General features: G+C 40.3%; 1 protein-coding gene across 1 annotated transcript; it reads left to right on the top strand.

Moving 5' to 3' along the window:
* The first annotated feature begins 4,120 nt into the window (after positions 1-4,120).
* Positions 4,121-54,612, top strand: mvb12bb (multivesicular body subunit 12Bb). Its single transcript, XM_054774668.1, is given in 10 exon segments — positions 4,121-4,169; positions 5,425-5,526; positions 12,757-12,852; positions 16,648-16,738; positions 17,693-17,822; positions 21,217-21,327; positions 29,417-29,475; positions 46,160-46,215; positions 49,217-49,276; positions 54,431-54,612. Coding segments are annotated over 9 exon segments (738 nt in total). The 5' UTR covers positions 4,121-4,169; positions 5,425-5,433; the 3' UTR covers positions 54,473-54,612.
* Positions 54,613-63,732: the final 9,120 nt, after the last annotated feature.

A 63,732-nucleotide genomic window follows, 5' to 3' on the forward strand; every position in this document is an offset into this window, starting at 1 on the left:
AACAGGGAATGAGGATGAATGAGGGCAAAGAGGAAGCCTACAAGGGACGGGAGGAGCAACTTGTGGAGTGGTGCTGCTCTAACTACCTGGTCCTCAATGTGAGCAAAAGAAACAAGGAAATGATTGATGACTTCAGATTGACCAGACACCATCACATACCACTCCACATGAACAACACTGCTGTGGAGACAGTCAGTATCACCAAGTTCCTGGGGGTGCAAATCACAGATGATGTCACCTGTCACAGAACATCACAGCTCTTGTGAGAAAGGGCAACAGCCACTACACTTCCTGTGTCGGCTGAGAAGAGCACACCTCCCACCTGCCCTCCTCACCACTTTCTATAGAGGAACCATCAATAGTGTGCTGAGCAGATGCACCTCCATTTGGTCTGCTGGCAGCAAGGCCACAGACTGGAAAGCTCTTCAGAAAGTGGTGAGGACAGCATAGAAAATAATTGGGACTTTTAAGGATATTGCAGACAAATGCTGTGTGGCCACAGCACTGATGACACCATGCAGTATTTAGCCGGCCTCTGACATGAGCTTCTGCAGTATCCGGTGGAGAACCATGAAGTTCTGCAATTCTGCAATAGCTTCATCCCACAAGCCCTAGCAGGTGTCATAAATAGGATTTTGTCCTGATGTTACTTTTTTTGCTTATTTATCATTATTATGACTTAGTTTCAAACGTGAACTAGAGAATCACTCCTCCACCAAACACCACAGTTTCCCCCATATTGTGACCAAAACAATAATCCCACATTTTTTGGATCAGTCTTTGATATTTTGTGGAACTTGTTGGAAACGTGTCCTGTATTTTTTTTTTGCAAGTGCTCTGAACATTTTTTGTGGCGTGCACAAATGCTGAAAATGGTCCTATCTCGCGATGTGAAAGAATCCTTTAAAAAATTCCTGGATCCAGACGGTGATCCCGATCACCCCCAAAATTTAATCAGTTCTTCCATATTGCATTTCCAACAATTCCTGAAAATTTCATCCAAATCCATTCAGAACTTTTGAAGTTATTTTGAACATGAACAAACCAACCAACAGATAAACGCCGGCAAAAACACAACGCTGTGCTTGCGCTTTGCGCTGCGCTTGGCGGAGGTAAATATAACTAACTGTATTAACCAGAAAATCAGATGCATTAAGCAAATCCAGCATGTTTTAGCCAGATGCCTCAGCCAAGGCACCTATGATACCAGAATGACCTTTAATTAGAGGGAAGCATGATATCATAAAGCCTTGCAAGGTTGTATCCAATGGGGGCACTCGGGGCAGGCTTCTTAAAACATGTTATTATAAGCTATTCAGGAGACACAGAGGTTTTTATGCGTAGACAGAAAAGAGAGGAGGAGGAGGTGAGGGTCATATCTGAAATGAGCCTTGCACATTTCTACACAGCCTATAATGGGTTCATACAGGTGACAGGGACATTGGGGGCGCACTAGATTTCCCAAGTTGATATAGGGATATTATTACTCTGGAGGTGGTAACATAGAAATCTCCATCTTCAGTCTCTAGACGACTGTCAGCAAATTACAAAACACAGTTGATGACCTTTAAACATGAAAAGGAAACCGTCACTGTTTTAAATCATTTGTGCGCCAAGTCATTCACTGAGCCTGATACAGGTCACTCACTATGTCACCCATTTCTTACTCAACACACATGTTTGCAATTTATCTAGGGAATTTTGCACTCCGAGCATCATCCAGTGCTTGTGGATCAGTCTTAATCTATCCTACGGTATACATGAAATAAAATGTGAACCATTAAATGCTATGATTACCAGTTCCAATGCTACGGATCCTCGAACAGCTGCTCCTCACAGAAATTCGACACCATCTTAATTTAGCTTATCACACTGAATCCTCAGCATGTGATGTTCTGCACATTAAACACTTTGGTAGTTGCTGGCTATCTCTGTTAGTATGTGGCGCTGAGATCTTAAGACGTGAGAGTTCCATCACCCTTTCCATAATTAGACCATTACTGTGTCAGGTGTAGGTTTTCTCAGCATTTTTTTACACCTGTTTCGACACCTGACATTTTTATGATAGCAACTTTAGGATTACCAAATGCTTCTAAATAAGCACACTGGTTTCAGAAGGATGTCAACACCTTAATGAGAAAGTATGTGCTGTGAAGTGTGTGACTGTTTGGATGAATGCATTGCGTCTGAGCAACGCATTCAGACATCAGCCTCCCTCTGGCTCCCTCTGTTGGACAAAGGCAACACTGCAGTGCCATCTACCATTTTCCATGCTGCTTGTCCTACAATGAAATGCTTTGCTCAAACGAAATGCATAAAGGGAAAACTTTTAAATTTTTTTTTTTTCATTTTTCCAACTCGTATTGGTACATGTTTGTATATTTATTAGGTATACCTGTGTTAAGTTGCTGTGTGATGAGTAACACAATATGCCATTTTATGACGTAGACACATGCAGCTTATACACCGGTGTGGCTTATACATGTACAAATCAATTTTTTCCTCTAAATTTAGTGGGTGCAGCTTGTACACCAGTGCGGCTTATACGCCAAAATTATCGGCAGTCACTGACTCAAAGCTACCAGCAGTAAAGTAAATCAGGCGTAATGGTGACTATGTATCCGAATATATGGGGCGTTATATTGGTAAAATATTGTAGTCGAGGCAATCTTAGCGCAAACGTGACTACCTTCTTAATGTGCTGGAGTTCAACTCTACAGTATGAACGCCTGTATGATGCATCGCGAGCGAGGCTATGGCTCTACACAGGTGACTGTGGTTCGTAACCCCGCCGTAGCACATAATTGCTATCAGTATGGTAGTATTTTTTGATACTGGCTCTCATGGTGTCTGGCAAAAAAAGATTCTGGCCGGCCCACTGCTGTGCATGCAGTATTTGCTGCTTCCACTGTACAGCCCATACATTAATGTTATTCACATTTTTACTCAGGCTTACATAGTAAGATAAAAAAAAAAGCTAAAATGCTTTATCACATTTTGCCTGTCTATATATATTTATACAGTATGTGCAGTATTATCTTTCTGTCTTTTTAATGTGAAAATCATCTCATGAACTCAGGGATAGTGAAAAATCCGGTCATATGAGATGGCAGTTTGCCGCTGAGCATTTTCTCTCCAATCATAGAATAATTTCATGTAATGAAGAATATGAGAAAAGTGATCACACCAATGAACAACCCAATACCCGACCAGCGGCAATACACCACAAAACACACATGTCATATTTGAATAAATTCCGATAATTACGAAATGAAATCATTCATGTAGTATAATGGGGTTACAAATGATACCTTTTTAACCTCAAAGGATCCTTAAAAGCTTTTATGTTTTGTATTTCGGAAAATGTACAACCCAATGTAATTGTGACATTGCTCCTAATGTTATTGTATTTTATAACAGTAATGATGTGATATTAGGGGGAGAGATACAGCGGGACCTCTATGACTGAACAAAATCAAATTTGAAGCAGTGTTACCTCAGATGAAATAATAGGAAATAATCAGTTCCAGTGCCACACTGTTCCAGTCCCAAAACTGCTGCAAACTGCTCATTTTAAACATGCTTAACTGTCATACATGTGTAAACCTAAGTTGCACAAAACACTAAACAAAAGACAATGTATTATGATTGTATAGAATAACAAATGGCAACTTGTATGGCGAAGTCTTACTGCTTTGAATGGTAGTCCCACTGTATATTGTTTCCTTTTCGCATTCTTCTCTTGCCTCCTCTTGCTGAAGCTCTTAGATTAACTCTTGGATAATAATATATTTGGTGAGCTTGGGGTGACCATATTTGTGTTTTCAAAAAAAAGTTGATCCAAATTGCATTTGAATGCACATTAGCTAATGTACTGTACATTTACATTCAATAGACAAAAAGAGTAACATTCCCCCCTTAGAAAAAAAACATTTGCTACTAGCTAATGTTATATTATTTAAAAACAGTACATACAATTATTGTTTGACCCTCAGGGAAAAAAAAGATTGCATAAAAACATGAATGAGACATTGTACCAGAGAGGCCGATTTAACTGATCATTGTATTAGTTAATGATTTCTTTGTAGACCCTGGAAGCGCTGACTTCCTGCAGGTTGGTGGCACAAAGTCCAAAGGCAGCGCTGAGGTGACAAAGAAGCTTCAGACAGGTAAACAAAAAACATGCTACAGATGACACATTTTAGCAGTCGTTTCCTTGATCGAAGACAGTTCATTCAATGGCCTGCAATTTATTCAGGGATCTGCATGGAAGAGGCCCATTCATGGGTAGTTGCTGTTTAGCTCTCACTGTGAGGCTTGGAAGGAGCTAGTCACAACACAATAGTACAGTGATTAGACTAAATGTGGAGCTAGCTAAACAGTAAGGAGAATAAGGCCCTGTCCGCATGGGAATGTTGTTGGGATTTTTTTGGGAAAAAATGTCGTGTCCACTCTGCGCCGGATTAGTATATAGTTGCATCCAGACCGGAACGTGTCACTGAGTGAAAATGATGTAATACACATGCACACGTATGTGTGGTGCTGTGAACAAGCACGCAGACGTGACAATCCAAACCATAGAAGAAGAAGGAACAAAGGACACAATACGTACCTGTTCTGTTGTCTAGGATTCTAGATTAGCTATTCCATAACATGTAAGTATTCCAAGTAATAGTTGCTTCTCAGGGTTTCAAGCTTCAACCTGGATGGGCAAACAAAGCTTATTTTGAACAAATCCATGTTACAAAGAGATCAGTCTTTCAATTAGCCAATTCACCATCCTGTTTCATTTGCATTACAGCTATTTAACATTTGTTAGGGGGCAGCTGTTTCTGGAGTGAATCATTTAATTTGATCAACTTAATTGGGATAGATTCTGTAAACATCAAGATTGAATGCACTAACTTTGTCAGTTAGTGCAACAATGCTTTAAACCTAATTGAATAAAGTTGCATCAGAAACCTTTGCAAAGCCATTTACCATGTAAAAGCCTTGCATAACCATTAGGCCAAAATTCCCTCAGACAGGAATAGATAGCAATTGATTGGGACTTCCTTGAAAATATGTGATTGCCCTCTCTAATTTGAGACTTGGTAGTAATTGGGTGGTCTCCAAATGCTTTTTGGGTCTAAGTTGTCATTTGGACCTCAGTTAGAAGGACACTTTTTCTTCTACAACCTAAAAAGCCTCCTTGAGAAGTCAATATTCTGGCGTTCTTTTTCCATTCTCTGTGTAATGAAGCTTAACGATCCTCAGTTTCTGCCACAGTGCCAGAGTGTTGTTGCTATTGTATTTTACAGTCCCACTGTATACATAATTATACATATATCCATCCAAATATTTAATAAAATTTCATGTTGATTTTTGGAAGCTGAAAAAACAGTCTCATCTCCCCATTATTATTATTATTTTTTTTTATCTCAGATTATTATCATGTCTGGGGTGAGTGACCATTTGCCTACGAAGCCCATCTCTGCGGTCGGAGTCGTCTCGTCACACAGCAAGGCTTTGGATGACTACTATGTTGTAAGTTATAATTATGTGCTCTGGTGGAATAATCGAAACACAATTTTTTTGTCTGGTAGGATTACACATATGATGTTTATACTTTACATCTACAACAATTCCTTTGTTGCAAAAGCCAAAGGTAAAGTCTACACAAGTTTCAATCCTTCCATGAATTCCTTATATATAAATTGGTCAGAAATCAGTGTAATGGGCCTTATCCAAACCTTTTTTTTTGTCAAACCTACAAAGTCGGAAGCAGTTATCCATACAGTTTTGGTAAGATGAAGACTTACAATTTTGAGGAACTAACAAGTTCAGCTAACCTATTGATTATATGTCCCAATACTTTATTCCAACTAGTCTTGTTTATGTACATTATGTTAGTGGCACATTGTATAACATCTATCTATGATGTTGGCAGTCATCTAGTCATTTTTTTTCTTTTGTCTGAGCTGTGGGATGACTTCTTGAAGTTTACTTTGATGATTTAGAAGATTTGCGTCCTGATACTGTTGTTTGCACCCAGTGTTATACTGTATACACACCAGAGGCAAAGGTTTAATCGTGTTTGCTTGATTAAACTAGCAGTCTGCTAGTATTATGAGCTACTTTTATTTGTGAAATAATTTGCCATGGCCTGAGTTAAAGAATTAAACAGGCACAATAGAAGCGCTTTTCTTACTTGCTCTTCTTCGTGTTGATTTTAACATGCACACAAACGGCTCCCCTCTTCATCCAGTTGTTGTCTCTTCCCGTTCCGCCCCTCTTGTTCTATTCTTTGGCAGTTAATGGTGGGTTGGCATCTCAAGGGAGCCACTGGCAGGAAAACCGTGTGCACATTGTATTGACAAACCAAACCAAACACAATCATCGTACTTCCTCCTCTTCTGCTTGGCTGTGCCAGCACATTAGAGCTGATATGCAAATACAACACATGACTTAAAAAACAAATAAATGACTCTGACTCCAAATACTATTTAATGTACCCATTATTGAAGTATTTCTCACCTGCCTATTAGTTCTGTGTTGGCACTTCTGTATGTTTATTGGGTTTCATGTGGTTGAGCTGCTTTTGCTGAATGTCAGATATCTATACTTCCTGTGTAGACAGGAAATAGGAAGTTAGATCAGCCATGTGCTCTGTCAAGCCAGTTTGATGTCATATCATCAATACTTTATTGTATTCAGTTATTTTGGGGATTGTGGTGGATTATATATATATATATATATTTTTATTATGTTACATTTATTACACGTCTGTTTTATACATTAAGTGCATGTTTCCTTCTCCAGGTAAACTATACCTTTGTTGTAAAAGTCTGATTACCTTTTCTTTTGTCTGAAAGTCCACTTTGGATCATTTTTTTAGCTTGGATATATAATCGATCGATCCTTCCATCCATTTTCTATACCGCTTCTCCTCATTAGGGTCGTGGGGGTATGCTGGAGCCTATCCCAGCTGACTTCGGGCGACAGGCGGGGTGGACATATAATCCTCCAGTCAGATTAATTAAATCATTCATCAGATCATGAAAACATTTTTATTGCACTTGTTGCTAAATCAAGCTGTAGCTGGTCCTGCTGTATATGTATTTTTTTTATGTAGCTTTTCCTCTTTGTAGTATGACAGCAGTGACAAGCACCTTCCAGCACAGGCTGTAGAATGTCACTGTGTTGAATAAATGTTTCTGAAACTTTATAAGGGCGACATGCTGACAAACATAAATTGTCTCAGTGCAGTGCACTCACACTTAAGGCTTGGCTCGTGCACTTAAATTGAGAGGAGAAACTCGCTGCAGCCTCATCTTAGGTTTCTGCAATGTATTTGATCAGAAAATGTGCAAATGTATTCATTTTTACTCAAGAAAGCATTAAAAATGACTGACATCATGCAGAAAAAACATGTATAACACAGTTCAATGGCCAAAATGTAATATTTGTTTTATGTTATCATTGAAAGCTGTTGTAAATGACTTGACAAATGATTACTACTTGCCGGTTTCACTATTCATTACGCTTTACATGCTTTATGTTAAGTTGGATTCAGTGGTTTGGTAATTCCAGAGCTTTGTGATATTTGGTTTATCACATGAGTTTTCAAACTCAAAGCAAGGACAGTATACAGTAGTAAAAGGGCAGTAAAAAGCAGAATCAATTTCTAGAATTGAATCTATTGCAAATCCTACATACCTTAAAGGTGGTCAGCCTCTTGTCATATTATAGTGCTGTGGCTGATACAAACAGCAGTGTTTCAAGCTGTACTCATAGATGGATTCAGAAGTGAGAGGTTTGCTGACATCAGTAAAGTAGCATCTCAAGGCACAACCTTTGGTGCTGGTTTGTGTCAAAGCTGTTTTCATAATAAGTCATGAATGTTATTGAGGCAAATGTTTTCCCTCACTTCCCTCCTGTTGCTGAGTACCTGCAAGTAACTCGTTGCTTTGATATCCAGACTAGAGCATCCACTCAGAATCTGCACTGAAATTTGATTTGAATTGCTTTCCAAGCCACCTCCACAGGTAGCTTGGATCTGTTTTGAAAAAAGATTGCATGTGATATTTGTTGTTTAACCTTAAAACAATAAAACACGATTTTAAAATCGTCTGCGTCGAGGTACCTGCTTTGTAAGACTGCGAAAGTTATTCTGTCGGACTAATTTTTCAATTATTATGTCTGACTTATTCTTCAATACATTTTCTACATCTAATTTGGTGTGTGAGTCTTTTTTCCTTCTCATAAGTGGAGATTAAAGAACACACAAGGTGGAGGTGAAATTGGCTTAATTAATTTTCCAAAGTGGTCCTTTGACCTTTAGTACAATTTCATCTCCAACTCAATACAGGCATTCAAAAAACAAACATGGTTATGTTTGTACATCAAAATGGAAGGACCTCTGTTGACATTAACATAATACATTAAGGTCATCTTAAAATTAGACCCATGCATATTATAGCACAATGGATGCTGGGTTATACTGAAAGAAATTCCGTATTGAAATATTCTGAAGCATTTTCCCATCAGCATTTTCCCATCATCGGGCTTTCATCATCATTTCAACATCACTACGTGACCTTTTATCTATTATAAAAGAAATCAACAAAAAATATACCAGTGACATACTGAAATGGAAGTCTAAGGCTATTACATTGTATTGATTTTTGCCCGAGAAAGGCTTCAGCTCACCCGTGAGCCTAAACAGGATACGTAGTAGAAATGTAATTAACGTATTGGTATTGTTCATGCAAGATGTCTTTTAAAACCTACCTTGCTTTTAAAAGCCCACCACATATACCCTACCCTTATACAGCAAATCAAAGGGCTGATTATCTCTTTTGCTCTCTGATGCTGTGTGTTCTCATCTCTGAACTTGAGGAGATCATTCCAACACAAGAGAGCACAAGCCCAGATCAAACACTGTTCCACTGGGATCAGCAGCTTTGCTCAAGTACCAGCAGCCACCCGACATCAAACACCATGCACACACTCATGCGCACTCTCACTCCTTGCAAGGGTTGCAAAGGGGATAAGGGGCCTTTCAAATTCACACGAGTGCTGGACTTGTTACTCTCATAAACTCATTACTAAAATTTACATTTATTTCAAGAGACAGACATCTTTCAACTTCTTTGCTTTTTACATCCTTCATTTCTCATTGAATTATATACTGTATTTATCTTGATGCTAACACTGCTCGACTTAAGTATCAATCAGTGGACTTGGAGCCCGTCGTGTGGAGGGCTGGACTGCAGGGATGACCACTTTTACACGAGTAGGTCACCTTTGAAATTAATTGCTACTTTTCAGAAAGTGTTGTTTTGAAAATGTTTTTCAATGTTTTTTGTTTATTCTTGCCACATATCAAGCATATAGGTAAGCCAGTATCGTTGGTAGAGAAGACAAAAGAATCGTTCCGTGCAGAATCAAAAACTTTTCTTCTGAGATCTTTGTTTTTTTGGGGGGCATAAATGATGGTTAGCTTACCATGGGGGTAAAAGACGTCTCTGTCACGTCTCAACGAACGCAGGCAGGTAAACACTGGCTCCCCATGTCTTTCTCATGCTCATCCAGTCACCAGTCAGAACTCAGCCAGGTTTTTTAAAAATTAGACCTAATTTCCTGCAATCTGGTGATATCTGTGGACAATTTTATGTCCTTAATTTTAAGAGTTTGTTGTTATTTTTATCCTTGGAATATATCGTTTAAGCCAAAACATTCTATTTATAAAATTACCGGTACTAGGAGAAACCCATTTTAGCTCAATTTCATGAAATATTTTCCAATCTGAAGCAGCTGCAAATTCCGAGAATTTGAGTATAATTTTATGTCACTGGGGATCGCTTTTCTGGTTAATTTTCATTGAGAATAGACAACAGTTTTCCTTATAGTCATGATGCCAGAACCTTTATTTTGCACCTCCACCTGAATAGCCATGTACAGTACACGTTCAATGTCCAATGTAAATTATCGGCCTGACAGTGGCTTCAGGAATAGCATGCGTCTCGGTTGCATTCTGGCATATGCGTCCACCACGCGGCCATAATTCAGATGCATGTCAGATGCATGTCCCTATGGACATACATCAAAAATCGTGGGTGCCTCAAAATGAGGGGCATCACCCCCATCTAAATCCGTGTGTTAACCCACATATTCTCCTCATATATTACTCACACATGTTACCCAATCTGACCCCACGGGGTCAGTCAAAGTGTGAGTTTACCAAGTTTTGTGTGAGTCACTATGCTCATTTGTTGAGTACATAAATAACCCCTTGATGACGAAAACCTGACCTGTTCTGTAGTACCACCATGAGTTACAACACCCTCTACTGGTAGCAGTAGTAAATACAATAACAGACCCATGCAAGAGAGAATCGATCACTCTAATACACCACAAGGACTCAGAACACAATGCGCGTTCATACGCTGTTAAGAAATTTGCAAAGTTGCACTTTTAAAAAATCTGCGAAACGGAACAGAAAATGGATGGATGGATGGATGGATGGATGGCGCTGCAATACTGCCTCTGTCCACTAGAGGAGCCCAGAGAGAGGCTGTCGTCATTGCAGCCCTCCGGCAGGCACCATGGATGTGTTGCTAGGACACAATGCATTCTAGAAAAACTTTTAAAGAGTTGAGTTTTTTTTCATTCTAAACTAAAGTCAAAACAGTGGTCATTTATTACTTAATTAATTGTTGGGAAACCAGGAGAGTGAGGGTGAGATGTTCGAACTGCGATGTATCAAGGGACGACTGTATATTTTTTCCCTCCCTGATGTAATATATCAACTCAAGAGTATCAACTCTTCACTTGTAGGTGTGTTGATAATGTACGGCCCTATGAAATCCATTTTATTTTTTTCCAAATTCCGTTTTAATTTTTAAAATTCCCGTTTTTACCTTTTACACTTATTTTGCCAGCTTAGAGTGTGAACTTTTGTGACAGTAAATAAAATGTCCATTGATTAAAAGCTAAAATCCTTTCATTTATTGAGGAAATCAGGACATCACTGGCCACAAACAGTAATGCCCGTTGTTGTGGTTAAGCAATACGTAGTCACCAAAGCAATTATAATTGCATGATTAATTTAAGATATATTTTTTGACACCCTTATTTGGTTTATACAATTAGACAGTATGTGGCAAACAGCGCTCTTATTTTGAAGGCCGGAAGTGCGATATGTGTGTTGAGAATGTTCGTTGACGGTTAAGACAAGCTGCGAACAAGAATCAACGTGCATCTCATCCTTATTTCCCTCAGAGCTTACACGACGTCGGCGGGTGAAACATTTTGGAGAGTTTTGGAAGTGGCAGCTGTATCGATGAAGAGCTTTGACATCTGTTCCCACTGGAATAGCACCTCATTGCTTGAGTTGTTTGTAATTGTGGACTGTGAACTGGAAGACAGTGTTGGAAAACCAAAACGTGTTGTTTCTTGGCTAAGGAACTGGAATTTCACATTCAAGCTGTTTTCGTGCTGCTGCCACCTGTGGCAGAATGATGCCTGAGGTGCCTCCTAAGGGGACCATGCCCTCGTTACTCCTCAGCTTGACTTTGGGTTTCACAAAGCTAGACCTTTGTTTATGCTGACAGGATGTGCTGACTACTGACCTGGAAAAAGTGTCCAAGACGGGTTGTCTTGTAACAAACAGGAAGGGTCTGTGATGTATAGGCTGCTTGTGGGACCTTTCACTGAAGTGCTGTTGGTGACGCCCAGCCAGAACAGAACTCGCTACTCATCTGATGCTCGCTCTGTCTTTCTCACCTCACTATCTCTGCCCCCCACTCAAGTCGCTTCCCCCTCTCATCGCATCCTGTCTGTGGTGGTTTTGCATGAATCTCCCTGCGCCATGTTTCCCCCACCCAGTCACTGGGGTCATTCATCATTATTGTCAAGGGGGGTAATGTGTGTGGGTGGGTGCAGAGATCTATGACTTCTTCATTTGAATGAACCTCATTAGATTGACTCTTCTTTGTAAAGGATCCCTGTAGAAAATAACCCTGGCAGTTATTTAGGTGATTCTCACATTGCAGCCAATGGAACATGACGCCTCAGCCAAGCATATTTGCGTCAACGATATAGGAGTTTACAGGTTATATTTTACTCTGCACAACACACAACAGTGTTATGCAGGACCTCGAGCTTGACTTGTGGCACCCAAATGCTGTCAATATGATGCAATCTGTTATTCTTACTGCATGCGTCAATCTTTTATAACTATGAATGAGCCTATTATACAAGGACAATCTGCTCTTTTATTAGAATGTAGACCCATTTCTGCATACACTTTAAATCCCATTCTATCCACCACAGTTCATGCTTACATTTTGCCTCATTCAATCCTAGGATGATTCAACCGTGCATTATTACAATGTAGTACAGTCAAACTTGAAGGTGCAATTTCCTTAGCGTACCTGAGCATTGCTTAGGGGATGTTTAAAAAATCTACATATATAATCCCAATTTCACCATAGAAGCATACTGAACTTTGGTTTCCTTATTAGAGCAGATTGTTGTCAGGGCATCTTTAATCAGCCTTATCCCGAGGGATGATATTTTTAACCAGCTTTTTGGGGGCTAAGACTCCTTTACCCATGCGGAGCTCTAATGAGATGGAGTGCTACTGTAGGCAAGCGTTAATTAAGGCTAGTGTGCAAGGGAGGAGACAAAAGCAACACACTCACAGCATACATACATTAACTTTATCCCATCTCCTGAATTTGTTCTCCCTCTTTGTTTTTTTCCACGTAGGTTGCACAAACAACAGATGGCTCTGATGCCGACCTGTGGAAGGACGGCTTATTCAAATCCAAGGTCACTCGCTACCTCTGTTTCACTACAAAACCTTTAAGTGGGAATGTAAAGTATCACTTTTCCTTGTGCAGTACTATCTGCAGTACCTCTTTGTTTACTGGTTGTTATTCAAGCAGATTATGCTCCCAAAATACGTTGACTAATCAGAGCGCAAAGGTAAAAAGGTCAGCGCTGGCAGTGCAGTTTAGATTTTTTTTACATATAATATTTTTTTTTTCATATTTAAATGTACAATATTTCTCATGGTGTTGGTCCTCCTGTATTTGAACTATTCCTAATTATTTCATCAAAAGCGTCTCTGTAGAGCAAATGCCAGGAAGAATTTGGTGCACATACTATATGATTACTGAATATGAAACCATTCAGTCGTGTCATGTTGTCAAAGAAAATGACACCACAGTAAACAATACCTAATGCTGGCCTGTTAATCGTCAATTTCAGCATCGTCTCCTGCGTGAATAAAAAAGCATTTGATTAATTTACCCATTATTGTTGTATTCCATTCAGACATCCCATATACAGTGCAACCTATAGGTTAGCGTCATTAATACATTCCAGAATGTCTGATTCTAACCAAAACGGACGCTAACTGAATACATTTTTAACAAATAAATAAAACCCAATGAATCCATTCCAGAAAGCCAAAAATGTTAACACAAAACATGTTTTAATTAAAGATATGTTTTTTTCAGGGCCTATACTGTTTTTTACTAGTCAATGAGGCCGCTAACCGATATTTGGATATTCATTTGCAGAAAAAGTGAAAATATAAAATTTTGAATGTACAAACTCCAGCTTTTAACTTACTTTAACGCAAATTATTTGGGTTATTCCATGCAGTACAATTCATCAGAGTAAGGTAATGACCAGACATTTACTTGGTTGCAGCGTGGGTTCATGCAGTTATGGAAGGTGTACAAACATTTAGTGTGAAATATACTCAGTAAAAGCATAAATTAAAACATTAAGCATGCTTAGTCAACCTAGATCATTTACTGCAAGTGAGTAGAGCTGCCGCTTATGTTTCTAGAACATTATTGGGCTCACAGTAACGTCACCAGTAGTTGTTAATTGTAGATGACTGGGATGTTTATTACAATTTTAAGTCTGCTGCCTTAAAGGTCATCCCAAATTGAAACATTAAGTGAGGAAATAGCACACATCTTTGCATAAAATGCACATACATTTAATTGATGTAAGCCAATTAATTTTCAAGATAATAAACTTTAAAGACAACCCCTGTTCTCTGTAGCCCCTTGAGCTGTGACGTCATACCACCAGAAGCCAGCAAGACTTCATGCAAGGACAGCTGTCAGCCTATTGTTTTCTGTGTAAACATCTGTAAACAAGAGTTTTCAACAAAGTTTTTGGATGTTTTTGGCTAGAATGCCAAGACTTTGTGTCGCGGGAGGGTGCAGTAATGGCACACGGCTCACGGTGTTCATCTTTTAATTTGGCCGAAGGTTGCTAAGAGCTGGACCCAAAAAAAGTACAAAGTGGTCGCATTTCAATGATGACTGCTTTGAGGACGTTTATAGTGTTGCAAGAGAAATGGGATACTTTCCACACATACTGCATATCTGCTCTACTGAGGTTCTTCACCTGTAAAAGTTTTTCTCCTCTCCACCGTGTCTGCTAGCACCATGTCTGTGGTCACAGTACACTACTGGTTGGCTGTTACCCGTGACGTCACTCTGCGTGTATCCAATCAGATGGTGTTTGGATGGGACAATGCTGCAGACAGAACTGCAGACAGAGAGGCTCAGCTGCACCAGAGCCAAAATAACCCAGTTTTAAATGTATCTGTTTTTGGCCGTTGGATTAAAAAAAAGGCAGATGCCAATATGTGTCAAACGGCAAATATAAGCCGATAATATCGGCTGGACCGATTATCGGCCAATCACTAGTTTTTCTAGTTTTCCGATTATAGTTGCAGACAAAATACAGAAAACAATTCAAAATACATATAAATACATATAAATGATGAATTAAACGGATAAATGAACATTTAAGGTTACTTTTACCTTCACTGAAGACATGATTCATGACGTGACTGTTTCCAAAGACACAATGTGGCAGCGAGATCAGCACCTTCCTCTTCAACACCACCTTCCTGTTCTACCATGAGTTATTTCTTTAATTCAATAGTATTTCTCACCTCAATAACCCAAAATGGAGCCAAACAGAGTTGCAAGTGCCTGCATTTTGATAAAGAATCTTGCTGCTACATTGTGTCTTTGGGAACAGTCATGTCTTCAGTGAAGGTAAAAGTAACCTTAACAGACGTAAAGTAACCTCACAGACGGGCGACATAGCTGACTTCCAGTTCTAGTTGCCATTTTGTTGGGTAGGATATTAACAAGGATGCTTTGTAATAAAGCTACATTAAGAACACAGTTGGACTCGTGCAGTGTATTAATAACATGACAAGACACATGTCATATTGTACACTAACCGGAAAATGTACGCAAACAGAGGCAACATTTTAATGTACATTTTTTACATAAACTGAAAGACACGCTAACCAGGGCGGACGCTAACTGAGGCTCCATCTCATAGTGATGCAGGTATGTGATAAAATGTCTCTATATATTATAGCACAAGGCTGTCATTGCTTTACCAATTTTGTTTTTGTTTTTCTTCCTCTGGCAATCCCAAGCAAATGTGAGCATTATCATTTCATAAAGGTAAACATGGTAACTTGTGCTTTCACACAAGCACAGATTTGTTTAAATCAAACTCTGGCTTGTTTTCCCTTTAGTGCTGTTTGTTTGGAGCTATAGTAGGAATGCACCCTTAGAGTATTATTATTATTATTATAGTTAGTGTTATTAATGTGTCTGCTGAGTGTGTAGAGCATGTAATACTTAACAACACTTAAACAGAATATGCATATTTGCTGATTATTTTCTTTACAGAATGTCCTCTAACATCCAGACAACTTGACAGCAGCAGCCTCACGCCCAAGTTCAATCTGGCCCACTGGCTAGTGTATAGAATACAAATAGCCTTGCCCTTGTTCCTGCATATTATCTTAAAATGTGTGTCTGCATTGTTTTAAAGAATGTGACAGAAATAAAACATGACAGTGCCATCAATAGAGGCTATTTTATGTGCCACTCAAAAGAGCTCCCACTGTAATTGTCCAAGACAAAAGCAGATTCTGTAAAATTAGCCCCAGAATTATATAGGGGAAAGTAAATAGTTTGTGATTTATCATACTCTAAGTTGAAACTAGATAGACCCCTTTTGTCATGTTGTAATGGGAGAAAAAAAATCCCAGCAAAAGAGGCAAATGCTAAAAAAATCTTCCATGCATAGTAATAACATTCATCCATATTCCTCCATAAGTCAGTGTAAAAACTATGAATAAAAAATTCTCTAATGGCAATGACTGTTGAGCAGCCATTGAGTCATGCCTGGTTCAGTCCACTTTCTACTGCCTGTGTATTATTGAAATTTATTATGCCCAAAAATGAAAATGTAACTGGAGCAAAAGGAGAGTCATGCTTGAAAATGTCACCTTTCGCAGTCCCTGATTGTTTTTAACCGGCATCATTTGTTAGAGCGCACTTCTCATCCTCATGCCCATCATCACACAGCTGCTCCGCCAAAAACAGAGAATATTAAGTTCACATTTAAAGATGTTTTAATGTGTTTACTTGAGTTATTTTGTCAACCCATGTATTCCATAATTTTAGAGTGTTTCATAATTTCTTGACACTATTATCTGACAATTTCTCTTCAAAAATGTTGAACCTTGTCATGCCTTTGTTCAACATTCTTAAATCGATGACTCTAATATGCTGGTCATAACCTGTCTATTAGGGGCCTGATGTTGTTGTGGACATGAAGTTGACTGACATGAAGGATGCATTGCCAGAGGGTTTCACACATATTCAAGAGACATTGGACACAAGTAAGAAAACAGATAATGTAGACCACAGCCTGGCTCATTGCTTCGTGCTCCCTGACCAGCTCATATGGAAGGGGCAGCTGGGCTTGAGATTGTGAATGTTTTATGGGTGCAGGTTAGCTTAATTTATGGTAGACTGTGAGAATAAAATAAACATTTTGCCCCAGAGTTACAAAGGAAGAGAATCATGAGTCATTGTTTATCTCAGCTGGAGCTGGGCTTTTCTTTATGAGGAGCTTATTTATTTATGTATTTATTTGGGGAAAGGACGAGTGGATGGGGTTATCTAATATTAATGAACTGCATTCCCCAATGCTTTAGTGCTTTTTGAGTGCTATGTATTTCCCCTTCACTTTCCATGCCTTGGAAATGTAATAATATTTTGGTGTGTGGAGCGAGGACAGCTTGTTTATTATTTTTATTATCGTTCCATTTACACTCCACTTTCAAGTGTTGCTGGGGAAATAAATGAGCAAGGCACAGAAGCAATATAGAAAACCGGAGCAATGTTTTTTTTTTTGGTGAGAATGAAGAGAAGAGATTATGTTCTGTTTGGCTGTGGTGTAATTTAATATTTTATTACCTTATGTGGGTCCATGTTTAATGTACATGTGACATAATGTATGAGTTTCTATTCAGACAATCCGCTTTAAGTTCCTGTTGTGCACTAATGTCGAAGGATCCACTTTCCTTTTTCATTCATCCACTAAAGCAAATGAAAATGATTACAGCTCAACTGATTTTGTGGCTTTCAAGTACTTACTTATACTGTACCAGTGTAGTTGCAAATGGAAGTCTTGATTTGGCTCAATAAGCCATCATTTCTTACCAATGGTCAAAGGCAAGGCAACTATTACAAGTGGCATTTGGGAGGCTGGGTTGTCATGAGTTCTTTTTAGCTTGGAAAACCTGAATATGCATTGACTTATTGTTTTGCATGTTTGTCTGACTCCATAGAAGAGCCGGCAATGAGGTAGAGGAGGCTTTGTGTGAAAATCAGGCCACGTGCAGCTGCGGAGACGGCTGTATATGACATCCAAATCACAGCCAAATCCAAATATCATCTTGTTCACTACACCTGCATTGGGTATGTTATTGGGCAGTACAAATAATAAGCATAAAAATACAAAGATCCCTTTTTTATCGCGATTAATTGGTTCCAGACCCAACCATGATAAGTGAATTTCCGCGAAGTTGGACTCCTTATTTATAAATGCAACGTTTTCATGGTTACATCATTGACAACCTGTTTATGACCTGCTAAATATGTATTTTTTTTACATTATTAGCATTATTATTATTAACATTATTAGACATGAATTAACACCCCTGTAGGTACCTTTACTCTCGCATTATCCAATAATAATAACATAATAACATAATAACAGAAAATAAGCAATTTAAGACATAAATAAGAGTCATGCTCTTGTGTGTTACTATAAATGTGTTCCCTAGGGGAAATTCATGGCAGGACGGGCAGCAAGTGACCTTGGGGGTTCAAAGTTGAGTTTTGGCTTGTCTGCTTAAAAATTATTACTTTTAGGTGAAAAAATATCTTCAATTTGCTTAAATATGCATATTTGTTCCTAATAATTGGTCCTATTCAACAATAGACTTAATTCATTTATTAATATATTTTGGAAATAATGTGATAGAGTGGAGCCGCAAAATTCAAATTTTGATGTGATGATGATTTATGATTTAGTATTATGCAATATCGATAAAGGTTTTTGGACCATCGGAAATCAAGCAAACTGCAAGCGTTAATGGAACACTGCCTGAACCCCCACACTTTGAGCCAGCCTGAGGCTCACCTGTTCTCTTTACTTTTGCGTACAGAAGTGCAGAAGGTTGTATAGTAAATGAAGTAATTACATCTTCAAACAACATTGCATATTTATGTAAAAAAATAATTGCAACCAGCCAGACTCCTTTTTAGAAATTAAAAAGGAGCTGTTGGTAGTGTTTGACCTACAGGGACTTGGTGACCGTGGGCCTGTCGTGATCCATAACCAAACCATTACACAGGTCACTCCATCAATATTGGAGCAAATGCAAACTCTTTTCAGTTCTTGCACCCCCCTGGTCCTGGAGAATTCACCAGGATCACTTCTGAGGCCCTCTGCTATGTCTTGTATATGTCATCAACCTGTTAAATGTAGATCGTTTCTAGGTTCCCAGCCAAGCCCAGGAATCACGGGCTCAAAACGTTTGGTGACCACTGAGCAGACTTTACACAGACTTTAGGTTGATTTAAATTTTCAGTTCATTTGCAACCATTAATACATACAATACACAATCGCTTGTCTATCACAGTTAATTGGTTCCAGACCCGACCTTGAAAAGTGAATTTCCGTAAAGTAGGATTCCTTCTTTATAAATGGAGTATTTTTACAGTTGTAGCATAGGATACGTGTTTACGACCTTCTAAATGTGAGTTTTAACATTATTAGAGCCTTCTATGGTTATAATGATTATGATTATTATGTGTTTTACTATGTTTTTATTATTGTGCCTGTTGTGAGATATTTTAAACCTGCAATAAAAGCCTCTGGTTCCGGGGATCAAATCTGACATTTATGTGTTTTACCAAACATTAAAGTAAAATTAATGACATCTAGTGACCAGTGTAAAATACAACATATCACAATTTCAATACGTCTTTTTAATGCCTAATATCGTAATTTCAGGTACATAAGCCACTACTTTTTTTTTAAACTTAAACAGCGGTGTGGCTAATTTATGGCCATGTTCTAATCTCCTTTACTTCAGAACTACTACTAATTGTTTAAATACTGTGCTGCCCAGGAGTCAGTGAGAATGGTAGCTATTTCTTTGGCAGGAGCAAATCAAAAGCTATAAGGGAACTCACAGCGTGCTAGTCAACCCATTGGAAATCGCAGGACGTCATTACTCAATATAACAGTATGACTCACGGTTTCATCTTAGAAAGAATGCTAAAATCATCACACAGCAACTTAACACTCAAAGGGTAGGTAAGAAATATACAATACAAGTATCAATACGAGTTTAGAATAAAAAACAACTATTTTAACGGTTTCCCAGCATGCATTTCTTCCCAGCAAAGCATTTCAGTGGCCATGACTGCCGGGGCTCTGCAATGATTCATTCAGCTGCCTCTGTCCACCAGAGGGAGCTCTCCCTGGCTCCCTGTGATGATTTTAGCATTCTTTCGAAGATGACACCAGACTGTTGGATTGAGTAATGACCTCCTGCGATTTCGGATGGGTTGACAAGCTTGCTGCGAATTTTCTCATAGCTCATGAATGGCCGCTATCAAATAAAGAGCTACCTGGTCCTCTAAGACTCATGGGCGCCACAATCTGCCATTTTATGAAGCCGTGTATAAGCCGCACCGGTACGGCTTACACACTGGTGCGGCTTATATATGAACAAATCTGTTTTTTCCTCTAAATTTAGTGGGTGTGGCTTATACACCGGAATTTATGGTATGTCTGAAACAAGCTTGTCAACCCACTGGAAATTGCAGGAGGTCATTACTCAATGTAACAGTCTGACTCACGGTTTTGTCTTACAAACAACATTAAACTCATCACACAGCAACTTAACACTCAAAAGGCATCTAGGAAATATACATTACAAGTACCAATACGAGCTTAGAATAAAAAAGAACAGCTATTTTAACATCTACCCATTATGCATTTGCGAGAGGACCAGTTCATTGAAGGTTCAGCAACATACTGTAGATGGATGGCACTGCAATGCTGCCTCTGTACACCAAAGGGAGCCAGAGGAGCAGAGAGCCCAGAGGGAGGCCGACGTCATTGTAGCGCCCCAGTGAATGCGTTGCTCAGAAGCAGTGCCTTATTGCAAAAATTAAAAAAAACAGTTTTTTTTTTATTTCAAAGTTTTATTGGTACATGTTTTTATATTTCTGAGGTATACTTTTGGAGTGTTCAGTTGCTGTGTGATGAATTTTGTGTTGTTCTCAGTAAGATGACACCGTGTGTCAGACTGTTATGTTGTTTTGCTGTTATATATAATGACCTCCTGAAATTTCCAATGGGTTGACAAGCTTTTTGTGAGTGCACTGATAGCTTATGATTGGCTCCTGTCAAAGAAAGAGCTACCGTTTCCTCACTGGCTTGTGAGCAGCACAGTATTTAAACAATTAGTAGTAGTTCTGAAGAAGAATTTAGTCATAGATTAGCCGCACGATTGTATAAGACGCAGGGTTCAACGTTTAAGAAAAAAGTAGTGGCTTATACACTGGAATTTACAGTAGTTGTAAATTAATCTGAAAACCTGATTAATCTGATTAAAATTTGTAATCATTTGACAGCCCAATCCATTTTTTTCAGGTAGAGGGCACTTGAAGGCACATTGTTATGGGATTCATCTTGGCCTTGATCTTAGAAATACTGTATGTAAGAGAAACAGAGCCTTCTACGTTGAGGTGTTAACATGTATACGCATGTGATTTTCTTCTTGTTGCACAGAGAAATCAATAACATGGGAATCTGGTATCGAGTGGGAGAGGTGCCTCATCTTCAGTTATCTCAGCAGAGAGCCAGCAACGTTAACAGTGATACTTCATCTGAAATAGCCAGGTAATGTTTTGAAAAACATAAGATGTTTGGGTGTATTATTTTGTCACCGTATCATATGTTTTATGGTAAAGACACAGGTAGGTGATCTCAACTGGGCAATTCACTGAGCAACAAGGTAGTGAGAGTGAACTCAAGGAAGGCTAACCTGAGTTCAACAAGGGCTAAACTCTTGCTATTTGTGGACTTTCCCATGAGGCAGAGTCAGGTTGCTCTGACTGTAGCAACAGCAATGCTGTGCACACAAACAGGAGGAGATGTAGCCTGGAGAAGGAGCAACAGCTGCAGCGGAAGGGAGGAGAGCTCCAAGATCTTTGGCATGCTAGGATGCGTGTGTCCGCTCTCTACTCAGGCTGTTGCAGCATCCTTCGCCTCGGGCCCCACAGAAAAAAAATCAAGGCAGATAAGCTTGATTATTTATTGCAATGAAAATCTGGGGATTTCCACTGCAAATTGTAAACAAACAGCTTAGACGGTGTCAGAGTGTGCTTGGCACAGGCTGCTGGCAGGTTTGCCATGCTGAAGCTTTTTGCTTTGCCACCCTTTACTGGTAAAAGTCACTTAAAATCTCTGCAGAAAGACAGCAACTGTTCACCTGGTAATACATTTAGATGAGGATAAATAAATACATTGAATAAAAAAAAACACATTCAAAACCCAAGAGTTTAGGCCTGTGTGTGCCTTTACAACTCTTACTGGTAATCCTCTACTCTTTTGAAGTTGGTGAGGATGAGAGGTTGGGATGAATTGCACCTCGAAGCAACTCACACACCCGTCTGATGCCTGCTGAGATCACAGGCTGCTGGTTTTGTATTAACATTCAAATTCATTCTGCACTGTGAGTCTTCTTTCGGGAGTAATTCCATCCATAATTCACTGACACATGAGGACGGGACTGTGGGTAAATTATACAGCGGGGCTCTTTGACTGTTTATCTGGCATCTGTACAGTAGCATGTAGTGCAGACACCCAAACATACAGCTACAAATACTTCAGTTGTCATTTTTAAGTCACAGATTAGATATACTGACATAGTGATTCATGTACAGCTCCTCAAGCCACTGAAGTTCAATATACTTCATAGCCTTGGCCCATGTACTGTACTTCCTTAACATTCACAAAGAGATACCTCACCTAAAATGTTTTAAATGTATAAAATTTTAAACAAATTTCAATGACCCATTGACGGAATAATTGTAAAAGCTGCTATTATCTCTGTCAAACATCCACGTACTTTAGGCTGTGGTCTATTTGTGAACAGATGTAAACAAACCGATCAGATGTGTCAAGCTTAAGACACAACCAATTCATCACATCAGTGTACTGGAGGTTGTAAGTAGTTACATTTTTAAAGCAATCTCTCTCTGAAATTAGAACAGAAAGTTTAAATAAAATGGATGATAAACTGCAACACCCATTTTTGTTATTGACTCAGGCTGTTAAACCATATCGAGCCACTGAAATGTTTGGGGTGCAAACCTGTTGAGCTGACGTCTGTAAAAAAATGCCGGTGCGCTTCGTGCTAATAATCACAAGCAAGTATGTGAATGTTTATCCATCTGATATTTATTGTTACATGCGATTTTTTTCACTCACAACTTTCAAGTCGCATCAAGTCAATTATTGATAAATAGGGATCTCATGAGATCTCATAAGATTAAAATAAGATTTCTCGTTCAGAAAAAAAACTGTCTTGCAATAATAAATAGATAAATAAACAAATCTGCCGTTTCACGCGTACGCAGAAAAGGCAGTCAGGACCCTTTCCCGAACCTGAAGGCGTAGGGCAATTACCCTCTCGTTTACTGGGGATGACTCCAACACAGAGGCACCGAGCCGGGGGGCCGTTAATAAGTACACACCAGCTTGCCGCCTCTCCCCTGCAGCAACTGCAGGTTAGAACAAGGTCCAGCCCCTCTCGAGGAGTTTGGTTCCAAACTGTGGGTCAAGGTGAGTCAGACTAGTCTAATCGGAATGTCTCAACAACTCGCACAAGTTCGGGCTCCTTCCCCATCAGAGAAGTGATATTCCATGTCCCAAGAACCAGATTTGGCCGCCTCCCAAAGCACATTGCACCAGACCCTTATGCTTGCCGCTGCAGGTGGTGGGTCTACAAGGGGGAGATCCTGTGTGGCTTCTTCGGGCTGGGCGCACGCCTGCCAGCCCTCCCTCGGGCCTGGCTCCAGGGTGAGGCCTCGGTATCCCACGTACGGACAAGGTGCGGTGCCCTCTCTTGTGTTTCTTCATAGCGTCGGAATCACTCTTGGTCTGGCCCATCACCTAGGACCCGTTTGCCTTGGGAGACCCTACCAGGGGCATATAGCCCCAGACAACATACAGTAACTCCTAGGTTCACTCGGGCGCTCAAACCCCTCCACCATGATAATGTGGTGATTCACGGAGGTGCTTTCTACACTCTTTACACTAAAAGAGTGTCATCGTTTTTGCACTTTTGCTAAATATTGCTGCAAAATATAAACTATGCAATTCTTTTTTTTGTTTTTGTCTCACCCTACCACAGTATACCAAGATATAATACCAAGATATTGTTATTGTGAGCCATATATATGAATCAAATCAAATCATATCGTGAGGTACCCTGAGAATTCCAGCCCTATTCTCAACCTTATTATTGAAACAGAACATTAACAAAACCTGTGAATGACCAACAGCTGACACTGCCCACATATCCCCCACAAGTTTGAAAGTATTTTAAAAAGTAATTTCACTACTTGATACTGGGAAATGCTGAGGGATATTGTTTTTGTTATATTTCCCTGATCCACTTGGTTCAATGGGTGTGCAGAGAAGAGAGTTCCCCCTTGGTGGCGGACATTTGTTATTTCTTCATTGTTTTGCTCATCTTCCACTTAAATCAGAATTTTGCCCCCCAGAGTTTGCAGCTAGTATGAAAAAAGGTGATCCAACCAGCCTTTACATGTGAAGTTTAATGGGTGTAAAGAGGAGAGGCCCCCTTGGTGGAGGACTTTTGATTTTGATTAATTGGTTGTTTCACGCAGCTTCGACTTAAAACAGAATTGTGACCCCAAAGTTTGCAGATTGTGTGAAAAAACACTACCTAATCAGCTTTTACATGTTTCCAGAAAGGACCCCCTCCATCTATCATGACTGATAAAACTGTCATTGCTGTGGCTGACCTCTTTAGCAACTGCTAGCATAAATTAGGCTTGTCCTAATATTACCAGTCCTTCCAGTTCACTCAAATCTCAGTGACATTTCTATTAGAATCTTAGCCCAATGTACACACATGCGCGTTTAAAAGCAAACATTACAGCGATGAAAATGTCAAAGCTGATTTTTTTTTTCATTGCAATGCCTACTTTCTTACACCCGACACCTGGAGAGTCGTCCATGTCAGAATTGGCATATCAATACACTCTGGATCATGCAGCATTCTGGCTGTGGCACTCACATTGAAGCATCTCTGCAAGAGATTGTATCGGCTTGTGTTGCTTGCTGACTATCCATGACTTCCTCATGTGCATGACTGTTGAGAGAAAGAGACATCCTGGTTGTGTGTCTGTCAGTGTTGCATGACAGTCTCACTCAAGCTCTCTCATTACTTGTTGCATTCTAAAAAGTTGCAAAAAGTAGCTCAGATCCATGGGGATGGTTTCAGTACAGTGCTGAGAATGATTGAGTGATCAGCAGAGATTTGACGGCCTCATGCTCTTCAGTGATTTGCTCCAAAATTCAGTGCATATCTCTTTTCAGCCCCCGACACTGAGCTTAAAGGAGGATAATGATGGCTGAGATAGTGGCACCTATAAAATGGCTGAGATAGTGGCACCTATAAAGCATCACTGTCAGCACATAAAGGATCGTGTGGAGGTGTTGTCACAGGAGAAGCTGGATGTGTGTCAAAACAAGAGCTTCCTGCTTTCTGTATCACAACTCTGGCTTTACACTGATATTACTTCCCTCGTCATCTTACCTCTCCACTGACTACCACTTTTGTCGCCGCTGTCTCTCAGAGTTTCTTTTCTCCTTATCTGTCTTTTTTACACTGACAAATCAGCAACATAAAGAATGCTTTTGAAATGATTTGAACTGCAGCTGCAACAACACAATGAAGTGAACTTTACCGCTGCGGTTTGCTTTGTGACACTAATATGATTTTAACTCAGACAGATTTTATGGGAACATAAGTCTCTTGATAAGTGTTGTAATTGTGTAAATCTTCTAGGCTGTGTTCCCAGTTTTACTGTAATTTGATGAGGAACTACACTATAATTGCATATTCAAATTAGGAATATGTGTCAATATGGCTCTCCTTGCCTGAAATGAGGATTAATTGTTGTCAAAACTCCAGTGGCCACCGTAATATGAGCCCCGACACTGATGTTGATTAGCAAATGCACTTGCCATGTTTTTGTTTCAGGCATTAGTTGTTTAATTGATTTGCCATATGTCAGCCTCTCCAATGCACCTAAAATTGTATTTAGAAATCACCAATTTGGAGTGAAAAGGCTTTGTAGTGTGACCAGATGGGAAAAGCAGCCCTTGAGGTTTCCTTTAGAAAATGAACACATTCAGAGTTTCATGTGGTTTGGGAGTTTAAGTTACCATCACTTACAAATACAGCGGAACCTCGGTTTTCGTCAGATGAGACGTATGAAAACTGAAGCATTTTTTTCCATAAGAAACCAATCCAATTAATCCAATGCAGACACCAGAAAATATGAACACAAAACACATTTTATTGAGAATTATTATTGTTTCACATGCAGAAAAAAAGCAAAATACATATACAGCAGAACCTTGGCTTGTGTCATTAATTTGTTCCAAAAGGTCCGACCCAAACTGCTAACCCAATAAATTTTTCATGTAAGAAATAATATAAATAGTAATTAATTTGAAGAGTGTTTGGTTTTATCTAATATTGTTTCAATATTGTTTGTTTGTTTGTTTTCTCCATTGAATGAAATAAATGTTTCAAAATAAATAGTAATTACACCTAAAAAATAATCAAATCCCATTAATCAGTCAAAAATGTTCACACAAAACACATTTTTATAGTTTCACATGTATAGTTTTACATGCAGAAAATGACTCAAAATACATATAAATGATGAATGAAAGGCATAACCGAACATTCAAGGTTACTTTTACCTTCGAGATTTCCTCTTCAACACCACATTCATGTTTTGGTATTTCTTGAATTCCACCGTGTTTCTCACCTCAATAACCCAAAAATGGAGCCAAAGAAAGTCAGCATTTTGATAAAGAAGGTCAGACAAACTAATTAATTCAACAAATAACTTGTGGCAAAACAGGAAGGTGGTGTTGAAGTGGAAGGTGTTGCTCTCGCTGCCACAACATTACTCAATTACCCTTTCAATGAAGGTAAAAGTAACCTTAAATATTAATTTATCCCTTTCATTCGTCATTTAGAGGCATTTAGAATAGGATGGGATGCATAAGCCACATGGACACTGTTTGACTCCATTACAACTGCATACTTGTTCACTTGAACAGTATTGTAAGCGTCAGCAGCAGGTACAATCATTATTACACACACTGGCTCGGCCTTTACGTTACAATCCAGTTGGAACAGACACTACCTTTGCATTTTGCTACGAGTTCTTTCTTAAATTCAATAGTGTTTATCACCTTCTTCATCAAAGTTCAGTCAGTCCTTATCAACTGCAGCCATTATAATAAAAAAGCACACAGAGCACTCAGAAATACACAGTGCGCTTGAACACTTCATCAGAGCAAGGTGCTTATTCGGAGGAAGGAAGGAGATAGATACAGAGTTGTTCGCTGTTCTGTGTTTTACGAACAGTTAAACCACACACATACACATGTTAAAGATGATTAAAGGATGCCCTGGCCGGAATCTGTCTGTAGTGTCCCAACTCTAATAAAAAAGACAATCCGTTTTTCACAGACTTAGTCACCAATGTGTGGATGCTTTGTTTAGGCCGTCGACTCCACAGAATGATATTCACCCAAAATGACTACGTAATTTGGTATAAAAAATAAAAAAACTGAATCATATGAAAACCCGAGGTTCCACTGTATGACAATAACCACGTGCTCACCTTGTGTTTCAGATGGCGCCTCCAGGCACTGATTGACCAAAGCAAACACAAGCTCCTAAAAAAGACATTTAAACCTTTCACTACCACATCATCAGTGTCTGTGTGCTTGACAGATGTGCAGCTTCCTTTTCAGCTGTCGGATCAACCTTTGCAAAGTAAAAAAACACTGAATATGGCAATCGTCCCCACAAGATTGATGCCAACCTTTTAAAAATTCACAATTGGTCTGGATTCAACATGGCCAAATGCTAATGTAAATGAGGGGAAGGAAAGTCGACCCTTTCATTGCAAATGAATCTGAGTTGCAAGCTTCAGCTCATAAGTACTGCAGACAGTCAGAAGTCTTGTTTTTCACCCTTGATAGAAATTACTATATTTATTTATCTCGTAGGTCTAGATCAGTTTTCCAAAGCTGCAATTTGTGTACAGTCGCGGCCTTATGGCTGTGCTTTATATTTCTCCAAACCACCAATGAATGCTGCTATCCATGTGTAGAACCTAAATAGAGTTATTACACACGCAAAAAAAAAAAATATCGGCAATACTTCTCGCCTCTAAAATCTGTCTCTTCATTTTATAGCAGTGATTTCTGCAGAATCTTGCTAACCTGGTCTTACATAACGCCTGTCTGTGCTAATCATAGCAATTCCCATTTTAATTATATTACTACTTTGCATCATCATTATGAGATCATTTATTTTATAGCTGTTGTATTCTTTAGCTACCTCCAAGGCACACCATCTTATGCAGCTCTCTTGAAGCTGTTTTTTCCCCGTCCTCACTAGCTGAGGATTTATCGATCCGTAGGGGTGAGGCCAGGAGTGTAATTTGTGATAGCTTGATTGATGAGGATTTCAATCTTATATGGTTTGTTAACTTCAACTGCCCACAAAGTGCACTCGGTGCTGTTTTCTGTAATACAAGGCCATGAAACAGTAAAAGCAGACTTCCCTTGAATAATAGAATCCCGCGACTCCTCTGGACTTAACAAGATCCTGCTCCAAAGCCCTGCTGAAGGTCTGTTCAAGCCCTCAGGCAACTAATGCACAGTTTTAACTTTTGCCTCATTTTCTCCATTTAGACTCAAACTTTGATTTTGAAGCTCTGGTCTGCCTTTAGATGGAAGCATTTTTGTAATATAACTGAAGACTCTCTGTGATTCTGCTACATATAAGATAGGGCTGCCAAACATAACACGTTAACGGAGGTAACTACGTAATTGTATTAATTTAATTAAAAAAATTGTACGTGATTAACACGTGCATTACGGCAAGCCACACCTCTCTCCAGAGGCACAGAGTTGCATCCCCACAGAGTCTGACACTCTCATAAATTTATTCTGACCTAAACACATCAACAGCAGTGCAATTCCGACACCATGTATGTATCTCCAACTCGCAAACATGCCTCTTCATCCAGCCTCGGAACAACACTTCCTCATTCTCACCACAGTCACGCGAGGTGCATTCAGGGACACTCCGAACTCTACCGGACCATAAAGATGTAGTTTCAGCAACTTCAAAAAGTACGATTTTGCAACAGCTCTACAGAAAATTAACCTGTCTCAAAAGTGGTAGTTTTTTGCCATCTTTGGGTCCTGCCGGGCCCCCTGATGAAAGTGTGGTAGGTTTTCCCCACCTCCCTGACCAAAAAAGCATAGTTTCAGTAAGTTGAAAATTGAAAAAATTAATGACACCCGCTGACCTGAAACAAAGGCAAAAAACTGACCAGTCGTAAAAGTGCAGGGTTTTTTTTGCCATTTTCAGGTCTTCCCAGGACCCCTGAAAAATATGTGTGTGTGATTTTCTGAAAGCCCCATACCTGAAAAAAAGGCAGAAATGGCAACTGTAATTACTCTGATTTAATCTTTTGACAGCCCTAATAGCTCAATAAATGGCTAATATAAATGCCACACACATGGTAACCTCCCATTTCATATGCCACTCAATGAAGTAGTAGTAGTAGCAGTCGTCATAGTACTATTATTGATAGAGTGACAGATTTTTTTCTCTCTCTGCCTGTAGGAAGACCATTGGCAGGCCAAGCTACGATCACCAGAACAGTGGCAGCTACACAATGACGGGTAACCTCTCTCACGCTTTAGAATTAACAGACAAAATATTTTACTGTAATCAATACAATTGTATTGGAAACTTGTTTTTCATTAATGACTAATCCAAATGTTACAACACTGTTACCGACAGTGAAATGTGGCGCGTTATTATCCACTGATATCAATATCAACGATGTGGATGTCGCTTCAGAGTTCTGGTTGCGCATGAAAACACTGCCCCCTAGTGTTTTGGTAAATAATTGCATGTCACAAGCTCAGCCTTCAGCTTTAATTTCATGAAACATCTGTAAATGGCACACACCACGAGAAGGCTAAATGCAAATATATTTTTTATCTTATTTTATTTTTTTTTTAGTAACTTAATAATCAGCCAAATTAGAAGCAAGCAGATGGACAAAAAAAAAAAACAAACGGCAGTGACCGAAGCAACACGAGCCGTTTACAGCTCTGTCTTGTCAAATGCACCGTGTACTCCTCCCTCTGGCTGAAGCGAGTCTGTCTAGGGAGGGGCGGTTGCTGTGTGTGACTAGCCAATCACAGAGCGTGAAGAGTGAATACATAAGTAGTTATTCAATGAGGATTTTCCTTCGTGAAAATTACAGATAATGACGAACTGTACTTGTTTCATGCTTGTACTCGGAAAAAATGCAGTATCTGTAACGGATACTCATGTAAAATAAGTATCCGGCTGACCCCTATTTTTGTCCTTAAAAACTCAGCTTTTGCAAAACTCTGGCCATGGTGAAGATTTTTTAAAACTCCGGCTTCAGCATATGCATGGGAACGGTGAAGACGGAGCTTTTGGCTTGTTGCCAATAGATGGTGTTGCAATTATGTGCGTCATTTCCACACTAGATAAGTATAATTTAATGTGTGCAATGGCAAACATTACATTGCTGGTTTTAAGCATACTGAAATGCCTTTTTGTGTGTTTAAGAGTAAACATACGCCTACTTTTGCATTACATTGACAAACAAAGGCGCCATTATGGGCTTCGGAGGACGCTGCTGCTCTGTTTTACTCTCTAAAACTAACAAGGCTACGACACTCCAGCCAACGATGGCGATTTGGGGACAAGACCCGATCAGACTGGTGGGACAACTTTGACATGCATGTTGTTAGAAAGGCCTGAGAATGTTCTCATGGCAATGTTCACATTCATACATTTTCAGTTTTACATTCAATAAATTTTGCTGACAAATGTGAAATAAACTACTGAAAAGTAATGCTACTTCGCTAGCAGTCCACATGCATCTTCTCCTGCAAATTGCCATGTTTGTTGGCGTCTACCGAAATGACGTCAATGATGCTTCTGACCGGCTAAAATTGGCTCAACAGTCCATGGCTGCAGTGGCGTCATTACTTTGGCACACGCATGACAGCTTTAGAATGTGCATTAGTTTGAATAGAAATACTTTTAAAACATCACTGTGTGGATGAAAACAATTTTGACAGCGGAGAGGGGCAAATGTGCAGCCTATCGTTCACACCCCTTGTGTAAACATGCCCACTGTTGACAAATAAGTGTTTCAAAAATAAGTTTATCTTAAGCACATCACCGACTACTAGCACTCACTTCCGGAACCACTGCAATATATGGAATGCATGTTGAAGACCAGCGCGCAGACTTTGGTGAGCAAAGTGTGAGGAAGTGAGTGGGCATGCTACTGTACCATTCACAGTAGCGCTGTGATGAATTTATTTAGAATTGGGAGTTAACATGTTAACTTTTTTTGTATTTATGAAGATTTCCTCCGAGCTGAAACCCTTCAATGTTTGTAAGTTAGTGTTCCCCAATGGCAAAAAAACACATGATTAACCCGACCGTACTGTCTGCATTTTTAAGGCCGTCTTTAGCACCGCACCGCAAACGTAAACGATTATCCACTGCCATACATGCATGTTATGTACTGTGCCTTGTGCCCTGTTGGCAATAAGACATGTATGACTTAAACAGAGGCAAGAGTTGAAGCGGCATGACACCCTCCAATCCACATACTCTGAGCTACTGTAGCTTCAGCACTCCAGCCTGAAAGAATATGCGACTCTATGAGGTGACTGGGGATGGCAGGTTTTTATCTAGCTGGAGAGAGACACCATGTGGTGAGGATTCCTTCTGCTGCTCCAGCACAGCCACATCCCAAACGGGGGTAATTTTACCAAACCTCATCCAAATATCATGTGTAATGTAATACAGTTCTAAATGAATAAACGTATATGCCAACCTATTGTCAGATTTGATGCCCTTCATCATATCGAGAGTCACAGGGGGCGTCTGTCCCAGCTGGTGTGGGGTTACATCCAGCCGTAGACAGAAAAACACAATGCAAAAATATGCTTCAATTGATCACAAAATTACCGATTGTTATAATAAGAGACATGTTGCAAGTTCAGACACACTATAATACAATTTGTGGCTCCAGACTGAGAAGAAATAGTGCAGGTTGCAAAAGGGTTTGAGGGACAGTTAAGAAATAGCACAAACTGTACATCCACTTCCACCAATCATTTATCTAGGGACAAAATGTCCAGAAAACAAGAGCCGCATTTGTTGTCTGCCTCACAGCATCAGAACGTGACTGAGATTAAAAAACAAACTTACCTTCATTAACAATGTGATTGCCTGCAGACTGTGTGAGCTTCTAGAAAACAACCCATTTGTGTTAATTGTTAGCCTGATTGCTCTGCTATCTATGTGTGTGTGTGTGTGTGTGTGTGTGTGTGTGTGTGTGTGTGTGTGTGTGTGTGTGTGTGAGTGAGTGTGGCAGTCTGTGTGTGCGGGCTGACAGCTGGCCAGGTTCAGGTTGCTCTAAAACCATGTGCGCTCTGTCAGGCGCGTACAGGCGCCTTCTTTAGGATTGATGAATTGCCTGCTTTCTTGATTAAACCCTCCGCCACTTCTCAACTAAACAAAAAGCCCAACACACGAGAGAAGAGCAAGCTGAGGGGAGGAGAGGTAACATGTCTGGGAAATCTGTCATCTGCAGTCACATCATGTACAGATGTGATGTGCAGGTGCTTTGACATTTATTACCAGAATATTAAAAACTATTCACGTTCATTTTTTTTTATCCCTATTTCACTTGACAGAGCAAGTTCATTTGAGAAGTTTTCATACCAACTGTATGCGTCTCTACTCAAGCATTACGTTGATCCTCGCCTTTGCCGATTAGATCGCTAATATAATGACTGAAAAAAGGTATATTATGAGATAATCAAACTTGCATTCTTGACATGTGTCAAACATTCATATATTGGATGAAATCAAAATTAAGAACGGAGCAAAAATGAGCCAGTCAGTCTGCCACACATACAGTATTCAGCAGACATCCACCTGATAAAAAAGTAAACCTAATAAAAAGTCATCCATTTGCATATCTGCCTCATTAATCAAAAATAAATCCTGACACTGGCCCTCATCTAGCGTAATATGGAGTGCAATTATTTCCCGATCCATTAGAGGAAGTTCAATTAACAGACATGAGACAATTCATCCTTCAGAGGAGGAGGAGGAGGATTAGGGAAAAAATAGGAAGCTCAAAATTAACTTGGGTTTCCAAAATATCTTGACAAGATGACAGTGATTTTTGAGAGTCAGGAAACAATATTGCAGTTGTTATTAAACGATGTGCATCTTCATTTAATTCGCTGCAAATAATTGGAAACTGCAGTGGAGCTTTCCAATTAAAGCTCCACTTTATTCTGTTTAATAATACCCTCATAATATTACAGCTTATGAAATGACAGGTAAGTTGTGTATGAATAAAACATAAAGCCTGTAATAAGAGAGGGGGAAAAAAGCGAGACAGTTGTTGGGGGCCTTTTAAATGCTTGACATAATTTGCATATATTAATCTCTTTTCAGCCTTATCAAGTATTCTACTGTATTTGAAGTTAAAATAGTCATGACAGGCAGGGGTATACGCTTCGTTTTTCCAAGGATTTATTACTTGTATAATTCTGGATCTTTAATAAGCCAATATGACTGATCCTCTGAGTTCTGCAGAATTCAGTTAATTGTTCCAGATGGTGTTCGCTGATTAAGCAAAATTACTTTCCCCCCCCCAAACTATACCATTGCTTGATTGACTAACACCAGAAAAAAAGATTATTTTTGGCGCGACACTTTCACTAAGAGGTTTCAAACAAAAGTTCCATCTTGTTTTTGCTGCGTAGTTCTGGGCCAGGCTGTGCGGGGGTGGGCGGAGGGGACATCAGAAGGCTCTCATCTTACACTGTGATGGATCTCAACTGCTTCTGCAGCACTGGGGTTATATTTTAGAATAACACAGTTCTTTAGGCTGAGGGATTAAAAAAATACAACCTCTGGCTAGTGACACAAAAGTTATTATTAGTGCATGTCTTTCTCTTCTTTCTCTGCGAGAGATGAGTGAATTTACAAAGCAGCAGGCTTGGTACTCCGCTTGCAGCTCGACTCAGGCAGCCGCAGCTCACTAACATTCTGTTTTGCATCAGTTAAACTGAGCTGAATGAATCATTTATGGAAGTGTTATGGGGGAGGTATGGGCAGATTTACTGCCGCGCTTTTCGTTTAGATGGAATGGGATTTCTATGAAACCAATCTTGATGTCTGAAGTAATGCCAGCGCTTACGTCAAGACATGAAAGGAACGCTCTTAAAATCTAACGTTTGCCTCTTAATTGCCCCGGTCAGCAAAAGGCAAAGCAGAGTGACGTTCAGCTGGACAATATTGTTTGCAACAATTGAATATTTGCAATGTATTGATGGCTAATTTGAGTCTTTATGTAACCACCAGTGTTTTCCTGTGTTTTGTGTACAGTGATTTAATGACGGACGCATTCCGGGGTTACTTCAGAATTACACTTTTTTAAATTACAGCACCTGACAAAGTGAATATAAAACAGTTCTGCAGTTAGAATGTTGTGATGTGGCGTGTCCCTGCACAGATTAAAATAACACCAGAATAAGAAAAAAAAAATACTATAAATTCTGGTGTATAAGCCGCATCAGTATAAAAGCCGCACCCACTAAATTTAGAGGAAAAAACAGATTTGTACATATATACTGTAAGCCTCACCGGTGTATAAGCTGCGCTTGTCCACGTCATATAATTGCATATTGTGGCACGCACCAGTCCGTGAGGACCAGGCAGCTCTTTATTTGATAGGAGCCAATCATGATCTATGAAAAAACTCACTACGAGCTTGTCAACCCATTGGAAATTGCAGGAGGTCATTACTCAATATAATTCACGGTGTCATCTTACAAACAAAACTAACCTCATCACACAGCAACTTAACACACCAAAGGTATACCTAATAAATATACAAACATGTACCAATAGAAAACATTTTAAAATTTTCCCATAATGCATTTTATTTGAGCTAAGTATTTCAATGGAGGACAAGCACCATAGAAAATGGATGGATGGCACTGCAATACTGCCTCTGTTCACCGGATGGAGCCAGAGGAGCCTAGAGCCCAAAGGGACGCTGAGGTCACTGCAGCGGCCCAATGAATGTGTTGCTCAGACGCAATGCATTATGGGAAAACTTGAAAAGAGTTTTTGCCCCCGCTTGTGGCTGCAGTCTCCCTACTTCCTCAAACTATGGCGTCGGCCGAAGCTCAAACAGGTGTTAATAACGCGTTAACTTTGACAGCTCTAAATGTAAGATACTGATAAAGACTGAATTGAAGCTGTTACATTTATATATCACAAAGTTAAAATGTGGCTTGAAGAAAGGAAAATACAGTGATGTGTGGTGAGGTTCATGGCTGATGAGGTACTCACTCACTTTTTAATGTTAATACAGGTTGCTCATTAAGAGGATCTCAAGAAAAAGAAGAGAATAATTCACTTTTGTTAAAAAGTTAGTTAGTTTTCAAATGCTTCTTAGTCCCTTTTATTTATTTATTTTATTAACTGAAAACATCTGTGGTTTTACCGTTTGTCTATGAATTACATGCACCCTATCATGCTTCAGGAACATTTCTGATGCCGTTGTAAAAGTCTGATTGTCTTTTGTTGAGTTTGGATCTATAATCCATGCGTCTTCCTCCATCTTGACAGTCAAGTTAATTAATTAATTCAGCAGCGCATGAAAATATTTTGCATCTTGCAGCCGGTGTTGCTGTAAAACAAACATCTTTCCTCTCTATGGAAAGATGCCAATGACAAGCACCTTCCAGCTCACGCATGCCCCCACCTATGAGGAGGGTACTGCAGCCTGCCATGATCCAAGTCAGTGCACTCATTGAATGCACTCGGACGGTAGGCTGGGCTTGCACGCTAAGCCGTGAGGAGATGCTCGCGGCAGCCTCATCTTTTTCCGCCCTCTATTTGATAAGGAAATGTTTCAATTCAGATGTTTGTACTTTTGTAATCATACAGAAAATAGATTTACATATTTAGAATAAAGTTCAATATTTTTTCATTTTATCTTTTTTTTTTCATGCCTCCCCTGGCTGCACGTTACTGATACTGACACATATGGCCTAAAATGAATTAAACATACTTTCGTAATCTATAATATTGGTGGACCGGCCCAAGACACATTATGTTGTGTTGGCATGACTGGCACTGCTACATGTGCCCTTAAACAGTATTGTGTGCACAATCAGTGAAACTTTCTTCCAAACAACTGGCTTTGCAGGTGTAGATTTTGACAATGTCTTCATAAAAAAATAAAACTGCTACTTAAGCTTGATTATTCAGTTTAGTTTTGAGTAAAAAAAAGTATTAGTCTTATTCCAACTATGAATACTTGCTTAAATTGACATGAATTGATATTTACTGTTCATTTGCATTTAATGTTAATGTGAAAGGTCCTGAACTTAACTTGTTTTCAAATTTGATATACAATAATGACATCCAGTATGACTTTGATGTGGTGGGAAAAACATGAAAACTACATTTCTCTTAAAACCAAGTACTGAATACAATCTTTTGATACTAAAATATTTACTATGAGAAACTTACTTAAGTCCAGTAGTAAAACAGTAAAATATGATCAATGGACCAATCCTGCATGAATCTTAAATTACTGACTGGAGCATAGAGGCCCTCAGGTATCTAGGATTTTTTTGCATTATATTAACATCATTTAAATGTCTTTAGGGTTTTCAGACCTGACCGGACTCTGAAGTCTCATCCCTCATCGCATTCTATCCATCCCTGAGATAGAAGCGGTACGTCATTAGTTCCGGTGTCCAGACGTGGACAGCTTCAATAGATGGCCTGTAATGGCTCCCTCATTTGCCCCATGTATAGCAAGGTTTGTTATCACACATCTAATTAGAACTTGATAGAAATATTTCGCAAAATCCAGTCATTAAATATAGTTTAAGGAGATGTATGATCAAATATGCCTTAAAGATCTTTTAATGGTCTTGCAGACTTGTTTAAGTTCATAATTAATGACGTCCTAACACATATTGTGGTGTGATTTTGGAAGCAAAATGAGAGTGAAGATTAAGTCGCTCTGGAAAAAGGACAACTGGAACTCTCAGAAGTTAAGTAGTTTTGGGCTGGTATGCTGTGAAGGAGTTCATCCACAGTTGTATTCTGAAAGATGATGTAGCAGTGTACAATGCATACAGTTCTGCTGAAGTTTGACATTTTTATTTCCCCATGATAACGCTAATTGTCTAGTAAACTGTAAATGCATAATACTAATAACTGTTGCCTGATATCTGGAAAGACATTGTGTTCTTATTAGTATAATTAATGACAAATGGCAGGGCTGCATTGGTGGATCAGTTCTAAGGGATGATAAATTGGTGCATGCCCAGGTTAGTGGCTGCCAAGGAGGCCTCTTTGGCTGTCATCCCTCCTGCTTCCACTCTGGCACCATTCATTACTCACCACGTGAGATGCCACTTTACATTGCCTGGAACTGTGAGCACGGAGAACTTAATAATGCCAACCACAAGCATGCAGGTCCTGCTGTTCCACGGTACAGAGGGCAACATGCTCACTGAGGGCTCAAGATTGTGGAGACCAGGCCAACCTGGGAATCTGCACTGATCATAAGTGATTGCACATCACTCACTAATTCAGGGAAACCAGAGCCACATGACCGAGTGTTCAGCACTGGTAAGCCTTTCTTGTTAGGATTTCTGAAGCTGGCCGCATTTCTTGCATCGTTGCGGGTTAGTTTGCCCGCAGAACTGCTAATTAAGAGCGGATTTGTGTAATTGTGCCTTCTGCTGTGTCCCATCAGGCTCACACAATTTACTGTCTTTTACACTTGTCCAGAGAGGCGCTGCCCATTTGTGCACACATTCTGTTGCACATTTACCACCGGCCACAGCTGGGTTTCAGTGCCAGTGCCATGACGATGTCGGGAAAGACACAGTGTTGCTGATTGCAGATTAAAGTCTGATAGTCCGCTTAATATCTCAACAGCGCAGCTAAGGCTCTCCCAGCTTAAAAAATGGTAAAGGATTTAATGTTCTTATTAAAAACTGATACATTTGCAGTCTTTTTTCCCAATTATAATTGCTGCTGCCTTTTTAAAAAGTTTTATAACTTACCATCCTCTGAGCATTGAGCATTAAACTCACCATAGGTGTTACTGGCTCTGCCCACTTTCCAGAAGATTGATGGGCCAGAGTCCAATTGGGACTGTGTCTTTGGCTCCCTTCCTACAGCCACATTTTTTGAAAGGTGTGTCTCAGATGGAGAAAGTAAGTGGGTCATTCTCCATAAGCTTGCAGGTTTGCATCCCACTGGTAGCAAAGTGAATTTTAATTTATCATGTCTAAATAAATCACACGAATGGCAATGATGTAGTTAGTAGTAAACATTACTGAGTTTACTGAGTTTGTCTGTTTTTTTCATATAAAATTTTGAAATGAAACAACTCTCTTTGCGCCTTTATTTTCAACTAAACATTATAGAATGTGTGCAGCCCGAGCCCCAGCAACTTCTTTAGCAGCATGTAAATAATTTTTGTTTATTTACTTGTTCTAACTTGAAAAGAATTTGGTGATTATTTTGATATAAAACAGTTTTGAGATGATAACTTGAAACTTGAAAAAATGGGGATGAAGAGAAATCATGGATATCAAGAATCCTCAGGACCATTTAAGTCTTTTATTCTAAACAGTGTTTTCACTGTCCAGTGGAAGGCATGTACAGTCAAACCTCAGTTTTCGGATGCCTCACTTTTTGTATGATTCAGTTTTCATCTAAAATTTTCACCAAAATGTTGCCTCGGTTTTCTTACACTGTCTCAATTTGTACAGTGCAGTATTGCATGTACATTTCAGATTTTGTGTAATCTTTTGGAACGAATTAATAACAAAAACCGAGGTACCACTGTATATTTTTCATTTTTTTCATTGTGTGCAAAAAGCAATACAATTTACTTTTGTTTGTCTCTGGAATAAAAGGAAAAGATAAAAATACATGCTTTTTATTGGACAGCAATGTATGTATTTTAAAATGCTGACTCCCCAGTAAATGCTTAAATTGTTCAGAACTTACACTTCCAGTTTAGAGGTTTTTCATTTATTAATTCCTTCCACCCACCCGAACTATTTTGTCTTGGGAAAGTGGTGGAAGGATAAAAGAAAACGAATGGGTTTCATTGAGCTATAGCCATTAAAAGAATCTGAAAATAGCAACTCACTATCATCTGTTCTCGTGGTATGGGTCAGGAGCTCTGACACCTCCAAAATTCCTCCTGTCAGGGTAGGGGGCCATTTGTATTCTCTCTCATTAGGCAATTTGACTAATGACCTGCCGTGGCTGCAGAGCTACTGAGGGACCCGCATCCTGGCGCCCTCTCCCTCTCTCAACAGCCTGAGCACACACCCTCCATTGGAATGGCACAGATGGCATGCCTGGGCGACAAAATAAACTACAATATGTCTCCGAGATGCTGTCAGGCCTGGGCACTATTTCTCATGTCAGAGTGTGGCTAAGGGCTGTGAGTGGGCATAGGGGGGTCCTCTTCCAGTTTTACTCACCATTATTTGCAGAGCTGACAGAGAGTCAGCTACACAACTAGAATAGCATTTCCATGGTCTACATAAAAAAATCCCCCCTCAAATTGAGAGTCCCAGCGACAGGAGCAGTGCAATGTCTAGCCAGGCTACACATGGAGGACAGGCTACACCAATATACAGTTGGGAAAATAAGTACAGTATTCATTTTGCAAGTTTACCCCCTTACAAAGATATGAATAGTCCAGAATTGTATGGTAGGTTTAATTTAACTATGAGAGACAGATTTTTTTTTAATCCAGAAAAACATATAATAAAGCTTATGAAGTCATTTGTATTTGATTGCGGGAAATGTGTACTTGATTCCCTACCAACCAGCAAGCATTCTGACCCCCACAGACCAGTTATGAGCGCATGAAAGACACAAATTTGTCCCGTCCCTTTAGGAAAGTAGCCCTAACCTCAACACGTTATGTGGATCAAAGACATCTGTCACAGAAACAATCTCTTCCACTGAAACCTTTCCACAACCATAGGCAAGACCAAAGAGCTGTCAAAGGACCTCAAGGATTGATACAAGATTGTAGATCTGCATAAGACCATCAGCAACAAGACCATCAGCAAGAAGCTTGGAAAGAAAGACACCCCTATTGGCGCCATAATTCGGGAAATGGAAGAAATACGAGATAACAGTCAATCGCCCTCACTCTGGGGCTACATGCAAGATTTCAACTTGTGAGGTAGGATGAATCCGAAAAAGGTGAGGGACCAGCCCAGAATTCCAAGGGAGCAGCCTGTTAATGATCTCAAGGGTGTTGGAAAAACAGTCACCAAGAAAACCATTTGCAACAAACTTAGCTGTAATGGATTAAGATATTGCATGCCCCCCGCCCACCTGCTCAAGAAGGCACATGTACAGGCCCATATGAAGTTTGACAATGAACACCTGACTCAGAGAAGGCTTGGGAAAATGTGATGTGGTCAGATGAGACCAAAATGATGTCAACTCAACTGAACTCAACGTGTTTGAAGGCAAAGATGCTGAATATGACCCCAACAACATCATCACTACTGTCAAACATTGAGGTGGAAGTATTACTTGCGTCTTATGTTCCATGCCTCCACATTGTCTCGCAATTTGCCGTGGAAATGCGTGTCATTTAGATGGCACGTCTGAAAGCGTGAAGACTTGTTTGCACACTGTTTAGACTTAGACCGACTTCATTGATCCACAAGGGAAATTGCTCGTTTGCTCGGGGTTGTCCATGATGGAGAGCAGTTTGTCCAGTGTCCTCCTGTCTCTCACTGTTACAAACGCCTCCACCTGAGTACCGATAATTTGTCCTACTTTCCGGATCAGTTTGTTGATAAGGTGTATGTCCTTTTTGCTGTTGCCGGCCCCCTGACAAACCACAGCAAAGTACAAGGTATTGGCTACCACAGACTGGTAGATGATCTCCAGCAGTTAGCTGCACACGTTGAAGGACCTAAGCTTCCTCAGGAAATAGAGTCTGCTCATGCCCATATTAGGATTCTTGGATCATGCCTTTTTTCTGCTACAGTTTCCTCTTGTAGCGCTCTCATCTCCCACTTGAAAGCATGAAATAACATCAAATAATTCCTAACATGAACTTCTTCGAATTCTTGTTCTGGTTTTACATTCAATGTGCCATCCTCCTCATCTGACAGCCAGACTAGTCCTGTTTCTGATTTTGGACCCGGATTTCCAGGGCCGGGGTCATTTTGCTTTGTGTTTGGCATTATTGCTAGGCAGCAGCTTTGAACTTCAGGACTTAGTCGGATAGCTTGGCTTGCTAGCAGCTGTCAGCACTCATAACTTGTTTATTTCAAATAATCTGTACTTCTCGCCTGTCCAAGTTAAAGTTGAGTGTGTCAGCAAGCTGTTCTGATGTTGTGTTCCTGAAGTGTAATCAGGAAAGAACCAAAATAGTTAAAAACTCTAGTATCGACAGCAGAGCCAAGTACGTCCTTTCCAGTCAACAACAACAGAGAAAAAAAAATGGTCCGGGACTGCTGACTTGGCTTGGTTGACTCTCTCCAGCTGCCTTTTCACTTGGCCAGTTGTCAGAGTCACAGGGCTGATTTCCTTGCGTTGTGTTTAAACGTAAGTTATGCACTCTGCACACAATTCGTGACCGAAAATTGGGGCGAAATGCCACACCACGGCACAACTTATTTACACCTAAGTCAAGTACTGTTTACTAGGGATGAGCCGGGATACTCGTTACAAATGATTATCTGTTACGGATAATGCATTTTTGCAGAATACGAGCATGAAACGAGTTCATCTCGTCATTATCCGTAATCGTGATGAAAGAAAATTCTCAGTATTTATTTACCCTACACGCTCTGTGACTGGCCAGTCACACACAGCGACTGCCCCTCCTGAGACATATTGTGCAGGCTGGAGCCACAGAGTAGTCGATCTGTGCCTCATTCATGCACACGGTGCAATTGGCAAGTTGAAAACGGCTCGTGTGGCGTTGTCCACTGCCTCCGCTTTATTAGGTTTTGCTCAGCTCGCCTCTATTTTGGTTTGTATCTACAGTTACTTGGTAAACTTGTTTCGTAACGTACACGGTGCATTTGACAAGACAGCGCTGTGCAGGCTTGTCTTGTGTCAGTCACTTATGCAAGTCAATTGGGGTAGCATGACCGTTTTTTTTTTCCTTGAAATGTACAGTGTTTTTGTCTTATCCCATGAAGTCAACATAAAACAAGCGTGCTACCTACAATATAAGAATTTTGTTAATTTTCAGTTGGCAGAACACAGAGAGTGGTAACAGTAACCTGCATTGACTGGTCACAACATTCGGTGCACGTGCACAAGCGCTGCATCAAACATTCTGCCTGTATGGCTATCATACTACATTACATACATAAGCGTGGTAAAATATTATACCCCTCTCAATATGTTGCCGTATGCACGTTGCAATCTTAAACTTGTTTTGTAACGTATGCGGTGCATTTCACAAGACAGCTGTATACGGCTCGTGCGTCAGTCACTACCGGGTTGTTTTTTTTTTCCGTCTGCTTGCTTATAATTTGGCTGGTGATATAAAGTCAGTTGTAAAACTTTGCTTGTAGGACTGAACGTAGTGCTTTGGAGAAAAATACAGTGAACAAGGCTGACAGATTATTTCCCTGTTTACCATCAGTGGATGTTTGCATGAATCACCAACTACACACAGATCATTAAATAATTAAATAATAAAGTCTTACAGATCACTTACACACATACATGGTACACATATAGCTGAATAATAAACAATAAATATAGCAACTTCTGATCAATCCATGTCAATTTCAGACTTAAGATAATGTACAGATTGAAGCCCCACCCATTTCCGGGCAAACCACGCTTCCGGTTTATGCCCCGCCCGCTCCGAGTACAATACGGATCATTTAGATGGGCGAACCGATACAGACACAGATACTGACACAGATACTGACACAGATACAGACACAGATAGTGGTGTAGTCACTTATCCCTACTGTTTATGTCTAGTGTACGACATAGTACAAGGAACACGCATTGTTTGCGCATATGTGCGCATTGTCACCACCACTTCACGCATCCGTGAAGCAGTCATGGCATTAGTTGGTCCCACTTTTCTCTGTGTGACAACAGGCTATAGCCGGCAACACCCCTAGCTTCATTAACTCCTCTATTCGCAAGGGACCTACAAGATGTTGAATTCCAGAGAACAAGCTCTCATTGCAGAAAAAGAAAGCGTGTCAATTATCTTGCAGCTGCAGTATTATTGCGGAGGGGGATGGTGGACATGAGGGACCCTCTGTGTAACTTCCAACTCTCCTTCTTGCCTGGCCTTGCTCTCCCTCTGGTTGTCTTCTTGGGGGGCATCTTGTTACAGTATTGTTCACTGACGACTTGGTAAATGCCAGAACGACGCAGACTTTGATGCACTTTGAGTGCGTAAAATCAATGTGTGTAGGGTCAGAAAGTGACGTGCTTTGATACGCACCGCCCGCATTGTTTGTGAATAGGTTGCAATGTTCACAACAAGTTTACTCACGTGACATGAAGAACATGCGTGCATACACCAGTTTTTTACAAATGTACTCATTTGGCATGCTAAATTGCAAATTCGTGCAAGTGTCAAGGTGGCTGTACGCTTTATAGACCACTCACTGAATTATATTAAAACGTTTTTTTTTTTTTTTACTTCTGGTACTTTTTCCAAACAGTATTAGTATTATTTAGTTGCTAACTGGGAGAAAGTGCTGCCTAATAATGATCCATTTGGAACAGCCACTGCATGGTTTTATGCACATTAAAAGGCTTCCGCAAGTTATAAAAAATATAAAATTTCCACTTTCAGCTCTGAATTTTGGATCACACTTTTTTTAATCTATCATTTTGAAATTTCACTGCAGTTGTATCGGATTAGTGAAGTACAAAAACAAGTTTATTAACATTCCTTACGTGTTACCCTTGAGTTGCAGTTCAGGTAATATTGGTCATACTCGATCACCTGCGCATATTTTCCCATCAGTCAATGTCTGGGCAGCACTACATACAGTAGTTGCGTGTGTGTGTGTGTGCTAATGCCTGTGTGCATGGCCGTGTCTGCCTGGGAAGACCTGGGAAGGCAATGTATGGCGTTGCTAAAGTCCTGGGTGACAGTGCATCCAACAACGGAAGGGTGAGGGATTAGCGCTCAGGCCGGCATACGAGGGAGCCCTTCCCGCCTTGAAACAGCCATTCATCTGTGCCCAGGGATTGGAGATGACAATGCAGCCATTGCTCATTGTACCTGACGGAGCCATTAATAAGGCAATGATCCACACGGGTCTTGTGCTGACTCCGTTCTTTACACTCCAATCACTCAAGCCACGGGTTCCTCCTTACTTAACGCCACCTCAGTGCTCACTGCCATCATCATCACCATCATCACAGTCAATGCGCCAAAAATCCTAGGTGAGGTTTTTCCTATTGACTGCTCTCACATATTCCACATGCCAAATAACTACTCAATCCACCATACTGCAATACACTCATGAGTTAATGGACCATCGATGGGCCATTTGAGCAGCTAGAACATGCTTCATAATGGAGTTCCGAGCCAGAAGATTGTATTTACATTACTTTTGCCCTTTGCACTTTCAGATACCACAGTGGTGCAGGTATCCATTTCTGAGCACCAAGTCATCTTCAGGACCTTTCCATTCATCTGGATGTAAGATAGTGGCTTGCTAGTATGGATGGTAGTGGAATACAAAGTGAGACCTGGTTTTAAATGCAATAAGGAAACTCTGGCCTTCAGTGCTATACAGCCATCTGTCCACGCCACACAGATCCATCAACCACTGCAATCTCTGCACCCCATGGCCGCCTATTGATTCAAATGTATTCCCTCTGCCTGGCTCTGTGCTCCCAGTGACACAGTAGATGTGCGTATTCTCATGTATTTTTTCATTTTTTATCAACTTAAACAAGCCATCATACCTGCACAATCACCTCCCTCCGGATAGAACATCAGAGACAATGTGGGTGTCAAAGCAAAGGCTTAAAAGACCCATGGTTGTTTGGAAACAGCACCGCTTTAATCCTTACAGTTATTCATTCTACCAAGAACGTATTGTGTGTTTGCTGTTGTTTGCTCAGTTACAAACTATTTAATGTGTAACTTCATGGAGGGTTGTGGCCTGGACAGCACGTTATTCAATCACATACCTGCGGTCATGCAAAGTAGGGTTATCTTGGACTACAAAGATTGCATTATCTACACTTTTATAGACTCACCAGGTCATGGATCCATGCAATAACCAAATAAGGAAGGCAAGTTATTGAACTGTCAAAGAAAGGTGTAAGTCAGAATTTCATAAAACACTTCTACACTTCTGCGTTTCATTTTCTGTGCCAGCCACATGAAGAACACCAGTTGGAAGCTTGACCCATTGATGTTTGGGGTCCCTGTCAAAGTGTCGTAACTCTAGGTTTTTAGAGTTGTTGTTTTTTTTTGTTTTTTTAATGAGGTCAAGCAGCTGCAGTTTTCCCTTCAGCCTCAAAACTAGAGGCTTTGTATCTCTTGTCACCTTGTGTTAATTTCTGCCTGAATGTATTTTATAAACAAAGAACTACTCTCTAGCCTGACAGTGGTGACACCTTGATTCCAGTGCAGGGTGCAGGCAGTACCGGGTTACACCATTAATAATCAACTGGCAGCCATCACACCATTTTAACCACGATCATTATGATAAAGGGCATAAACTTAATTACAGGCCTGCTTAATTATAGCTCTGTTGAAGCTCGTTTGTTTGGTCAAATGCTAATTATACCACCATGTTCTTGGCAAGTCCTCATTTCAATCCACTTTTTTGTGTGCTGAACACTGTGGCTTATTTTCATGCAAATTTGATATCTGGCAAGCTTTTTGTCTTTCTTCTTTCCATTTTTCTGTGCCGGGTAAGTGTGGCTTTGTTTGTGAGGTGAACATCTCGCCGACAAGACGAAATCAGGAATAATCAAGAGTAATTAAAGTGGAAGAGGGTTGGGAAGGGCTGGCTTGGAAGAGAGAAGCAAAGAATAAAAAGCCTTTCATCTTGTCTCCATAGATGGAAGGAGGGGAGGTGTCGGGGAACCCGGAGATGTTGATAGCGTTGTTGCTTCATTATGCCACATATAGTTTCCTTCAACAAGATTTAAGAAAACAGTCTTGTATTTTTTTGGTATAAAAGTCACATTTCAAACTGATTGTTTTCTTGCTTTTTGCAGCCATGGATGGCGTACCCTTTGGGATCGATCAGAAGTTCTGTGATATGACAAAAGAGGTAAAATATACAAAATATAAATATATTGTTGAAAAAGACTATATGCTATATATTACCTAATATAATCAACATAATAGTGGCAGAGCTAGGGCAAAAGTTTTACCAATGTCCGGGGACATGTCTCTGGAGGGTTTTTTGTAGGGGTGCAACGGTACAGGTAACCCACAGAAAGGTCCATACCTCTGTATTTGGGCTACATTTTCGGTCCGGTTTCTTGTGCATAAATATAACTTTTTTCTCCCAAAATTCTCTTTTTGTTTTTAATATTATTATTAAATAATTTTTCAAATGAAGCATGAAAATGAAATTGCAATCTACTGGCAAGTAATTTTCCAATAAATAAATCTCCAGCAAAAAATAAAAATATTGATTTAGCATTCAATAAAATGTAAGTATGTGGGGATGATGTGTAGATTACGGATGCTAAAAGCAATCCAGTGTAGGTCAGTACATTGTACAAAATCCATATAAGATGTTGTGTTACAGGTGACAAAGCAAATTAGTCTAATATCTAATAATATATCTCATTTGAAATAACTGTACATTATTTTAAGTCTGAAATTGACATGGATTGATCAGAAGTTGCTCTGTTTATTGCTTATTATTCAGCTATATGTGTACTGTGTAATTTTTTCTAGCTTATTTAATGCATACGCATCATGTTATGACGACAGACAGCGGCACAGTGTAGATCCCCACAGAGACTGACGCTCTTTTATCACTTTATTCTGACCTGAACACATAAACAGCAGTGCAATTCAAACACCATATATGTATTTCCAATTCTAAAGAAACTAAATAAACGTCTCTAGTCCAGTCGTCATTGCAACGACACGTCCTCGTTGTCACTAGACAGACCACGACATGCATTCAAGAGATGCATTCAAGAACGAACACTCCGAACATCACATCAATGTCCTTATTATGCGTGTATGTCTGGTCTAAATCAGGTCACCGGGTACCGGGTTGCCCCTAAGGACCACATGAGTCACCCGCCAGCCTGTTCTAAAGATAGCTCAAATAGTACCACTTACCTGCGAGCTGCATGTAATTTTCTTTGGTTGCTATTGTTGTTTACACTTTAAATCACACAACTGGAAATGACAATATATATATAAAAAAAACAATTTAAAAATTGTACAAATGACTGTTTTAGTCGTGTCCATTCTCTTTCGTTCCTTTAAGTTAAGACGCGAGATGGGCACATGAATGCACCAGGGCAGATGCGGAGCTTTAAGAGTTCTTGTCGTAACATGGACCTTGTTTTTGATGTTCAACTTACAGTGTGCGTCTATAAATGTGAGTAACCTGGTTATCTGTTGTTCGTTCAATGCTAGGCGCTGTTTGCACTGTGATATTGTATGTGTTGTGTGCCTTAAGCATCCAGCCGCTAAGTTAGCCTCGTCAGCATTGCCACCAATTCATTATATTGTTAGCATGCTATTTCAATGTGTTTAGTGTACTGCTGATAGCTGAGGTGTTACGTTGCTATTCATTTGTGTTTATGTGTAGGGAGGGGCGGTCGCTGTGTGTGACTGGCCAATCACAAAGAGTGAATACATAATGAGGATTTTCCGTCATCACGATTACGGATAATGACGAGCTGTACTTTTTTCAGGCTCGTACTCTGCAAAAATGCACTATCCGGCTCATCCCTAATGTACGGTGTGGGAAATGGGACATTACATCTTGAGGAGGGCTTTTTGGCAGCCTTTACAGGCACGTGCGCACACACACACAAAGTGCAAAAAGTCTTGCAAAACCGCGGCCCATTAGGGCTGATTATCCACTGGGCAGACCGAACAGTACACCAGTCCGCATCCCTATCCACCAAAACATTTTCTACCGCGCCTCCTGTTCAGGGTCATGGGGAGCTGAAGCCTATCCCACCTGACTTAGGAAAAAGGCAGACTTGGACTAGTCACCAGTCAATCACGGAGCATATTCTTAAAAATTTAACTGACAGTTATTTTTGGCCAATTGTTTATGTCCTTATACAAGCTACTACCTTATCTATTATCTCCAATGAGTTGTAATTTATTTTTTCCTCTTTCTATTGAGATAACGTTTGTTGGACACATTATACAAACACACATCCATCTGGTTCTTCATTTCTGAAGTCCACTTAACTGTACATTGCTTCTGGTCATCATTTGTTCATGATGTTTGCATCTTCTTAGCTCGCTTCCTAATTGCCAATACGTCCGCTGAGTTGACCTCACACAGGATTTTTGATCATAAATATTGAAGGCTTAGCATTTTTCAATATCAGCCCTGAATGATTTTCTGGGCAGACCTAGGAGGGTAAAAATCAATCTTAAAAAACCACGTGGTAATCTGCCAGGATGACCTTTTAAGAGCCAACTTTGGGCGAAATCAGGATCCAAATCAGACTTTATCTTTGTGTGTCCACCGCTTAAAAGGAAAAAAATATACCAAGGTGAACCGTAGAAGGCCTTGGTCATTCCTGTATTGTACAATCACTTCTTCTGGCACAAAAGTCTCCCTTTTTGTTCATTTCCTTTCAATATTTCTCCTTTGCTTTGCTAAAAACTTCCCTCTCTTCACCTTTTCCAACCTATTTCTACTCTTTTCCTCCACTTTCTGTCCACCAATTTCCCTGATTTCCTCTCCTTTACTTCCCATTCTTGCCCCTCCTTTCCTATCCTGTCTTTACTTTATTTTTCTCTCCTTTCCATTCTTGTCTTCTATAACCCTTTCTTTGCCTTTTCTTTCATCTATTATTCCTTCCTTTGCTATCCTTTCCACTCCTGTCCTTTCCTCCACCCTGAGTGATGAATGCGTGCACTCAGGCAAAGCTGGCTCAATGCAGTCCATTTGGCTGGCTGGCGGCGATTGTCACCATAGCTGGGTTGTATTGACACTGAGGGAGAGGATTAAAGATTTTAAGCATGCTTACTTAGCCATGAGCCTAACCGCCATGTTCCTTGTGTGTTTTTTTTTCTTCCCTTCTCCCTCCTCTCCATGCTTTTGATTTCAGATGCAGCGAGTCAATTTAATGGGCATTACGATCAAATCCCTGGCACAGATCGAGGAGGAAGTGAGTAGAGGCTGCAACGCTCGACTGCAGCTGCCGCCGCTGGCCCAGAATGCAAAGCAAACAATCTTGGGCTTGTAATTAAGTGTCTGAGACAGCGAGACCCTGTTGGCTCCACTAAGCCCCAATTGAATAAAAGCATGGCCTGGCAAGGCAACCATTCCCTCTTAAAAGCTTTGTCTACTCTTCCAAAGCCCTTGACTTTTATTCCCCAATTCTTCTCCCAAACAGTTCAATCAAGCATCTCTAGGAACGCCGTAGCGTCCTGGAGGTTTTGATCTTTTTAAATTCATAATCAGCGTCATCTGCACTGAAAATATGTGATCGGCCAGACCGGGAAAACACGCTCAATTTCCTTTCCGTTTCAGATGAAACACTAGCCTGCAGGAATTGTTAAGACCCAGTGCGTGTGTCTTTGTGTTGTACAGTATTTGTGTGTGCTTTAAATGGAGGGACAACCGCCCCCCTTCTCTCTCATTAGCACAGTACCGTGGTATCAGAACTGCCAGGAAGTGACAGACCACTGTGAAAGAACAGGTGCTGTTGGGTTTGAGATGTGTTACAGAGCAAACACTCCCTCATCAAACCCAGTGTCTGTTCTGCACTCTGCCTCTGTCTTCTGTCACAAACTATCCAAATCACACAGAGTCGCCATGCTGTCATATGGTCACCTGATTGAAGCTCACTGTCAAAGCAGGTATTAATGGTGTGTGTGTGTGTGTGTGTGCATGTATATGTGTGAGCCCAGACTGGATACAACCTGGCTCCTCATCCTATCTGCTCTCTTCTCTCCTTCCACTACTCGTCGCTCCCTCGCCTCCTTCCTTTCTTTTTAGTGGGTGTGATTAGCAGGCGGACACATGGCGAGCTGAGCTGGGGAAGGGAAGGGCATGAGAAATCATTAATTACAGCCGCACTGGAGCTGATGAAGTAAATGCGAGATAGTGTAACACGCTGGATTTAGTGAAGTGGACGACAGCACAAGATTAATGGTGGGGCCTGGCTGATGAGGATGAAGTCGCAGCTTAGCTTGATAATTAGTTTCCAAGTGGGAGCATCCCTCACCATTGTGTTATTTTACTTCTCTCTCCTCCTGCTATTATGCCAGGAGGCTATACATGCTGAAAAAAAGCGAGAAAAATATCATTAGAGAGATTTCGGCAAACATGCCAAACACAAAGGGTGACTTTCTTAGATAAGTACAAAAACACCAGTAGAGTGCAGACCTCAGCCAAGGCCATACCATTCTAACATGAATGAGCACCTTCATCAGTAGATACGTCCAACGTTCTGATGATCTAGTAAGATCCATGCATTATTCATTGAGAAATATACCGTCAATTGCGGACTATAAGCCGCTACCTTTTTCGCTATGAACCCTGGGGCTTAAATAATGATGTGGCTAATTTATGGCTAAAGGAACTACAGTTTCAATGATGCTAAGAGTGCAGATTCAGGAAGTATTGAATTGGACTCGTGAAGTGGACATGAATATCACGTTTTGAAGTCTTATGCAGCAATCGTGTTTTGATCTGACAAATCGTAAGTCAATTTGATCAAGTGTAGAATTACTACAGCTGCTGCTTGGACTGCGGCAGCTGTAAAATAAAAAAAAAAAACATCTTGCGTCTCAGCCACAGGAGCTAACCAGTGACATTGACAGCACCAAGTGTAGGGAGGATTGCGATGTGTCTTTCTGTGTAAATATCCCATGTTACAACGTGGACACCTATGGCTTTAGACTAGAGCGGCCTATATATGTACAATGTGTACAATGTATTTTTCTTGTGGCCAAAATTTGTTTTCTCCGTCGGGTGCCTGGACTCTCCCTTAGAGGTAAGGTGAGAAGCACTGTGCTCCGGGAGAAATTTGAGGTACAGCCGCTGCTCCTCCAATTTGAGAGGAGCCAGATGAGGTGGCATCTGGTCAGGACGCCTCCTGGATGCCTCCTTGGGGAGGAGGTGTTCTAACCGATAGGAGGTTTCGGGGAAGACCCAGGACACAGAGAGATTATGTCTTCCAACTGGCCTGGGAATGCCTCGGGGTCCACCGGGAGGAGCTGGACGAAGTAGGTGGGGAGGGGGAAGTCTGGGTTTCCCTGCTTAGGCTGCTGCCCCCGTGACCCGACCTTGGATAAGCGGAAGAAGATGGATTGATGGATTTTTCTCTTTAAATTTGGTGGGTGCGACTTATATTCAGGTGCGCTCTATAGTCCGGAATTTATGGTAATAAAATGCCTGTAAATTGTGACATAAAAATCCAGTTCCTTGTATCATCATCCAGATTGACAAGGCATAGCAGACTTTTTCTCAACACATACCCCTCCCCTCCACCAGTGGCATGTGTTTTTGTACATTTTGGTTCTTTTTAGCTTTTGATAGCTGTGTACTTGTTTACTGACGACAGTAGAGCAACGCTATTCGAAGGGATTATGTTCCAAGACCACCAGCGAATGGCAGAAAAAACTTGATTCCCGTCTCTTTCAATTTTCAATTAGGAAGCTAACAAGCTAAATGCATAGAATCACAATCCAGGTTTAAGCCGTAAATATGACTCACATACTTTTTAAACACATTTTAAGTAATAAAAAATGTGTAGATACTCACTACTAATGAATGATAACTGATTGAAGTGATGGAATCTGAGTCACGGCCTAGCCTTTAGCGTGGTTGTCACGCTAACGCTACAAGCACTGCTACAACCACGCTTCTGTCTGTTGTGGAGCCGCCTCCATCTCCCTCTAAAGTGGCTATAGTGGCTGGGCCACTGGCTCGCTGTTGGAGAAGGCGTTTCTCCAATCCACAGTGCTTGCCTGTTGTAATTCCAGTAGCAATTTATGACTACATATTCATTTGTTCATCTCGCTACAAGTTTTAAGCGCGGATTTTAAGAAAGTTCACTTTAGACGCTAGCGCTGTTGGAGCAACTCACACAGGGTGCCACCATCTTGCACTGACATCACGTGCCTTAGTCTGTATGCATCCTGTACATTTTATGCATTCATATCACACTTTCATAAATTGTTACAGACTTAAGATGACTTACATTTGTTTTCTGTGTAAAAAAGTGGCCTATTTTCAGAGAAAAACATGTTAATACGTTTTTTTACACAAAATTTGCACGGTTGCAAATGCTGAATCCACTACATCCACTGTACAGAGAAGGTGGTGACTCACTCTTATAAGTGTAAAACCAAAAGTAATTATTATAAAGCTGCAAACCTGCAAAGGTCCTGTCTGTGATTGTCCCTCTAAACAAGTGTCACTTTGTCTCTCATGGCCTCATTTTTAATCCAGTTAAAAATATGGATTAATGAAAGAGATGTGCACTGTAGCCCCATATACAGTACATGTGCACGTGTAATTGAGGAAAACTGTTGGCAAACCTATAGACGAGACCATTTCCTAGCAGGCGTCACTTACGCTACGTCTGCAATGATGTTGGTTCCAGCAATTAGGCATTCTTTTCATTTCCCAAATGACTTAGAAAACTTGCGGATATTATAATTGCTTTTAGCCACGCATATCTAATTTGTGTCTTTTTAAGTGTTAATTAGTACGTGATTTAAAGTGACGTCTTTATGTGGTTTGCTCTGCTGAAAGATGTTGTTGGCGGCTGGCTTAATGATTTTAGTATACAGTATATAGGGAGAGTGTGTGCACACATGACAAGATTTTCATTAGCACCTATGCATGATGGCTTTTCAGCATTGCTTTGGGAGTTAGCCGTGTGCATGTCCGATGTGTGGATGCATGGAGGCAGAGACATACACAGGAGGGTGTGTGTGTGTGTGTGTGTGTGTGTGTGTGTGTGGTGGGGGGGGGGGGGGGGGGGGGGGGTTGCTGTGAGAGGTAGAGCTCCAAATAGAGGTGGAATTAATGAAGACAACATGTCACATATTTTTGGCAGAGGAGCAGGAACAGGAAATGAAGCTGGCCTCGTCTGGGTGACTGCCGCCCATGTTCTAGTGTGTCACTGTCCTGTCAGCGTGTGTGTAAAACTGGCAGACATTGATACATGCTCTCCCCGATAACACCCCATTCCCCCATCCATCATCCACACACACACACACACACACACACACAATTTAAATACATAGGCTACATACATACATACTAGGGTTATTTATTTACTATGCAAGTTGTTGGGACTGAATTTTTGTGTGGTGGGGGCCTGGATTTCCCCTCTAACAGGGTTGTGATGTGTGACAGGCTTGGAGCTTCCGTCAAGTAGATGAAAATCAGAATATGTGGTCTTTTGATAGCGCTTACCTATTGTTTCAGTGAGCTCAGTTGCTTTTGTTGAGCAGCTATAAACTTATTTCAGTGATCATACAGTACCCTCTAGTGTTATGTTGCAGTACTACAACTATGTCAATGCACTAGCATACAGTATTTCACAATATTTGTTGCCGTTTCTTATCCTACTTTAGAATTGTGATCCTTTCAGTTTGTTTATGTTCTCTCTCAATTTATTCCATATTGCTATAATTTTGAAATATAACATGAAAACTGTTTGATATTTACAATAAAGAAGCACCATTTTAACCACGTGACATGCACACACACATGAATGTATTAAATGATTAATTTAAATCATATTTTTTGCCTTTAAAAGCCGTGAATCGCCACCATGATTGGCGCCTTTATTGAAAGATGTCGATACTGTGCCAGAAGAGGGCAGTATGACTTAATTTTCTCCTAACTCTCCTCATTCCCGATAACTGTCTGCTGTTGAATGAACATCGAAGTACCCAATAGACACACACACACACGCACGCGCACGCGCACACACACTCTCTCTCTCTCTCTCTCTCTCTCTCTCGCTCTCTCTTCCGTCCTCAGAAACCGAGCACTATTTTAGTTTTTCCCACCAGAACACCTCAAAAATATGACGTCATTTGCATTCTATAACTATAAAACTAATAACTAAATATTTTTTTAAAAATCATATATATTCTTCCTTATTCTTGCTCTATTTTTATATTTTATTTTTCATTGTTATTCTATCTAATTGTGCTCTACACTCGGTATATTGTGTTAAGATATTTTAGTAGTCACATTGATGTAGACATTTGAGATTGTTGAACTGAAGTGTGTGTTCTCTTTACAGCAATACGTGTTCAGTCATAACTGTGTCTTTTCTTCTGTCATCCAGTTTTACTACAACTTCGGCACAGAGCGAAGCATTGTTGCGTAACATGCAACCGGATGGACCACTCTGGCGGACAAAAGCAACAATTGGGAACAGAAAATGGTGAAAGCAAAGGGAAATAAATAAACAGTGAATTTATCTAAAATGGTGTTTGAAATGACTTTGTACATCATTTCATATTGTTGTATTTCTCAGTAGAATATTGTTCAATGTTCACAATGAATTCATATTTGATGAATTTGTGTATTTTATCTTGGCTGTGATTGTGACATTTGTCAGGAGTCGCTTGTCACCAAGGGACAACACAAGAGCACGAAAACCTACGACAAACCGACACATCCCTCTGATTTGTTCCAGTAGAAATATCTTTCCATCACAAAGTTCATCAGGCAGTGTGCAGAAAGAGCGAGCAGAGCTCTGAAGCGCTGAGCCTTTACCCCAGACACCCGTCCATCACTGCTGTGACACCTCAACGGAGTCAGCTACTAGAGAAAATCATTTAAATATCATTACATTTCTGCTCTGATACACATGCTTTTTTTTCTAGTGAGTGTGACTTTGACTGCTTGTTTTTCCATCTCATTTTTTTGTATTTTTTATCATCTCCCCTAGCAACACACGTGAGCGTTTTATTTTTGTTTTAACTGGCTTATTCCTGTCATTGTATCTACTATATTGGGTAATATGAGTGTCAAGGTGGCTATAGGGATGTTATTGTGCGTGTAGATGGCTCTAATAATGTTAAAACCCATATTTAGAAGGTCTTAAAAAGGTTTTCTATATGCTCTGACTACAGAAATATTCAATTTATAAATAACAAAACCAACTTTGCGGAAAAGAAAGTCATCACAAAACCAATTAATCAATAAATAAACAAGGGATTGCTGTATTCATTTTATTTTGAACGAAACAAACACAAAATATACCAGTACGTGTACTCATAGGAAGAGTGACTGGCAAGACAAATTGAGCAAATATTTAAAAGCAGGTGAAATATTCCTCTGATTCATTTAAAACGCATGCATACTGTACATAGAGACTGGCATAGTTTACTTGCGCAAAATGAGTCCAAAATCTACGGAAGGCATAATGATGGGCTACGCAATCATACATTATTGCAGATTATCATTACGTCTAATGACATCGTCAAATGTCAATGTTAAAATTCCACAAGTGAAAAACAGTTGGTTCCACCATTCAAATATTTCATCTCTCTTCCCGTGTCTATTGAGTGTTCCTTTTTGTCTGTTAGTTTCAGCATTAGTGGTTGGCATGCTGGCCTCACAGCTAGGACATCGTGGGTTTGTATCTCCGTTGGAACATTTCTGTGTGGAGTTTGCATGTTGTTCGTCCAAAAATATGCATGCAAAATGAATTAGAGATATCAGAATAGAATTAGAAAATGTCAGTGCGTATGGTTGTTGCTCTATATGTGCTCTGCAATTGGCTGGCGACCAGGGTGTACCCCGCCTCTCGCCCGATGACAGCGGGGATAGGCTCCAGCGTACCTGGGACCCTAGTGATGATTGGACGTATGGTCTGGTTTCCGCAGCCGCCGCTGTCTTATACCAGTTTTCTCATTTGTGATTAAACTGAAAATGATGTAATATGCATGCAGGGCCAATAGTTGGTGGTGATGTCACATTGCCTATGTGCACCAACTGCTTGTCTTGCTAGGTCTTTTTTTTCGGCCTAGTATTTTAGGTCCTCTATTTTATTACATAACAGTTAAAATTGTTATTATTCTAATAATAAAATGTTATAATGTTATAATAATGCATATGTAATATATAATGTGTATATAATAATGTTATAATAATAGCAAGGGAAAATAAATGCATCTCAAACAAGAGCTTAGGTCTCAGAAGCATATTATTTCATTATACTTATTGGTGTTTTTACTAGTCTATACTTTTTTTTTTTTTTAACTGCTCCCAGTGACACTTTGCCTCTCAGTATACAGGACATCAGTAACTGCTCGCTCCTATTCATAAACCAAAGTTAGTTGTCTTTGCCAACAATGCATGTATCTGTCTTTCCGAAACAGAATCCCCATTGACTCTTGGAGTTTGCCATTGTTAAATGAAGCGAACATCAGATGACATCCCTCGACGAGGTTTTATGTTACTCTTCTGTTCTGCTGCTGGAGTCGAAGCGACAGGCTGAGGAATCTTCGTCTGCAGAGGGAACACTTTTTTCACGCTGCTGCATAGAGGTGACGTTCATATCAGTGATGCCCTAGAGCACACTGACAGGTTCCCAAAGCCTCCCTCCCTTATGTGAATACAATACAATGCATATACTGCAAGCATATGCAATCACATTCACTAGCAAAGTTATATTCCTCCATCGGTGAAAGCTTTCAAGTTATTCATATTATGAAAATTGGCCTATCCCATTGGCGTATTTAGACAATTTTTAGGGGTTGTCTATCTCCTCTAGAATTATTCTTTGCACCCTGAAACATTTTGATAGGTATAGGTTATAATGCATTTATATTGTCATTTCCTAACTTCTTCAAACCCTGAGAAGCAGACAAAAGATGATGAGCTTTTATTTCTTTAATAATACTACAAGCCCCACAATGCACTGCAGTGTGTTGTCACATAGTTGTGCCCGCCCCTCCATTAGCTGTAGTCACAACTTAGTGCACCTGTCGCTGTCAAATGTTTTAGGTAGTTTTATGACACAAATCAGTGTTGCATTTCGATGATTCGACACTTGACCATGTATAAAGTTGAGTCTGTAATGAGTTGATGAGGTATCAGGTATATCAGGATGAGGTGTATATCTTTGACTACCTTGCCTCAGGCTTCATCTTAAAACTGGTATCATATTGAATCTGTCATTATTCAGTCTGAATTAATCTACACACTACAATAGATTAATTTGACCAATTGGGCTCATTTAAAATGTAATAAGGTGACGTGTATCTAATTTACTTATACTTGGAGAGGTTAAAAAAAAGTTTTCATTAAGCTAATTGAATTTTTTTTTTTTAAGTGTTGTCAAATCGTGTTTCAGCTTTTCCAAATCCTCATAATTAAAGCATTGATGTTTTATTAATGTACCAACAGTTAGGTACAGGGGTGTAGCACCAAATTCTGGGCCCCAGTAGAAAAGCCTCCTGAAGGACCGTCCTGCCCACCCTAAACCCACCCCCACTGCCCCTCTTCCACACACACTTTTACATACAATTGCATTAATTCGGTTGAATCCAGCCTTTTCACACTTTATTCAGTGGTCCTGGAAGGCACCACAGTTATAAGCTATGAGACGCAACAGTGAACCATAACTTTCTCCAACTATGCCACCGAGAGACGTGTATTTTTTACTTTCTTCTATTAGCTCAACCTTGTTACCAAATGCTGACGCTGTGCGTGAATGCATAAAGGTGACGTCAGTTTTTGCAATTGACAGTTTAACTGTAATTGACATTTTGTCATTTTTTGTAATTAGGGTCCTGGTACAACAGTCCCACTTTTCACCCTTCTTTGACACTTGACCCACTTTTCCTCCATGGTATGAATGTTTGGTGTGGTCGGAGAGGCCGTAGGCACAAACTTGCAGCCACATCAGTCTGCCCAGGGTAGCTGCGGATACAGATGTAGCTTACCGTCACCAGTGTGTGACTGAGGAGTGAATGAATTATGGGTTCACTTCTCTGTGAAGTGCTTTGGGTATCTTGAAAAGCTCTATATAAAACTAGTCCATTATTTTTATTATAGCAGCACAAAAAGATGTACCTCACCAATTACTTGATATTAAAGGTGCCGTAAATGCAACACAATTCTGTGTAGATTTTAAATGAGACATTTTCCTGATCCTGTTATAACACGGAAGCGCCAATTCTCTGCAGAGAAATCAATGTACAGCAACGTGGTTAACTCGGTGACGTATTGCATATTTGTTCATTGAGCTGTGTTCTAAATGTATTTTTTCTATGATTTCTATCGTTTTAAACATTTCATTAAGTAAAAATCACAAAAGTTGCACATGTCTTGCTCAAATACGGGGCAGAAAGCTGAGATGAGTCTGCGGCAAATCTCTCCTCTCGGCTTAAGTGTGTGAGTTGAGTGCACTGGACTGAGTGCCGATGCCACATGCCTGTTTCTGTTTGTCAGCATGTCGGTAATATAATGTTTGCATAAACATTTATGACTTCATATAGCACTGTGTAATGTCTTTATTGTAAGTGTGACATCATTGTTATTGCTAATCAGACAATAAAATACAGATAAATGTCCTACACTGAGGCACTGCAAGGGGTGTGGGTGTGGGTGTGTGTGAGCTGAAAGGTGCTTGTCATTGTTGTCCTTCCATAGAGAGGAAAAGCCAGTGTTTTTTTTTTTTGACAGCAGCATCAGCTAGAACTACAATTAGCAAAAAGCCAAATGCATTAAAGATATTTTAATGTTCCGCTGAATAAACTTGACTGCCAAGATGGAGGATTATCAATATAAGTATACATAAGTTCAACAGCAGGTGATCACACCTTTACAACAAAGCATCAGGGCTTTTCCTGGAGCATAGGCCGCATGTACTTCATATACCAATAAAAGGTAAGACAAAATTTTTTTTCAATTTATTAAATAAATAAATGGCCTAAGAAGTATTGCACCACTAAGTTTTGAACAAAAGCAAATTATTGTATTCTTTCCTTGTTATCCTATTAATAAGCAACCTGTATAAACATTCATATATTCATTCATTTTCTATGCCACTTATCCTCACTTGGCTCGCGGGGCTATATTAACATACATTTTAAAAAACTCCAGTGCCTCACCAGCCATGGACCACACCGCACATCATTGGGTTAACTCCACCTCACACAAACAACCGATGCCGAAATACTGTAACCAGTACTTCAGTGACAGGGTTCTGACAGGTCGGACTATTCAGGTTGCATATTCTGGGAAGGTTTACAACGTCAATTCTGAATGATATGTACCATACCAAACAGAAACGAACCATAGTGCCTGGTGGAAAACAAGGCTTGAGAGTCTCCAGATGGGCACAGAGCAACATTTTTCTCTGAACATACCCGGAATCACCCCTTTAAAAAGCTGCCACACATGGCTTTCATTTTCCTTTTACGCCCCTTTATGATAAGGTAAATAATGATGATTTTCTGACCGCACTTTCCAATTAAAATGGATTTCTGCATGTGTGCTTATTCTGAGGAGAAATTGAAAGGCTAAAGAAGTAATTTAAGGCTGTTGTGTGTTTCACATCTGGCAGATCTGTTTCGAGGCATTCTTTAAAGTTCCTCACTATCTCTAGCCTACCAAGCCTACTTTGGGCTCAGTGGTTGAAACTGTTTTGGAGAGTTTCGCTGAAGCTGAGCTCAACTGGCGAGCAGCACATCAAAGCTCCACCCTCTGTGAGTCTGCCAGATGTCCCGTGGTCATTTTTACACTCACACCCCAGTGCATGACACGGAGCGGTGTGTAAGCATGTAGACAGGGGTGGATGGGCTGGTTGGAAATTGGAAAAGGAAGCCAGTATTTATGAGGTGGTTTGAGGTGCTGTGTTCAGACGGGCTTAGCCAGCCACTCTCCCTCTGACAACCCTGCTTCCCCCTGGGCTTGGGTGACCAGAGACACATAGAGGTGAAGGAGTAAAGGCAGAGTGCTTGTCAAAGCAGGTCCTGACCAGACGTGGACACACAGCTAACAAAGTCACACACAGGTGATGTCGCAAATCAAGAGGATGCAACGGAAAATAATATGCTTGTGTTCTGCAGTTTGTCATCAAGCATGAACAACCAAGCTCACTGCATGCTGGGACATGCCCATCTTATACAGGAACACATTATAACTATAAAGTACAGTTACCATACAAATTGTGGGTAAATGCTGAAAAATGCCAATTAAATGAAGAATAGTCATATATTCCAATCAAGGGGCTGCATTCTTCAGAGGACCTAACCTACGCGATCTGCACAAGCACCTCTAAAAGCCATGTCAACCCTTGTTAAATGGGACGGACTAGCCTTTGGGAGACTTCCTGGTTGCACCACCTGCCCACACCTACTCTCATGTCACCGTGTTTGGTGGCTGCATATTAACCTCACTACTACCTCACCATATTTTAAGATACATTTTAAGGTTTTGAGGTCCCACAGATTTTGCTGTCATCTGTACGCGTGTTCAACCAAGTAAAGCACAATACAGTGGAAACTCGGTTTTCATCATTAATTTGTGACAGAAGAAAAAAGAACAAAAAAAACACAATACATTTTTCCTATAAGAAATAATGTCAATCCAATTACTTTGTTCCAGACACCCAGAAATATGAACACAAGCACATTTTAAATAGAATAATTATATTATTATTTTGCATGCTGTATACTTGCTCACTTGGACTTTATTGTAAACTTCAGCGGCAGGTGCAATCATCATTACAAGCACTGGCCCGGCTCACTTTCTGTAAGGTGTCTCCCTTAAACCATTCCCCCGCAACCTGTGTTAACTAGGAACCTTTACATTACAGTCCTATTGTAACAGACACTATCTTCCTACTTTGAGTTCTTTCTTGAATTCAGTAGTGTTTCTCACTTTCTTAAACAAAGTTCTGCCATTTGCAGCCGTACTCAATCAGAAAAAGCACAGACGGTCTGAAAGCCGTCTAACACTCAGAAATATGCAGTGGGCTTGAACGCAGGGCACACAATGCTAACAGATACGGATGCAGAGTTGTTCATTGTTCTGTGTGTATTCTATGAACAAATAAACCACCCACACTCATAACAAAGATGATTAAAGGATCCCCTGGCCAGAATCCATCTATAGTGGCCCAACTCTAAGAGAAGCACTGTCCATTCTTCCGCAAGACTCAGTCACCAACGCGTGGATGCTTTGTTTGGGCACTCGATACCATGGAATGTTCACGGGCAAGCGGGTGCCTTTGTTAGGTGCACTGTTTGGCCGTACGATAACCAAGGTACTTCTGTATTTACATTTAAAAGTGCAAGTGTTGTTCTTTCCGCTTTGTGCCACCACTGCTGAGTCCTTGTTCTGGACTCAGCAGTGGCATGCAAAGAAACGTGTGATATGGAATAGTCGCTGTGTGTCCTCAACAAAAACGTGAAAAGAAAGTAGCATCTGTGGGCTGCAGTAAAAGAGACATTGATTTGGGAAAACCTTCACACAATCCCATGATCTAATCACGCACAAATGCACAAGCAACCCCTAAATTGGGGCACAACATAACTGCCCCACGGAGGTTGTGAGAACTACCTACATGGATGACAATGGAAAAATCTAATTGGACATTTTGGTTTTGTTCACACTTGAATTTCGGTACTCTGATCCGAATCAGAATTTAAAAAAAAGAATAATAAATGATGCATCAATTTGGTACTGTACTATAAAGTAAAAAAACATGCATAAAGTCACAATTTGACTACAACATTACCCACCCACAACAGTCTGTAAGGCAGTGAAACATTCAGTGTGTCACTGAGTTTTCTTGCTTCTCTGTTTGCATGCTAAGCGTCAAGCGTCAGAGTGTCTCGCAGAGACTTAAAGTGAGACGTTAGGCGTGTGGTCTTTGCTGCACAAGCACCTCAACAAGTCCCCTGGCTGTGCTCCATGGGGACATCAAATGTGAGGTAACATGAGTGATCTCTCAGTACAGGGATCCCCTCGCCTCCCCACACGGCCTCCACACTCTCCCTACCACGCGGCAACCAGCCCATGTGAGTCAAATTATTATAATTGAGCAGGGATGTAGTCGGGTGTGAGGTGATCTCTCTCTTCATCCCCTCCCTCCATGCAGATATTTGTCAAATGACCAGCAAGCATCTTCCCCCCTACCCTCTGTCGCCTGTAACACAGAAATCAATTAACTCCTTTCAAGTCTGATCAAAGCGCCTGATCGCCATGCAGGTCTTTCCACAACCTGCAAGACAATTAGCTCCAGTCCGGATCAGCCACTGTGCACATACAGTAGGACTGGCGTGGGCAGAAACAAACAGGAAGTACCCTAATAGGGGACTGCTCCAACTGGCATGCCTCTGACAACAGCGAGCTAGTTGGCAGAGACAAAACAAAACGTGCAAATGACCCCTTCATATATGTTTGCATTAGATGCCAACATATCACATCACTGGAAGTGTTGTGACAAAGCACAGCAAGATTGTGACATCAAACTGTTTGGACATGGGGGGGTGCAAGTGTAGCTTTCGTCCATAGACAGGTGCATTGACCCTGTCCACCCCCTAAAGGTGCCACTTGCATTTTATTTGACATTAATGGCAGGCCAGCAGTTTCTAACAGCCACCTGGATGCAATAAAGGGCCAGCTCCTGAGCTCTGGCTGCCTAGAGGATTTCCCAGCAGCTCCCGCGGGACCTCTGGCTAGTTAAGATGTTTATTAAGCTGAAAGTGGTCCAGTGGGAAAACACAGCACTTCTGAGAGATTCGGGCCAGCAGTTTTCTTGTTAGTTGGAGCGCTCCCCTGAGAGTTGGGTTTCTTTTCCTTTCAAACCTCAGAGGGAGGACAGGGTCAGTTCACGGGGCCACGAGGTTGACCGACTGGTAACTAGGCGCATGAACCCAGGAAGGGAAAAATCCAGAGACATTCCTAAACTTAGTATGTTAGCTAAACACATCTCTGAGGTGCAGCCGTGTCACCGCTGTGTCAACTGAAATTTGGCAGCAGTCACGGCAAGATAGGAATTTGAGATTAGCTTCTTCCTGTATGGTGGTTTGTTCTCATCAGAGTCTGTGAATCTCTGTGAATGATAATAATTCAATTATGTGGGATTGGTCTCAAAAAAGTGGACTTACTTGAAAAGAGGTTTTCTTTAACCATGAATACTATAGAAACAGTTTCAGTTGTGTTTTGGCAGGACATGTCTTCATGACTGTTTCATGCTTGGTACACAATGACGGTTAACTGAAGATAGTCTGGTTGAAAATAATATGCAGTTGTCCCTTGCACATTGCAGTTTGGACTTCGCAGCTTCACTCTGTCACGGTTTTTCAAAACTATGTTAATTATTAAATCATGCTGTTCCGTGGTTGGCTGAGGCATATTATTAGTCAACAAATATGCATATGTAATGTAACGTAATGTTACATACATTTTGCCTAAATTTTTGCCTAATTTTCAAACATAAAAACCGTTAGATGAACTAAAGTACAAATACAAATAAAGGTGCATTTAAAAATGTGATGCTATACAGTGACGTGCTATCAGGGGAGGCAGGTGCGGCAGAGCCTCACTTGTCACGATGAATTGTTTGTTTTTTTTAATCAGAACAATTATATAAAAAGATATTCATGTTTGTCCATTGAA

The sequence above is a fragment of the Dunckerocampus dactyliophorus genome, chromosome 4 (genome assembly GCF_027744805.1).
Source record: "Dunckerocampus dactyliophorus isolate RoL2022-P2 chromosome 4, RoL_Ddac_1.1, whole genome shotgun sequence".
In the NCBI taxonomy this organism is placed as follows: domain Eukaryota; kingdom Metazoa; phylum Chordata; class Actinopteri; order Syngnathiformes; family Syngnathidae; genus Dunckerocampus; species Dunckerocampus dactyliophorus.